Source organism: Podarcis vaucheri, assembly GCF_965113315.1.
Source record: "Podarcis vaucheri genome assembly, chromosome: 18".
NCBI lineage: Eukaryota > Metazoa > Chordata > Lepidosauria > Squamata > Lacertidae > Podarcis > Podarcis vaucheri.
Genome location: NC_138756.1, coordinates 5539786 through 5611079, shown reverse-complemented (window position 1 = coordinate 5611079; position 71294 = coordinate 5539786). Strand labels below are relative to the sequence as shown.

General features: G+C 49.2%; 1 protein-coding gene across 1 annotated transcript; it reads left to right on the top strand.

Annotated features, from left to right (window-relative positions):
- Window positions 1–40161: 40161 nt before the first annotated feature.
- Window positions 40162–64067, top strand: LOC309523133 (uncharacterized protein). Its single transcript, XM_082206894.1, has 2 exons — window positions 40162–41186; window positions 62984–64067. The coding sequence occupies exons 1-2, from the start codon at window positions 40475–40477 to the stop codon at window positions 63961–63963; spliced, it is 1692 nt and encodes a 563-aa protein (XP_082063020.1). The 5' UTR covers window positions 40162–40474; the 3' UTR covers window positions 63964–64067.
- Window positions 64068–71294: the final 7227 nt, after the last annotated feature.

Below are 71294 nucleotides of genomic sequence, written 5' to 3'. Positions count from 1 at the left end.
GCCTCTGGCAGCCTCTGGTCCGGCACGTTTCCCGTCGTGCGGTTATTTATTTGCCTAATGCGTCTCGAACAGCAGAGCCGAGAAGGCGCCTATCTCAGCGCCAGCTGTTCCTTGTCATCACCTGCCTCAGAGCTCCTTTTAAAGAGCAGCAACTAAATCACAGCTCGGCCGGGCGGTGCTTTCTTATTTAACGGAAACGGTTGCATGCTGTCTCCTTTGCTCGTTCCCAGCAGTGTCCAGGCGATGGCTATAAACTCACCCACGTGGGCAAAGCCAACCAGCCAGGGCCTCTGACGCCCACAGACACCACCAGTGGAGGACTCCGAACGAGGACTCAGCCAAAAACGCACTGCGGCCAGTGGCCGCGAGGCTTTGCGGACCAAGGCTGTGGGTTCGTCATCCAGAGAGAAATACGGTATTTTTTGCTCTGTAAGACTCCCTTTTTCCCTCCTAAAAAGTAAGGGGAAATGTGTGTGCGTCTTATGGAGCGAATGCAGGCTGCGCAGCGATCCCAGAAGCCAGAGCAGCAAGAGGGATTGCTGCTTTCACTGCGCAGCAATCCCTCTTGCTGTTCTGGCTTCTGAGATTCAGAATATTTTTTTTCTTGTTTTCCTCCTCCAAAAACTAGGTGCGTCTTGTGGTCTGGTGCGTCTTATAGAGTGAAAAATACGCTAGCTTCCCCCCCCCCCTGCTGATACAGTCATACCTCATGTTACGTCCGCTTCATGTTATGTTCTTTCAGGTTACGTCCCGCAGCAACCCGGAACTACCGGAAAGGGTTACTTCTGGGTTTCGGTGCTCGCGCATGCGCAAAATGATGTCACACGCATGCGCAGAAGTGGCGAATCGCAACCCACGTGTGCGCAGGCACCGCTGCAGGTTGCGCTCTTTTCATGTTGCGAACAGGCCTCCGGAACGGATCCCGTTCGCAACCAGAGGTACCACTGTACACCCCCACCACTGACCATGCGCCTGTCTCATTACCCTTTGGTGTTCTCAGACGGCTGAGTGGGCATAGGCTACTATCAGGACAGATCAAAGAAGGAGGCAGCACAGAGTTAGACTGTGGAACTCCCTTGCACAGGAAGCAGGGATGGCCAACAGCACAAGCTGGCGTTAGAAGAGGATTTGGAGGAGAGGGCTGCCGACGGCTAGTGGTCTGGATGGCTCTGCTCTGCTTCCACAGTCAGAGGCAGGGAAAGCTATTCCTCCCCCGGTTGCAGCAAGAGCAGAGACAACAAGGTAGAGTCCTTTTAAATGAGTTTTATTCAATCCGAATAGACAAAAGAACGCAACGAGCCTTAACAATGGCCTTGCTCCAAACTGGGTCTCTTCTCCCTCCTTCCTAACAACAGCATCTTCCCGTACAGTGGCCACTCGAGGTTGAATGCCTCTGATTATGTGCTGGTCCTGGGGGGGGGGGGTTACCGTGCGGCGTGGTCTAAGTCCAGTCCTAGGTCAAGGGTATGGAGGCTGTCCGTCAGGGATGAAGCACGGTCCAAAGCGAGGAGTCGGGCGTGGTCAGGAACTCAGCGGAGCAGGTCAGGGTGTCGGCAGGAACAGTGGCGTAGCGTGGGTTGTCAGCACCCGGGGCAAGGCAAGTAATTTGGCCCCCTCTGCCCTAGGGGCAGAGAGCTGAGAGTGCGAGCGAGCGCCCCCAGATGTTGCACCCGGTGCGGCCGGCCCCCCCTGCACCCCCATGCTACGCCACTGGGCAGAACAGGTTTCCATCGATGTTGCTCCCGCAACCTGGGACCGGGCTGGTGGGCTTTTATCTCCTCTGAGGCATAGGGCAGTCCCGGTCCACAGGTGACTTGCCTCTCCTGGCCTTAAGGCGAGCACTCCTCCTGCGGGAACTTAGTTCCCTCCGCCTCTCTGCCCTGAGCCTCTGCAGCTCAGGAGAGGCTGGAGGGTTACTGGACCCAGGGGGAGGCTCACCTTCCCCTGACGGGGCTGGGAGAGGCGCACCTGCAGGCAATGGGTCCTCAATCACCTCCGGAACCAGAGTGGATTCATCTGGTGTCTGCTCCTGAGGATCCGGCACAGGTGAGGGCCCTTAAGGTTCAAGCCCCTGCCCCAGCTCAGCTGGTTCTGGAGGCGGGGAACTCTGTGCAGGCTGGGATTCCTCAGGTTCAGCCTCTGAATCAGATTCCCAAGCCATCACAGATTCTGTTGTTCCTGCACTCTCAACAAACATCGCGTTCTGGGAGAAGGGGGACCTCACCTGGAGTACTGTGTCCAGTTCTGGGCACCACAGTTCAAGGAGGACACTGACAAACTGGAACGTGTCCAGAGGAGGGCAACCAAAATGGTCAAAGGCCTGGAAACGATGCCTTATGAGGAACGGCTAAGGGAGCTGGGCATGTTTAGCCTGGAGAAGAGGAGGTTAAGGGGTGATATGATAGCCATGTTCCAATATATAAAAGGATGTCACATAGAGGAGGGAGAAAGGTTGTTTTCTGCTGCTCCAGAGAAGCGGACACGGAGCAATGGATCCAAACTACAAGAAAGAAGATCCACCTAAACATTAGGAAGAACTTCCTGACAGTAAGAGCTGTTCGACAGTGGAATTTGCTGCCCAGGAGTGTGGTGGAGTCTCCTACTTTGGAGGTCTTTAAGCAGAGGCTTGACAACCAGATGTCAGGAGTGCTCTGACGGTGTTTCCTGCTTGGCAGGGGGTTGGACTCGATGGCCCTTGTGGTCTCTTCCAACTCTAGGATTCTATGATTCTATAAATACTCTCCAGTGATGACGTGTCATTTGGCTGCCCCTCTGCAGTTCCCCCTCCTCCTCCTTCCAACACTGCCCAACTTCTCTGTTTGTCTGTCTCTGAGCTGTGACCTCCCTTCAAACTCCTCGAAGCCCTGCTGTCATCCAGTGCTGCCTCCCCCGTCTCCCGCAGCGTCAGAAAAGGGGGGGGTGATCTCCACCACTCCTCCTCCATCTCGCCCTCTTGAGTCCAATCCCTTGGGGCAGGAGGGACAGGTAAATCAGAGGCAAGTTGGCTTAGGAGGGCAGAGGGACACAGCTGGGGAAGCTTATAAGTGGTGGCTTCGCGGGTGGCGCTAGATCTAAACCACTGAGCCTCTTGGGTTTGCTGATCGGTTGGCGGTTCGAATCCCCACGACGGGGTGAGCTCCCGTTGCTCGGTCCCAGCTCCTGCCAACCTAGCAGTTCGAAAGCACACCGGGGCAAGTAGATAAGTAGATACAGCTGTGGCAGGAAGGTAAACGGTGTTTCCGTGCACTCTGGTTTCTGGCTGTTGACATTGAGGCCATCCCAGGACCTCAATACATGCTGCCCAGGCTTGCGCCCTGGAGAGGTCACTTCGGTGCTGCTGATGCACCCCTGAAAGTGCACTCCATTGTATCTCAAGACAGCCACATCCCAACAGCCCAACTGCTGGCTTCCCTTCAGCCGACTTGCTTGTTGTGGTTCTTGGTGTATGTGGAGGGGAGGGCAGAGCCACCAGCTATAAAGAAAAGGGTAAAGGACCCCTGGATGGTTAAGTCCAGTCCAAGGCGACTATGGGGTTGCGGTGCTCATCTCGCTTTCAGGCTGAGGGAGCTGGCATTTGTCCACAGACAGCTTTCCGGGTCATGTGGCCAGCAGGACTAAACTGCTTCTGGCGCAACAGGACACCGTGACAGAAATGCCGTTTACCTTCCTGCCGCAGCGGTACCTATTTATCTACTTGTGCAGGTGTGCTTTCGAAGTGCTAGGTTGGCAGGAGCTGGGACAGAGCAAGGGGAGCTCACCCTGTTGCGGGGATTCGAACCACCAACCTTCCGATCGGCAAGCCCAAGAGGCTCAGTGGTTTAGACCACAGCGCCACCCGCGAAGCCACCACTTATAAGCTTCCACAGCTGTGTCCTTCTGCCCTCCTAAGCCAACTTGCCTCTGGTTTAGCTGCCCCTCCTGCCCCAAGTCCCTCTCTGCCATATGCATCACCTCCCCTTTTCTAAGCATCCTTGTGCATCTCAGAAATAATTGAATTCCCCCCAACCCCCAGACCCTCTCGGGACGCTGAGATTAAATACCCAATCAGTGCGCTTAACTACTCTTTTTAATCATTTCCTGTGATCACAGAGACCGGGCCTGGAAGGGGGCTCCCCACTTGCATCTACTCCCCCCGCTCATTCCTTCCATCCCCAGACTCTCTACGTCCGTCACCTCTCATGCTCCCTTGATATACGGTTATTGATCGCCTATGATTTAACGCACATCCCTGCCATTCATTTGGAAGCCGTCGCTGAAGGTATTTGTTCAGGCAGGTCCTGGGAGGTCTCCCTTGGCGCCTCCGGGTTGGAGGCCGAAAGCTCTTTCCAAAGGTTAATATCTCTCTTAGAGAGCGTGGCCTGCTGTCGTTTCTCAAAGCGTGAAAGGGAAAGGTGAGCGAGGAGGCTTCACGTTGTCAAACCCCTCCCTGTAGGAAATTCACGGGGGCCAGTAATTCATTTTTAAGCCCCCAGATCTTCCCTCTTTTATATATAAATATTTTTTATTAGATTTTCCATAAAAAATTTTTTTTGCAAAATTATACATCCATTTTTAACTTAAACCCTTTTTTCCAGAACTTCCCTCAGCTTGTCTGATAATTTTCCGTTTGTTTTTTTTATCCTCGTCTCACATTTCCCAATATCATATTGCACTCAAATACTCTTAATCACATCATATTTTTTAAACAATATTTCCAACAGTAATTTCACAGAGCTTCTTGAAAGCCAACGAATGTTATTTGCTCATCACAGAAATTTTGGATATACTCTGTAAATTTCTTCCAGTCCTCGGAGAATCTCTGGTCACGTTGGTTCCTAATTCTCCCCATCAATCTGTCCATTTCTGCGTATTCCATCAGTTTCATCCTCCATTCTTCTTTCGTGGGCATCTCTTCCCGTTTCCATTTTTGTGCCCCCAGATCTTCTTGTAGGGTTTGGTAGGACATTGGACTCAGGCGCCGCCTCTGCCCCCTGAAAAAGGAGGAGGGAGAAGAAATCTGATTCAGGTCACGTTCAAAGGCGGTCCTCCCAAATCCACACTTTCCGGGGCAGTGCGGTGCAACGGTTAGAGTGCCGGGCCTGGAGAGAGACCAAAGGTTCAAATCGCCACTCAGCCATGAAGCTCCCTGGGTGGCCAAGGGTGCCAGTGGGTCAGTCTCAGCCTAACCTACCTCGCAGTGTTATTGTAAGGATAACACGGAGAGGAAAAGAAGTAGGAATGAGCTCCTCAGGGGAAATCAGAACCAGTGAAGGCGGTGAAGGTCCTGTGTGAGTGCCTGGAGGCTGTTGGAGGATGGATGGCGGCTAACAGATTGAGGCTGAATCCTGACAAGACAGAAGTACTGTTTTGGGGGGACAGGGGGCGGGCGGGTGTGGGGGGTTCCCTGGTCCTGAATGGGGTAACTGTGCCCCTGAAGGACCAGGTGTGCAGCCTGGGAGTCATTTTGGACTCACAGCTGTCCATGGAGGCACAGGTTAATTCTGTGTCCAGGGCAGCTGTCTACCAGCTCCACCTGGTACACAGGATGAGACCCTACCTGCCCACGAACTGTCTCGCCAGAGTGGTGCATGCTCTAGTTATCTCCCGCTTGGACTGCTGCAACGCACTCTACGTGGGGCTACCTTTGAAGGTGACCCGGAAACTGCAATTAATCCAGAATGCGGCAGCTAGACTGGGGACTGGGAGTGGCCGCCGAGACCACAGAACACCGGTTCTGAGAGATCTGCATTGTCTCCCAGTACGTTTCCGAGCACGATTCAAAGTGTTGGTGCTGACCTTTAAAGCCCTAAATGGCCTCGGTCCTGTATACCTGAAGGAGCGTCTCCACCCCCATCGTTCTGCCTGGACACTGAGGTCCAGCTCCGAGGGCCTTCTGGCGGTTCCCTCATTGCGAGAAGTGAGGTTACAGGGAACCAGGCAGAGGGCCTTCTCGGTGGTGGCGCCTGCCCTGTGGAACACCCTCCCACCAGATGTCAAAGCAATAAACAACTATTTTACTTTTAAAAGTCATCTGAAGGCAGCCCTCTTTAGGGAAGTTTTTAATGTTTGAAGCTGTACTGTTTTTAATATTCAGTTGGAAGCCGCCCAGAGTAGCTGGGGAAGCCCAGCCAGATGGGCGGGGTATAAATAATAAATTATTATTATTATAAAGAGGGGGTGCAAACGTAATAAACAAACAATGCACAGGCATCCTTAGAAGTCTGTATTTCTCTCCATTCCACAGTGCATAGCTGTCAACCGTCCCTTACTCGGCTCAGAAGTTGAACATACCTGTGCTGGGAAAATCCCTTATTTTGGCTGCTGATCCCTTATTTTCAAATCTGTAAGCTGACAGCTATGGTAGTCCATCCACTCAAATGTCTCTGGTTTCTACGCACATCCGGACAAACCAGAGGCACCGTTGCCCTCGGACACCATGGATGGCGGCCAACAGATTGAGGTTGAATCCTGACAAGACAGAAGTACTGTTTTGGGGGGACACGGGACGGGCAGGTGTGGAGGACTCCCTGGTCCTGAATGGGGCAACTGTGCCCCTGAAGGACCAGGTGCGCAGCCTGGGAGTCATTCTGGACTCACAGCTGTCCACAGAGGCACAGGTCAGTTCTGTGTCCAGGGCATCTGTCTACCAGCTCCAAGCAGGCTGAGACCCTTCCTGACAGATCCCTGTCTTGCCAGAGTGGGACATGATCTGGTTATCTCCCGCTTGGACTACTGCAATGCGCTCTACGTGGGGCTACCTTTGAGGTGACCCGGAAACTACAACTAATCCAGAATGCAGCAGCTAGACTGGTGACTGGGAGCGGCTGCTGAGACCATATAACACCAGTCCTGAAAGACCTACATTGGCTCCCAATACATTTCCAAGCACAATTCAAAGTGTTGGTGCTGACCTTTAAAGCCCTAAATGGCCTCGGTCCTGTATACCTGAAGGCGCGTCTCCACCCCCATCATTCAGCCCGGACACTGAGGTCAAGCTCCAAGGGCCTTCTGGCAGTTCCTTCACTGCAAAAAGTGAGGTTACTGGGAACCAGGCAGAGGGCCTTTTCGGTAGTGGCACCTGCCCTGTGGAATGCCCTCCCCTCAGATGCCAAGGAAATAAACAACTATCTGACTTTTAGAAGACATCTGAAGGCATCCCTGTTTAGGGAAGGTTTTTAAAATGTATTATCGTGTTTTTAATATTCTGTTGGGAGCTGCCCAGAGCATCTGGGGAAACTCAGCCAGATGGGTGGGGTATAAATTATTATTATTATTATTACTACTACTACTACTACTACTACTACTACTACTACTACTACACTCCAGCATTACTCTGGTGAAAACCAGGACATGCATCTTTTTGCTCAACCCTGGGACCTTCCAGGATCATATCTGAAGCCAGGATGGCTTCTGTAATTCCGGGAATGTCCCAGGCAAAAAGGGATAGTTGCACCCGAGCAGGCTATATGGAGGAGAACTGTTGAGGTGATGCTCCTCCAAGGCCCTGAGCGAGAGAGGCCTGGGGGGATGCTGAAATAAAGGCTGGACATTTTGCTGCATGTACATGTTTATGCAAAGCAACCGCCCCCACCGCTCAAAAACAAGATACATTTTTGTGTATATTGTCACCATTATACACATTTATATGCACACTTTATCCTGGCATATGCAGTTTCGTACACATTGCTCAGCTAGAGAACTGCACTGTGGCATAGCTGTCAACTTACAGATTTGAAAATAAGGGACCAGCAGCCTCGGAAATAAGGGATCAGCAGCCAAAATAAGGGATTTTCCAGGCACAGGTATGTTCGACTTCTGAGCCCCTCCGAGCCAAAGGCAGAAAGCCCAGCCAGCAGCCAAACAAAGCCTCAAGCGGTGGTTCCCACAGCGCAGCAACCCAGCAAAGGGGATGCAGCAAGGAAAACCACCATCACCTCTCCGCTGGGAAGCACTGAGCAAAGGCGAGTCCCCAGGCAACGGGGCCGATTTCATCAGCACAAGGCATGCAAGCTCCACCCCCCCAGTCGTTCTTAGACTCCTTATTGGGTGAGCAACGCAGCCAAGCAACACAGTTGGAGCCTCCCTCCTCCCTGGCTGGCAGGGAGGGAGGGAGAAGAGCTGCTTCCTTTGAAACCCGGGAAATTTAAGGGACATCATCAATAAGGGACAGCAGTGGGACACGGCGCTGGGATAAGGGACTTTCCCGCCAAATAAGGGACGGTTGACTGCTATGTGGACTACAGCCTATGTGGACTACAAAGGCAAGTCCACCTATTTTGGCCCAAATGCCTGGTGGGAGAGAGCAATGCCCGTTCTGGTGGAGCGTTGATAGCGAGCCCCTCATCCCCTGGGCGTCAGTGGACTACAAATCCCCTCATCCCTAACTTTTTGGGCATTCCAGCTGAGGCTCATGGGAGTTGGAGTTCACCGATGTTTGGAGGGCTACAGGCTCCCCAATCCACCTTGGAGGACGAAACATTCAGAAATACAGAATGGATGTTTTTCTTTCGTCGCGCCATATCTCTCCGAAGTGAATTGTCTGTGCAGGGAGGGGAAGGAGATAATAGGATGGGATTTTATTTTATTTTTTAAAAAACTGCTCTCCGTTTTGCTCAGAACGCTGCCTCCACTTGACTGGCTCCTATCAGACCGGAGATCTGGAGAGGTGAATAGCTGAGACTTTAGCACAGAAGAGGCTGGAGATTGCAGGGTTATTATCTCCATTAGATTAGGGAAGGGACCAGGAAAAAGGGGGTGGGGAGTAAAGTCAAGAGGATAGCTTTCAAAAAAATGGGGAAAGACATGCAGGCTTCCAAGCACAGTGTAAGAAGTCTGTGTAAGAGGCAGAATAAGGTGTAAGAAGTCTGTGAAGAGGCAGAATAAGGAAGCACCTCTCTGTTATGAACTCACAAGCTTAGGTTTTGGGGTGGGGTGCGGAATACCCCAGACCCCCATTCCTGGCCCTCAGAACGCTCTCAGCTGGAATCCTGTGTCCTGTTCTGGGCAGCACAGTTTAAGAAGGGTGTTGACAACAGCCCAACTTGAAAAATTTACCGATACAGTGGTACCTCGGGTTAAGTACTTAATTCGTTCCGGAGATCCGTACTTAACCTGAAACTGTTCTTAACCTGAAGCACCACTTTAGCTAATGGGGCCTCCTGCTGCTGCCGCGCCGCCGGAGCCCGATTTCTGTTCTCATCCTGAAGCAAAGTTCTGAACCTGAAGCACTATTTCTGGCTTAGTGGAGTGTGTAACCTGAAGTGTATGTAACCTGAAGCGTATGTAACCAGAGGTACCACTGTAAACTGAAACTGACACAGGGACTGGAATATACTCAGAGTCGCAAAGTGATTTCATGCTCTTTATTCAGCTCATAGTGGTGCGGAGGAATGAATGAAAGTCCCCTCACAGTATCTGCTTTATATACATTATTTACACAATGGGCTGCACATGATTGGCTAATTCCGGAATTCTACTGTAAGCCAATCAGGTTGTGGATTCACTTCTATCTGGAGCAGGATTGGGTGGTTCCTGCCAACCAATCATACTGCTGCATTGTTCTAGGACCAATCAGACTGCTGCATTCTGAATCCTATTGTTCTAGGACTAATCAGACTGCTGCAATTTGGATCCTATTGTTCTAGGACCAATCAGACTGCTTCAGTTTGGATCCTATTCAACTCAGTACATAACAGGGACAAACAGAAGACGATACCTTCACCCCAGTATGGCTCCCCTTCATCACGTACACAGCCCAAGAAGACAACGACAAGAATCCACCAACAGCATATGAATCAATATGGCTAACCTGATTCAAAAACACCCACCCACCCCACTCACATACGATAACAAAGACCACCACAGCCAACCACAAACGAACAACCGCACCCTAGGCCAACCCAAATTTCTCTCACCACCAAAGGAACACAAGCGAATAGCAAAGAGAACCTGCACAAACGACGCGGACACAAAAACCCACACAAACAATTAAGCAAAATAGAAATACCGCCTCCCATCTCGCTTTACTGGCCGAGGGAGCCGGCGTACAGCTTCCGGGTCATGTGGCCAGCATGACTAAGCTGCTTCTGGCGAACCAGAGCAGTGCACGGAAACGCCGTTTACTTTCCCGCTGGAGCGGTACCTATTTATCTACTCGCACTTGACGTGCTTTCAAACTGCTAGGTTGGCAGGAGCAGGGACCGAGCAACGGGAGCTCACCCCGTCGCGGGGATTCGAACCGCCAACCTTCCAATTGGCAAGTCCTAGGTTCTGTGGTTTAACCAAAAGGCTTCGGGGTTCTTTTTTTTTTTTTTTGCAAAAGAGATTTTAAACATCTTTTTGAGCTCACTATATATTATGTCCCAATATCCCCTTATTTTCCTACAATTCCGTCACATGTGAATCATTGTAGCCTCCGCCTCTCTACATCTCCAACGAATGCTTGACCTGGTTCTATACATTTCTTTGCCAATTTTGATGGTGTTAGATACCAATGGTAAAGCATTTTGATGAAGTCCTCTTTCAGGGTATAACATGCGGTAAACATCAAAGCCTTCCCTCCATCATCTTTCCCAGGATTCCATTGAAATATTATATTCCTTGCTAGCATTTGATTTCCGCTGGAGTGAGACGTGAGTTGAGAAATAAGACTAAGAGCACATATTGATACAGAAATGTATTAGATAATATGTAAAGAAATATACAATAATAAGAGTACATTCATTTGTAAAAAAAGGAATATACAACGGGAAAGAAAGGAAGTCTAGTGTGTTAGTATGCATATGATTTTGGGGAGGGGATTTTTTTTTGTTTTCTCTCTTTGTTCTTTTTTTTGTTTCATTTTCTTTCTAGGTCTATAAAATTTGCATATTATTTTTGTATACATGTCAGAAATTATATTATAGTAAGTCCTGTAAATAGGGACATGGGTGGCGCTGTGGTTTAAACCACAGAGCCTAGGACTTGCTGATCAGAAGGTCGGCGGTTAGAATCCCGCGACGGGGTGAGCTCCCATTGCTCAGTCCCTGCTCCTGCCAACCTAGCAGTTCGAAAGCACCTCAAAGTGCAAGTAGATAAATAGGTACTGCTCTGGCGGGAAGGGAAACGGCGTTTCTGTGCACTGCTCTGGTTCGCCAGAAGCGGCTTAGTCCTGCTGGCCACATGACCCGGAAGCTGTACGCCGGCTCCCTCGGCCAATAAAGCGAGATGAGCGCCGCAACCCCAGAGTCGGCAACGACTGGACCCCATGGTCTGGGGTCCCTTTACCTTTACCTTAAGTCCTGTAATGTAATATGACAACGTTTACCGATGCAATATAAGAACGTTAACAAATAAATAAAATGCAGATTCAAAAAAAGAAAAGAAAAGAAGAAATATTATATTCCTTCCTTGGAGGTTTTTAAGCAGAGGCAGGATGGCAATCTGTCTTGTATACTTTAGTTGAGAGGGGGGTTGGACTAGATGGGGGGTTGGACTAGATGATCACTGGGGGCCCTTCCAACTATGATTCCATGAAATACTGACAGCTGCAGTGTCTGCCTGGTAAACTGCATTTCCCTTACTTCCACTTTTCCCCGAGTATCAGAATTGTGTGTGTTTTTAAGAAGGCGGGGGAATTAAACCTCTTCCTCTTTGCTTACAATTCCAGTTCTTGATGGGGTGTAATTAATCCTCAGCTTTGGTTTAAGTGATTTTTATTTGTGGCAGGAATAAGGCTTTTCTTCTTCTTCTGTGTGTACGTTCCTCTTATCCACATTAAACAAATATACATCCGCCCGACGGCCCCCCCTTGCCTCCGCGCACCACATTACATCTCAGTACAATGTATTCTGCCAAGGGGGAAACGTCATTGTGAATTTGTTATCACCAAAAAGGCAGCTTTCCTTCCGTTTTCCCCCTCCCTTCCCCCTTCCTTTCTTCCTAGGGAAGGAAAGTCTTAAAAGACCCTGGCTGGAGTTGAGAATCAGAGTTACGAGAGAGAGCGAGAGCGTGAAGCTGGACTGCATAGGGAAATTTCAATGCAGAGCTGCGTAATAAATGGAAATCTGCCCTTATTCCCTTATGGGGGACACAAGAGCCCTTCTAGTGTCCTTTGCAGGTTCTCCATCGGTCGGAGAAAAGAACAGAGGCCAACCAGAGAATATTGAGAAGCAAAGCAGCTCGTAAGCCTGATTTTTATTGAACTGTTGCAACAGGGTGCTCCCCTCACACGCAGGAGAGGAGGAACCCAGAACAATGGCGTGCAAGGCCTTATATAGACATTTAAAATTTTCCGCCTTGGAGTCCAAGACCACCCCCAGAAACATCACACATACATCACAGAAAGGGCAGTCTACAACAGAAATCTGAGTGTGTTGTTTACCTCCTGTCTGGCAGGTTACCTGTTAATGCTCACTTGATTGGATACCCTGGCGAGCCTGGCCAGTCTTTTGTAATGATAAATACTTAGTTCCTGAGCCACGTCACAGGCTCACCCTATTCATAAAACCGAGTCAGCTGCAGCAAGGGAAAGAGCCTTGGCTGCGGCAGATCTAAATAGCTGAGGCCACGCCCCCAGAGCCAGCCGATTGGCTGGCCCGGGGTATGATGCAGCCGAGGATTCCCTTTGCTATCGCAGGGGCTGCAGCCAGCCCCCACGAGTGTGGGGAAGGGGCGTGAAGCCCGCAACCCCACCTCCTCCTTATCGCGCAAGTGGCTTTCATGGCTGTTTTCCTGTGCTGCTTCAGACATGTGGTTTATATATTTATGTACGTGTTTGCTTGGTACATTTATAAACATTTATTATATACAGTGGTGCCTCGCAAGACGAAAAGCTTGCTAGACGAAAGAGTTTTCCGTTTTTTGAGTCGTTCCGCAAGACGAATTTCCCTATGGGCTTGCTTCGCAAGATGAAACGTCTTGCGAGTTCTTGCGAGTTTGTTTCCTTTTTCTTAAAGCCGCTAAGCCATTAATAGCCGCTAAGCCGTTAATAGCCGCTAAGCCACTAAGCCGTTAATAGCTGCTAAGCCGCTAAGCTGTTAATAGCCGCTAAGCCGCTAAGCCGTTAATAGCCGCTAAGCCATTAATAGCCGCTAAGCCGTTAATAGCCGCTAAGCCGCTAAGCCGCTAAGCCACTAATAGCCGTGCTTTGCAAGACGAAAAAACCGCAAGACGAAGAGACTCGCGGAGCAGATTAATTTCGTCTTGCGAGGCACCACTGTATATAAGACCTTATTTTTTTTATTTCAGTAGGGATGGATCGGTCTGTCCATTTCATGTGGGGGTTCAAATCCCCACTTGGACACAAAGCTCATTGACTGACCGTTGGGGGCCAGTCCCTGTTACGTAGAATTGTCTAATCGCTGAAATGGAGAGTGCCTGTATGTATATTCCTGAAGGGTTTTACATTGGAAAATTCCATTGAGGAATACAAAAGTCACAACAACCACCACGATACCCTGTCCATCTGTCTCTCTAAGCTTCTAGCTGGGTTCATAATTAACTGTTGATGTTCTCTGCTCTTTCATGTGAGTGTTTAACCTTAAAGATCACATGATGAAGGTATTCAACTACAAATTGCCATTTTGAAGGGAGTTGTCATTTGCCTTTTGTGGGAGGAAGATGTGCAAATGATTCTTTCCAGGAGGAACGGATGTAGGCTTGTTGAGGCTGAAAGGAGAAATAGTCCTTTGAATCTAGGTCTAATTCGAATAACCTAATATTTCTAATAGCCTTTTAGTTATGGAACTATTTGGATGTATCATTAATTTGTTTTTGTACCTGTTTGGAAGAAGTTGTGGTTAGTAAAGGTTTGAACCATATTTATGGGCCTGGACAATTTTTATTTCAAAAGGAGTTAGTTTTTTATGCATCCAATTGCTTCAAGCTGCTCAATATTTATATCTGCCTCTCGGTCTATCCCGCTTGCAGGGTCGTTGCGGCGATAAAATGGGGAAAAATAAGCACACCACTGTGAGATTATTGGAAAAGAAGATGGGAAATGGATGCAGGAAATTAACAACGAGCTACAGTGGCAAGACTCTTATTAGCCAAAAATTGGAAATTGCAAGAAATACCGACAATAGAAGAATGGCAGGTGAAGATGGTGGACTTTTCGGAGCTGGCTGACCTGACTGGAAGAATCCGTGATCAGAAAGAAGTGGAAACATAAGAAGACTGGAAGAAATTTAAAGACTATCTCGCCAGATATTGCAATATAAGTGTCAGGGGATGATTAGCTGCTTGTGCTTAAAATAGTGCCCCTTCAGAGTTTGTGCGACCCCACAAACCTCTGTGTGTGACAGAGCTCCTCAGACATGTCTGCTCTAGTCACTTGTAGAGTCCGACAGTGGCTGTCTGCGGAAGCGCTTCCAGCAAAGAAGTTCCTTAACGGAAACGCGTCTCCTGGACTCACGACGTGACAGCTTCCGGCGAAGCATAGGTCTCCCTGCAGTTGCTTCTGACACCTCCCCGCTATTTTCGCTCGAAGTGTCTCTCACCCCTTTCTCTCCCCTTCTGCTTCCTGCCTGGGCTGCTGCGTCTCTCTCAGCATTACTGAGATCCTCCTCCAGAGACCCCGCGCTCCCCCTGCTGGTCCCTGCTTTGGCTGTTGACTCTCTCCCAGTCTCTGGGAGCCCTACCACTTCCCTTTCCTCCGATGTCAGTTCCCTGACATCCACCTCCCCTCCAGGGCCCCCCTCTCCCCCGCCCCTACTCTCTCCTCTGGGCGGTGAGGAGCTGAAACCCCTAAAAGAATCCTCTTCATCTTCCGACGTCTCGAACATTTCCCTCCATCGGTCTTCGTTCCGACTCGCTGAATCCTCCTCCACCTCGGAATCAGCGAACCCCTCCAACTCTTCTTCTTCGTCGGTGGTGGCGAAGTATTCCCTCCGGAACCTCGCCACTGGCTGGGGTTTCCGAGGGAATCTCTGATGAAACGTTTCAATCAAAACCTCGTCATCTACATCCTCGGCCCTGACCCAGGTGTTTTCCGACTCCGGCTCCCCTTCCCACATTACCAAATACTCTACTTGCTCTCCCCTCCACCTGGAATCGAGAATCTCCGCTACATGGTAGCTGTGTTCTTTTTCCTCCATAGCTGGTCCCCTATTGACCCTCCCCTCTCTGTCCCCTATATACGGTGACAGCAATGATCTGTGGAACACTGGGTGCAACTTCATGTGGTTAGGTAACCGGAGTCTGAAAGCCACTGGGTTGACCTGTTGCGTGACTTCAAATGGGCCCAGCCTTTTGGGTCTTAACTTCTTACAACCTCCTTTAAATGGTAACCCTTGGGTGGACAACCACACCTGGTCCCCCACCCTAATGCTTTCTCCTTCCCTTCTGGTTTTGTCTGCCTGCCTCTTATATTCCTCCTTCGCCCTGTTTAAATTAAGTTGGAGCTGGCGATGGATCGCTTCCATTTCTTCAACGAACTGTTCTGCGGCTGGAACGCTCCAGTTCTCCCCCTCCCCCCCTGGGAAGGCTCGGGGATGACACCCGTGATTGGCCAAAAAAGGGCTCATTCCCGTGGACACGTTCTCCGCATTGTTATAGGCAAATTCTGCCAACGCCAGCTTCTCCACCCAATCATTCTCTCTGTCATTCACATAACACCTCAAATATTGCTGGAGGACACCATTAGCTCTTTCCGCCTGCCCGTTGGTTTCTGGATGGCGGGCAGTGGAAAAATTCACCTCTACATGCAATAAGCTCATGAGCTTCCTCCAGAACCTGGAAGTAAATTGTTTCCCTCGGTCCGAAACCACCCTCAAGGGGGCACCATGCAATCTAAACACATTTTCCACAAACAATTTAGCGGTTTCTTCTGCTGTGACCGCATGTGAGCAGGCTATAAAGTGGGCCATCTTGGTTAACAGGTCTACCACAACCATAATGGCTGTCTTCCCTTTGGACCTGGGCAGATCAGTCATAAAATCTATTGCCACTGCCTCCCATGGTCTTTCCGGCGTGGGTAGTGGTTCTAATAAACCTGCCGGTGCCCGCCTCTCCCCCTTGGCTCGTTGACATCGGTCACACCCTCTCACATACTCCCGCACATCTTCCCTGACCTTGGGCCACCAGAATTCCCTGGTAACCAGCCACATGGTTTTGTGTTGCCCAAAATGCCCTGCTGTGGGGCTATCGTGCAGTTGCTTGAGTACCTTTTCCCTCAATTCTCCTTCAGGTACGTATAACGCTCCCTTGTAGTACAACGCCCCGTTTCTCTCCTCAAAACCCCCGGGTTTGTCTCCCTCCCTCCTGAGACCCCTGAGTTTGTCCTGGGCATATTCATCCTGCACCGTTCCCTCTATCAGTTCCCTTAGCCCCACCAATGCCGCCCCACACACCCAGCGATCCTCGGGAATGACATGGGTCTCTTCGGGTGCACCCTCTCCCTCCAAATATTCAGGTTTGCGTGAGAGAGCGTCCGCCCTAACGTTCTCCTGGCCTGGTACGTAACAAATCTCAAAGTTAAATTTGGAGAACTCCTGGGCCCATCTCAACTGCCGTTGGTTGAGCACTCGCGCAGTTCTCCAATACTCTAGATTCTTATGGTCCGTGCGTACTTGCACCTTCTGTTGTGCACCAATTAGTAGGTGCCTCCATCTCCGGAAGGCCTCATAAATCGCAAGAAGTTCCCGGTCGTACACCGTGTAGTTTCTCTCAGATTTGTTCAGCTTTCGCGAAAAGAAGGCACACGGTCGCCACTCGGACCCCTCCTTCCCCGGCTGCAGAAGAAGCACCGCCCCTATGGCTCTGTCAGAAGCGTCTGTTTCGACCCTCAGCTTTTTTTGTAAATCCACATGTAGAAGTTGTTCGTCAGAGGCGAAGGCCTTTTTCAGTTCCTCAAACGCTCGCTCCGCCTCCCCCGTCCAAACAAACTTCTTTTTGCTGCTGAGACAGTCCGTGATGGGCGCCGTCAGGTGAGCGAAGTTTCGGATGAACTTACGATAAAAGTTTCCAAACCCTAGGAACCTCTGCACATCCTTCTTAGTCTTGGGGGTTTTCCATTCCAGCACCGCTTGAACCTTGCCGGGGTCCATGGCCAACCCCTTGTCTGACAAGCGGTACCCCAGGAATTCCACCTCCTTGGTATGAAACTGACACTTCTCCAGTTTCACCCACAGTCTGTTGGCTTGCAGCCTGCTCAACACTTCTCTGACGTCTCTCACATGTTGCTCCTCATTCTCCGAATACACCAACACGTCATCTAAGAAGGCCACGCAATTCTTGTAGAGCAAAGGCCCCAGTACATGGTTCATAAAGGCTTGAAAACACGCGGAGCCTGCTTGTAATCCAAAAGGCATAACGAGATATTCAAATGCCCCCAAAAGGGGTGAACATGGTGGTCTTCCATCCATCCCCTTTCCTTATACGTATCAGGTTGTACGCCCCCCTTAGGTCCAGCTTTGTAAAAATCTTTCCTTTTCGCACCCTGGTCAAAATATCATCAATCCTGGGCATAGGAAAAGCCACCGGCTCTGTCACTGCATTTAGGGCCCGAAAGTCACATACCAGTCTCGGCTTGTCCGTGTTCTTTTTATCCACAAAAAACACTGGGCTACCCCCCGCTGCCTTGGACTCTCTGATGAAGCCTCTCTTCAGGTTCTTGTCAATGAACGCTCGCAACTCCTGCATCTCCCTGTCTGACATGGCATACAACCTGCCTACAGGAAGCTGTGCTCCAGGGAGTAAATTGATCTGGCAATCAAAGGGCCTATGCGGGGGTAGTTGGTCAGCTTCCTTCTCGCTGAACACGTCGCTGAGATCAGCATACTGTGATGGCACCTTCCCCTTCTCCATCACTTCCGTCCCTGCTAGGGTGGCTTGGGCCCCTGCTGACCCCTTTTCCCCCCTGCAGTGTTCTAAGCAATGTGCGGAACCGAAGGAAACCACTCTTTGATGCCAGCCCACCAGCGGATCATGTAGGGCTAGCCAGCTCATTCCCAAAATAATGGGAGCGCCTCCCAAGGTGGCCACATTAAACGCTATCAGTTCTGTGTGCCTTGCCACCCTCATTATCATTGGGATGGTCTGCAAGCTGACGCCTCCTCCCAACAGTTCTCTGCCATCGATCGTGGTCACCTGCAGGGGGTTGCTTAAGGGGATAGTCTGTATCTGGTGTTCAGCCGCAAACTCCTTGCTCATGAAATTGCAGGAGCTGCCTGAGTCCAACAGCGCCTTTATTTTTAGGGGGTGTCCATTTTGCAACTCTAGCGACACTTCAATCACTAGAGCAGGTCGAGGAGCTTCTGGCACTGGCACTTGGGAAAGGGGCACTTTCACTGCTCTTTGGCCTGGCTGCAGTGCCCTGCTGGCAACCAGGCGTTGGCTTTTACCTGCTCCGTTTCTCCCTGCTCTTCCCCCTCAACAGTTCCCACCATCCCTTGCCATTCCTTCCTCTGGGGGCAGACTCTGGCAAAGTGGCCTGGCTGTTGGCAGAGATAGCATTTCCGGGGTCCCTTTCCCTCCTTCTTCGCCCCCTCACTGGGCTTTGAAACTGCGCGCGCGCGGGCTGTTCCGATTTCCATCGGCTCTGCCGGCGGGAAAGCTGGCTCAGGAATGTCTGGAATGCGTAACTCCTTCCAACGTTCCCCTCTCCCTTCCCGCCTCTCCAAGGCTCTTGCCTCCTGGCGCGCTCCAATGGTCAGCGCAGATTTGGTCAGCTGATCCATAGACACCGCCCTGGGGCTCCTGGCCAGCTCGTCTTTCACAGCTGAAGAAAGACCTTCTTCAAATAGCATCTGAATGGGTGCTGCCGATAAATCCCACCCCAATCTGTGAATCAGCATGGTAAATTCAGTCCAGTACTCACGGACAGATCTGCTTCCCTGCTTGCAAGCCATTAGCTGTCTGCGCACTACCCCCTCCTCAATATCGCTGGAGAACATGATATCCATTGCACGAAAGAATTTCATAGTGTCCTTCAGGATATCGTTGTGCGTTGCCATCAGGGGTCGAACCCAATCTCGCGCCCCCTTCTCAAGATGCCCAATTACGAAAGCAACTCGGGATTCCTCATCAGGGAACTCATCAAACTGCACATTCAGGGCATATTGCATTTCAGTCCTAAAGGCATGGTAATCCTTGGGGTCCCCCCCAAACTTCTGCACTAATCCTGGTACCTTTCTGGGGAACTGAGTGGTTCTCCCCTTCTTGTCTGCATCTTGAGCCCTCCTCTCCTCGAGCCTCGCCGTCTGCAGCGCAAGTTGGACCTCCAATGCTCGGTATCTGTCTTCCAAGCTTGGACCAGCTCCACCCCCTGCGGCTCCGGCTCCTGCTGGGTCGCTCATGATGCCTTCTCCTGCACAGGCAGCGTACAGAGACTGTCGGACTGCTGTCAGGGGATGATTAGCTGCTTGTGCTTAAAATAGTGCCCCTTCAGAGTTTGTGCGACCCCACAAACCTCTGTGTGTGACAGAGCTCCTCAGACATGTCTGCTCTAGTCACTTGTAGAGTCCGACAGTGGCTGTCTGCGGAAGCGCTTCCAGCAAAGAAGTTCCTTAACGGAAACGCGTCTCCTGGACTCACGACGTGACAGCTTCCGGCGAAGCATAGGTCTCCCTGCAGTTGCTTCTGACACCTCCCCGCTATTTTCGCTCGAAGTGTCTCTCACCCCTTTCTCTCCCCTTCTGCTTCCTGCCTGGGCTGCTGCGTCTCTCTCAGCATTACTGAGATCCTCCTCCAGAGACCCCGCGCTCCCCCTGCTGGTCCCTGCTTTGGCTGTTGACTCTCTCCCAGTCTCTGGGAGCCCTACCACTTCCCTTTCCTCCGATGTCAGTTCCCTGACAATAAGATAATCAGGAAATTCTTGGAAGTAATAAACTAGGCCTAGGGATAGAAAAAGATTTGTAATAATGAACATTACGGATTGGAATATAAAGTAAAGATAAGAAGTTTGTAATTGAAAGTAGATATTTGTGTTATAAATACAAAGTTGGAAACTGTTAAATACGTGATACACTGAAATTCAGATTGGAGGGTGTTGGGGAAGTCATTTAGCAATGGAATATATAATATATAATATGTAATATAACCAGGAAACAAGAAGAAACAATTCTTTTTTTATATATTTTTATTTTTATTTTTTGTTGTTGTTATGTTTTTATGTTGTGTTAAGGGTAATGTTTTTCTTTGTTCTATGTTCTATAAGAGAAAATTAATAATTTTTTTTTTGGGGGGGGGAGAAATTAACAACGAACAGTAGTGCTTTCTTTTCCCCTCTGCCCTCTTAATCTCAGGGTCATGGGTTTGAACCTCACATTGGGCAAAAGATTCTTGCATTCCAGGGGCTTGGACTAGATGCCCCTGGGGGAGAATGAGAAAACGGGAAAACTGAAACTGGCCAATTTGCCTGTCCCCAACTTCGCAGGCAGAGGGATGCGGGTGGTGCTGTGGGTTAAAGCACAGAGCCTAGGACTTGCCGATCAGAAGGTCGGTGGTTCGAATCCCCGCAACGGGATGAGCTCCCATTGCTCGGTCCCTGCTCCTGCCAACCTAGCAGTTCGAAAGCATGCCAGTGCAAGTAGATAAATAGGTACCGCTCCTGGGGGAAGGTAAACGGTGTTTCCGTGCGCTGCTCTGGTTCGCCAGAAGCGGCTTAGTCCTGCTGGCCACATGACAAAGAAACTGAACGCTGGCTTCCTCGGCCAATAAAGCGAGATGAGCGCCGCAACCCCAGAGTCGGCCACGACTGGAGCTAATGGTCAGGGGCCCCTTTACCTTTAAGGAGTCTCTATGGGAGTATATTGTATTTAATTATGGGGTATCAGAGTTTTTAGGGGGCTAACCAGGTTGGGATAGCAGGGATAGCAGTCTTGTTGGTTTTTGAATGTCTTATGTAGATTTTTCAATTTCATTGTCCTGTATGGGACAATGACAATAAAGATTCTCGTTCTCATTGACCGTGAAAACCAGGTATGGAAGACATAGCTCAGTGGTGGACCTTCTGCTTTGCTTGCGAAAGAAGACCCAGGTGCAATCCCTGGCTGTACGCCGGCTCCCTTGCCCAATAAAGCGAGATGAGCGCCGCAACCCCAGAGTCGTCCGTGACTGGACCTAATGGTCAGGGGTCCCTTTACCTTTAATTTCACAGGCTAGACCTAGACAGCATCTTAAAAAGCAGAGACATCACCTTGCCAACAAAGGTCCGTATAGTTAAAGCCATGGTTTTCCCAGTAGTGATGTATGGAAGTGAGAGCTGGACCATAAAGAAGGCTGATCGCCGGAGAATGGATGCTTTTGAATTCTGGTGCTGGAGGAGACACTTGAGAGTCCCATGGACTGCAAGAAGATCAAACCTCTCCATTCTTAAGGAAATCAGCCCTGAGTGCTCACTGGAAGGACAGATCCTGAAGCTGAGGCTCCAAGACTTTGGCCACTTCATGAGAAGGGAAGACTCTCTGGAAAAGACCCTGATGCTGGGAAAGATGGAGGGCACAAGGAGAAGGGGATGACAGAGGACAAGATGGTTGGATAGTGTTGTTGAAGCTACCAGTATGAGTTTGACCAAACTGCGGGAGGCAGTGGAAGACAGGAGTGCCTGGCGTGCTCTGGTCCAGGGGGTCACAAAGAGTTGGACACGACTAAACGACTCAACAACAACAACAAACTTCGCAGGTTGCAGCCCATCCGCTTGGACAGTTCTTCTTTGCAACAATGATGAATTATTACCCATTTCGAAATGGGATGTGATGGCGCGATCCCGCTCTCAGAATGCCAGCTGCCCTGCCCACTGAGTGGCTTTGAAACTGGAAGCCTCCCATTCCAACAGCTGATCTCCAAGACAGGATCAGCTGCCGAGGTCTGCTGAGGCCATGCTGACAGCTTGTCGGGATGCCCTGGGGGAGAGGGGGCTGTTCGGAGGCCAAATAGCAAGGGAAAAGTCACCCCCCCATCTGCTCCCTGGTGCATCACGTCCCCTAGTTTCCTTCCAGGCCAAGACAGGACTTGGCTTGGACATACAAAATTGCTTTATCGAACCGCTGCCTCCATGCAGCCCCTTCCAAGAGACTTTACAAAGCTTGGTGTCCTGATCATGACCTTTTTCGGCTCCCTATGCCAGGATGGAACAAGGGACTTTCTATTCCCTGCAGTGCCTTGCTGAGGGTTAATTTTAAAAGCACCTGGAATTGTAGAGGGGCACCCAAAGTCATCTAGTCCAACCCGCTGCAACACCGGTTTCACAGCTAAAGAATCCCTGGCAGGGATTCAACCTCTGTTCAAAACCCCGCAATGAAGTCCACCTCCTTCCAAGGGAGTCCGTTCCACTGCCAAACTTTCTTACCGTTAGAAAGTTCTTCCTGATAAACATACCTCTCTCGCCCTGACCTAGCCACTGTGATCCACGCGACGGTCACCTCCAGACTGGATTATTGTAACTCGCTCTACATGGGGCTGCCCTTGAGACTGACCCAGAAACTCCAGCGGGTACAGAATGCCACGGCGAGACTCCTTACGGGGTCTTCGCTGCGAGATCACATTCACCCGGTGCTGTACCAGCTGCACTGGCTCCCGGTGGAGTACAGGATCAGGATTAAGGTGCTGGTTTTAACCTTTAAAGCCCTATAGGACCCTCGTACCTATGGGACCGCCTCTCCTGGTATGCCCCACAGAGGAAATTACGGTCTTCAAACAAAAACATCTTGAAGGTCCCAGGCCACAGAGAAGTTAGGCTGGCCTCAACCAGAGCCAGGGCTTTTTCGGATGTGGCTCTGATCTGGTGGAACGCTCTGTCACAAGAGACCAGGGCCCTGCAGGAGTTGACATCTTTCCGCAGGGCCTGCAAGACGGAGCTGTTCCACCAGGCCTTTGGCCAAAGCACAGCCTGACCCCCTCCTTTGGCAATCTTCACAGAACTCTACCCAATGGTTGCCATCAATTTGATTTGAAGTAATTTTTTAATGAAATGATTTTAAAATGTTGTCTTATTTTATTGTTGTTAGCTGCCCTGAGCCCGGCTTCGGCTGGGGAGGGAGGGATATATATATTATATAAATATATAAATTATATTTATTTATATTGAAGAATACAGAGAAAATAAAGATTTGATTGATTATGAAAGAATCTAAGGAAGGGAAATGTTTGAAGAACAGGTGTAAAGGCGAGTAAGACAACTAAGAGACGTGTGGTGCATGCGGTGGAGGTCTTTTATACTATTTTAACTAAGATTTATATATTGCGGTATTTGAAGCAAGAATTTGGTAATATTCCAGGTTATGGAAAATATTTTTTGTTTGGTCTTTTTTCCTTATATCTGTTTATTTTTCCATTTCTTTCTTTTTAATTTTATTAGTTTTCATTTTGGAAAATATGTATATAAGTGTGTTTGCAGTGCTATGCATTGTTCTTTGTTAAATTTCTTTTTTTAAAATTTTAATAAAAAAATTAGAAAAACAAAACATATGTTTACCGGTTATTGTGTAGGTTCTTTTTGGTTTGTTTGTATTTTCTTTTTGGCTTGCTTGCATTTGTAGTGTGTTTTTCAAAGAGTGTTTATGTATTGTAGTAATAATCCTATAAAAAGCATGGTTAAAAAAAGAAAAGAAAGTTTTTCCTATTACCATATTGGCTTGAATATAAGCCGCACCCGAATATAAGCCGCACATTTAAAATTGGAGGGGAGGGAGGGAGAGAAAAAATACCTGAATATAAGTTGCCCCGTGCTCCTGGCTGCATACCGTAAGGTTGTGAATATAAGCCACACCTGAACTTTTCACAGTCGGAATTTGGGGGGGGAAGTGAGGCTTATATTCAGGCCAATACGGTATTTAGCCGGAATATCTTGCCTTGCTTTTCTCTTTTCTTCATCTTCTCTCTTTTAGTTTGTTGTTGACAAATAAATACACCTCACATGTTCTGTAAATATCATCTGGTTGCAAAAGCTGGTGAATCAGGCGCATCTGGCAGTAAGTGGAAGCAGAATTTGGCACCAGGAGAAGACTGTTAGAGCTTCACTGGGCCATTTCACGTTCCAGCTGCTTCTCATTTGCTAGAGGTGAAAATCATTTCCTGAAAAATGCATGCCTGCGTGTGCTTAAACCTGCATCTAAAATTCTAAGGGAGGAGTAGCTTTCATTTGTGTGTGCACGTTCTTCCCTCTTCCCTTGAAAACGGACCTCTGAGAGGGGGAGCTAAACTTACGTTTCAACTTTAAGCAGAGAATGGTGACTTGAATATGACGCGCAGCGTAAATTAATGACGCAGTCTTCTTCAGTAGAAGAATAAAAGCTTTACTGAGTTAAAGTAAGCTTGTTTGCAAATATGGTGGATGCTCAGGTTGCGAACGTGATCCGTGCGGGAAGCATGTTCGCAACCCGCAGCAGCGCATCGGCACATGTGCGGGTTGTGATTCGGTGCTTCTGCACATGTGCAAAGCGTGATTTAGCACTTCTGCACATGCGCAAGCGGCGAAACCCAGAAGTAACCCGTTCCGGTACTTCCTGGTTCGGCGTGGTGCGCAACCTGAAATCGCACAACCTGAAGCGCCTGTAACCCGAGGTATGACTGTAACAGCATAGTGAACAGATAAGCGATTTTCAGACTAGTGAACAAAATAAGGGATTTTCAGAGCACAGCTGTGTTCAACTTCTGAGCCCCTCCGAGCCAAAGGCAGAAAGCCCAGCCAGCAGCCAAACGAAGCCTCAAGCGGTGGTTCCCACAGCGCAGCAACCCGGCAAAGGGGATGCAGCAAGGAAAACCACCCTCACCTCTCTGCTGGGAAGCACTGAGCAAAGGCGAGTCCCCAGGCAACGCGGCCGATTTGATTGGCACAAGGCATGCAAGCTCCACCCCCAGTTGTTCTTAGACTCCTTATTGGGTGAGCAACGCAGCCAAGCAACACAGTTGGAGCCTCCCTCCTCCCTGGCCGGCATCCTCATCATCCTCAAGATAAGTCACATTGACTCAGCAAGCTAAATGATTTTGCAGCTTTTCAGCACTTCACAACATTTCTAGACTCCTTTACGGCTTCCTTTTACTGCTTCTGCTCTCCCTGGTCCTGAATGGGGTAACTGTGCCCCTGAAGGACCAGGTGCGCAGCCTGGGAGTCATTTTGGACTCACAGCTGTCCATGGAGGCACAGGTCCATTCTGTATCCAGGGCAGCTCCACCTGGTACGCAGGATGAGACCCTACCTGCCCGCAGACTGTCTCGCCAGAGTGGTGCATGCTCTGGTTATCTCCTGCTTGGACTACTGCAATGCGCTCTATGTGGGGCTACCTTTGAAGGTGACCCGGAAACCACAACTAATCCAGAATGCGGCAGCTAGACTGGTGACTGGGAGCGGCCGCCGAGACCACATAACCCCATTCCTGAAAGACCTACATTGGCTCCCAGTACGTTTCTGAGCACAATTCAAAGTGTTGGTGTTGACCTTTAAAGCCCTAAACGGCCTCGGACCAGTATATCTGAAGGAGCGTCTCCACCCCCATCGTTCTGCCCGGACGCTGAGGTCCAGCGCCGAGGGCCTTCTGGCAGTTCCCTCATTGCAAGAAGCAAAGCTACAGGGAACCGGGCAGAGGGCCTTCTCGGTGGTGGCACCCGCCCAGTGGAACACCCTCCCATCAAAAGTGATAAACAACTACCTGACATTCAGAAGACATCTTAAGGCAGTCCTGTTCAGGGAAGTTTTTAATCTGTGACATTTTAGTGTATTTTTGGTCTCTGTAGAAGCTGCCCAGAGTGGCTGGGGAGGCCCAGCCAGATGGGCGGGGTATAAATAATAAATTATTATTATTATTATTATTATTATTATAAATACTTTTGTCACATGACAGAACTTGCACACCACCTTTCATTTCAGTACCTCCAGGCTGAAGCAGACTCGATATTAATTGCAGAAGTCAAATTTACAAGCATCTTGTTTTTTGTTACGCAAGTGGAAGCCTCAGGTCTGGGGGGTTGGGTGGAAATGTGGGTCAGGGAAATTAAACTGTTTCTCTCCCTGTCCCCGTAAAAGCTGCCTCTTTGAAGCTGGCCTTCGCGTGGCATAAAACCAAAAAGTACAGTTTGATGTGGGTCTATCCAAACATGAATGCACATGAAATATCACTTCCAGTGGTGCATCCCTCATTAATCCATGAGCAAAGTTCACCGCTCATGAAATGAAATGCTTATTAAATTTCATACACAAGCACTTGGTCTTAGCTGTTTCAGAACCTTGAAAAAGATCAGCTGTTTTCAGAAATGAAATAAGCAGACGCAGTTACCCAGTGGCGTAGCGTGGGTTGTCAGCACCCGGGGCAAGGCAAGCAATTTGCACCCCCTAACCGGTGGATTTGCGCCCCCTAACCCGTGGATTTGCGCAGTGGCGTAGCGTGGGTTGTCAGCACCCGGGGCAAGGCAAGCAATTTGCGCCCCCTAACCGGTGGATTTGCGCCCCCTAACCCGTGGATTTGCGCAGTGGCGTAGCGTGGGTTGTCAGCACCCGGGGCAAGGCAAGCAATTTGCGCCCCCTAACCAGTGGATTTGCGCCCCCTAACCCGTGGATTTGCGCAGTGGCGTAGCGTGGGTTGTCAGCACCCGGGGCAAGGCAAGCAATTTGCGCCCCCTAACCAGTGGATTTGCGCCCCCTAACCCGTGGATTTGCGCAGTGGCGTAGCGTGGGTTGTCAGCACCCGGGGCAAGGCAAGCAATTTGCGCCCCCTAACCGGTGGATTTGCGCCCCCTAACCCGTGGATTTGCGCAGTGGCGTAGCGTGGGTTGTCAGCACCCGGGGCAAGGCAAGCAATTTGCGCCCCCTAACCGGTGGATTTGCGCCCCCTAACCCGTGGATTTGCGCAGTGGCATAGCGTGGGTTGTCAGCACCCGGGGCAAGGCAAGCAATTTGCGCCCCCTAACCAGTGGATTTGCGCCCCCTAACCCGTGGATTTGCGCAGTGGCGTAGCGTGGGTTGTCAGCACCCGGGGCAAGGCAAGCAATTTGCGCCCCCTAACCAGTGGATTTGCGCCCCCTAACCCGTGGATTTGCGCCCCCTAACCCTACCCCCCAGATGTTGCGCCCGGTGCGGCCGGCCCCCCTACCCCCCACGCTACGCCACTGCAGTTACCGTAGTTTGTTCGTTTGTTCGTTCGTTAAGGTTGCACTCCTCTTTGGAGGACTGGGAGAGCATTATAACCCAGGTCTTCCGGTGGAGTATAGGATCAGGTTTAAGGTGCTGGTTTTAACCTTTAAAGCCCTATACGGCCTAGGACCCCTCGTACCTACAGGACCACCTCTCCTGGTATGTCCCATGGAGGACCTTACGGTCTTCAAACAAAAACATCTTGGAGATCCCAGGCCACAGGGAGGTTAGGCTGGCCTCAACCAGAGTCAGGGCCTTTTCGGCCGTGGCCCCAGTCTGGTGGAACGCTCTGTCCCAAGAGACTAGGGCCCTGCGGGACTTGACATCTTTCCGCAGGGCCTGCAAGACGGAGCTGTTCTACCAGGCCTTTGGCCAAGGCACAGTCTGACCCCCTCCTTCTGTAATCCTCTAGCCCAATGGTTGCCATTAATTTGATTCTGAACTGATTTTAGAATGAATTGATTTTAGAAAGTATTTCAATTACGGTAATTGATTGTGATTTTATGTAAACAGTGTTATTTTTACTGTTGTTAGCCGCTCTGAGCCCGGCTTCGGCTGGGGAGGGCGGGATATAAATAAATTATGATGATGATGATGATGATGATGATGATGATGATGATCCTCTTGCCCAGGATCTCAGAGAGAGCTCTGATCTTGGGAAAGAGAAAAAAGATGAGCCTTGCTGGATCAAGCCATTGCCCCATCTAGTCCAGAATCTTGTTCTCACAGGACCAACCAGATACCCCATAAGCAGACCCACACACAACAGCCCACTCCCCCTTCTTTGTCTCCCAGCAACTGAAATTCAAATGCTGGTACCCACTGCTTTCTCCTCTGTGAACTTGTCCAGTCTTCTTTTAAAGGAAGATGGCAAACCGGTCAAGAAACGGTTTTCGGATAGCTGCAAAGACACTTGCAAACAGCCACCTTCAAATATCTTGTCCCATGGAAGATGGAACAAGCTTGTTTTCTCCTGCTCTTGAACCAAGGGCTTCAAGTGACAAGAAAGGAGTTTCTAACTAAATATCAGGAAGAACTTTCTGACTGTAAGAGTCGTTCAACCACAGAACGGACAACCTGGGGAGGGGGTTATGGTATGGACTCTCCTTCCTTTGAGGTTTTAAAGCAGAGATTGGATGGCCATCTGCCATGCATGCTTGAGCTGAGATTCCTACAATTCTATGATTTGATTAAAGGTAAAGGTACCCCTGCCCGAACGGGCCAGTCTTGACAGACTCTGGGGTTTGTGCGCCCATCTCACATCTATTGGCCGGGGGCCAGCGCTGTCCGAAGACACTTCCGGGTCACGTGGCCAGCGTGACAACGCTGCTCTGGCGAGCCAGAGCCGCACACGGAACGCCGTTTACCTTCCCGCTGGTAAGCGGTACCTATTTATCTACTTGCCCCCGGGGGTGCTTTCGAACTGCTAGGTTGGCAGGCGCTGGGACCGAGCAGCGGGAGCGCACCCCGCCGCGGGGATTCGAACCGCCGACCTTTCGATCGGCAAGCCCTAGGCGCTGAGGCTTTAACCCACAGCGCCACCCGCGTCCCGTGATTTGATTACTCTACCTTGAAAGTAAGGATATGTGGGTGGCGCTGTGGTCTAAACCACTGAGCCTCTTGGGCTTGCCGATCAGAAGGTCGGCGGTTCGAATCCCTGCGACGGGGTGAGCTCCGTTGCTCGGTCCCTGCTCCTGCCAACCTAGCAGTTTGAAAGCACACCAGGGCAAATAGATAAACAGGTAGCGCTGCAGAGGGAAGGTAAAACTATGTTTCCATGCGCTCTGATTTCTGTCATGGTGTTCTGCTGCACCAGAAGCGGTTTAGTTCTGCTGGGCCACATGACCCAGAAAGCTGTCTGTGGGTTCTGTGCAATAAATTCACGAAGAAGAAGAAGAAGACGACGAAGAAGAAGAAGAAGACGACGAAGAAGAAGAAGACGATGCCTTATGAGGAACAGCTAAGGGAGCTGGGCATGTTTAGCCTGGAGAAGAGGAGGTTAAGGGGTGATATGATAGCCATGTTCAAATATATAAAAGGATGTCACATAGAGGAGGGAGAAAGGTTGTTTTCTGCTGCTCCAGGGAAGCGGACACGGAGCAATGGATCCCAACTACAAGAAAGAAGATTCCACCTAAACATTAGGAAGAACTTCCTGACAGTAAGAGCTGTTCGACAGTGGAATTTGCTGCCAAGGAGTGTGTTGGAGTCTCCTCCTTTGGAGGTCTTTAAGCAGAGGCTTGACAACCATATGTCAGGAGTGCTCTGATGGTGTTTCCTGCTTGGCAGGGGGTTGGACTCGATGGCCGTTGTGGTCTCTTCCAACTCTATGATTCTATGATTCTAAGAAGAAGTGGAGGAGTTTGGATTTGATATTCTGCTTTATCACTACTCTAAGGAGTTTCAAAGGGATGTGGGCTTGCTGATCAAAGTGAGCTCCCGTTTCTCGATCCCTGCTCCTGCCAACCTAGCAGTTCGAAAGCACACCAAAAAGTGCAAGTAGATGAATAGGTACCTCTCCAGCGGGAATGTAAATGGTGTTTCCATGCGCTGCTCTGGTTCGCCAGAAGCGACTTAGTCATGCTGGCCACATGACCTGGGAAAACTGTCTGCGGACAAACGCCGGCTCCCTCGGCCTGAAAGCAAGATGAGTACCGCAACCCCAGAGTCGTCTGCGACTGGACTTAACTGTCAGGGGTCCTTTACCTTTACCTTTTTCACCTTGAAAGCAAATACCCACCTGCCCAGACCCGAGAGTTTCACCAGGGACAACAATGTGCTCTCCTCATCAGAGTTCTGAGCACTTATTAGCTCTGAAGACTCAAAACGCATGCTCCACGTCAGGCGTTATTATCATGCCCATCTCCTGAGCAGCCCAACTGTGGCATCTATTCCCTCAAAGCTGGCATCGCTTTGGCGTCTTGGATGCCACAGCCTGTTCTCCGCCCTCCCTGTTCTGTTGTTACAAGGAAAGGGGGTGTATGTGAGCTGCTGGGAAGTGATAGCGCTCTCTCGCTGGGGGGTGTTGCAAGATCTAATTAATCTCTAATTAGCATCTGCAAACAACGGCTTGCGGTCTTGAGGCAGAAGGGGTGCAAATTGCAAGCCTCCTCTCAGGGTCCGGAGCCAGGAGCAGCTGGCCTCGCAGCGGTGCTCAGAAGCTGGAGATCACATTCCCATGCAGGAGGAAGATTTCGTTTCCAGGAGAGAAAAAAGAGGGAGAAGCATGTTGTCTTTCCCACCCACCGCAGCTGGCAGAAACCCAGCACGTCTTAATTGTCAAACTTCAGCTTTGTTTGCCTTCTCTTCTCCCCGCACCCCTCCGCCCTCCTTTCCCAGCCTCCTGAAGGACTGGGCTCCACTGTCAAACACCTCTTGCCACCAGAAAGCCCCTCCTGACCTTCGGCCAGACTCTCCTTTCATTGCTTTGGGGTCCTGCCCTCTGGAGCAGGAGAAAACATGCTTGCTCCATCTTCCATGTGATGTATGGAAGCGAGAGCTGGACCATAAAGAAGGCTGAGCCAAAGAATGGATGCTTTTGAATTCTGGTGCTGGAGGAGACTCTTGAGAGTCCCATGGACTGCAAGAAGATCAAACCTCCCCAATCTGAAGGAAATCAGCCCTGAGTGCTCACTGGAAGGACAGATCCTGAAGCTGAGGCTCCAATACTTTGGCCACCTCATGAGAAGAGAGGACTCCCTGGAAAAGACCCTGATGTTGGGAAAGATGGAGGGCACAAGGAGAAGGGGGAGACAGAGGGTGAGATGGTTGGACAGTGTTCTTGAAGCTACGAACATGAGTTTGAACAAACTGCAGGAGGCAGTGGAAGACAGAAGTGCCTGGCGTGCTCTGGTCCAGGGGGTCACAAAGAGGCGGACATGACTGAACGACTAAACAACAACAATCTTCTCTTTGGGACGTGGGTGGTGCTGTGGGTTAAACCACAGAGCCTAGGACTAGCCGATAAGAAGGTCGGCGGTTCAAATCCCCGCAACCAGGTGAGCTCCCTTCGCTCGGTCCCTGCTCCTGCCAACCTAGCAGTTCGAAAGCACACCAAACGTGCAAGTAGATATACAGATACCACTTCAGCGGGAAGGTAAACGGTGTTTCCATGCACTGCTCTGGTTTTGCCAGAACGAATTAAGTTCTTAACCCAAGGTACCACTGTACTGTGTTCCATGCTCCAGTAACCTCTAGGTTAGATTACTGCAACGCATTATGCATAGGGCTGCCTCTGAAGATGGTTTGGAAACTTCCATTGGGTGTAGAATTCAGTGGCCAGATTGCTCATCGGGGTTTGAGCATAATACATGGATCCTGGACCGACTGCACTGGCTGCCCATGAGTTTCTGGGTCCAATTCAAAGTGCAGGTTCGGAAATAATAATAATAATAATAATAATAATAATAATAATAATAATAATAATAATAATTATACCCCACCCTGCCCAGCCAAGACCGGGCTCAGGGCAGCTAACAACCAATAATAAAAACAAGTTGATTAAAATACAATTTTAAAAAGATTAAAATACAACATTAAAACATGCAGCCTCTTCACAGGAGGAGAAATGAAAAAGAAAGAGGGGGAGGGAATCAAACTCATTCTGAGCCAAAGGCCAGATGGAACAACTCTGTCTTACAGGCCCTGCGGAAAGAAATCAGATCCTGCAGGGCCCTGGTCTCATGAGGCAGAGCGTTCCACCCGGCCGGAGCCAGTGTTGAAAAGGCCCTGGCTCTGGTTGAGGCTAATCTAACTTCCTTAGGACCCGGGACCACTAGGGTGTTGCTATTTATGGACCTTAAGGTCCTCCGTGGGGCAGACCAGGAGAGGCAGTCCCGTAGGTACGAGGGTCCTAGGCCGGCTCAGGAATGCAATAAGCAGTGGTTCCTCAGTTTAAGAACAGCCCTGTTTACGAACTATTTGGTTTACGAACTCCGCAAAACCGGAAGTAGTTTCCTGGTTTGCAAACTTTACCTCGGTCTAAGAACGGAATCCGAATGGCGGAAGGGCACCGGCAGCGGAAGGCCTCATTAGAGAAAGCGCGCCTTGGTTTAAGAATGGTTTTGGTTTAAGAATGGACTTCTGGAACGGATTAAGTTTGTAAACTGAGGTACCACAGTACGTGTAATGGGTTTGAGTTACTCGTGCGTAAACTGTCCCCGTTAGGGAGCTTAATTGCCTGGGTTAAACCGTCCTGACTGCTCAGCCCATCTCAGCTTTGCTGCCTCAGTCGCTAGCAGAATCTGTCTGTGGGCATTTCTTAAACCTTTTCCAGCATAAAAGCTGTTTGACTCCCAGTCGTCTCCGCCTCTCACTGCGCGGGAGTCTTCTGCGCAGGGAGGGCGTGAGCAGTGGAGGACCAGTGCTCTCCTCACTGACGTCCAGGGAAGAATCCCGGAGCTCTGCCTCCGCTTCCCCCATCTGCCCTCCTGGATCCCTGGTGTTACGCCGATTTCCTTCCCCCTCTACCAAGCTGCGTCTCCCCCTGGTGCTGGTACCTTCTCCTGCAGAATCGGGGAGCCTCTCCTTCTCCTTTCGCTCTGATGTCAGTTCCCTGACAGTACGTCAAGGACCGTCTCTTTCCATATGAACCTACCCGGACCCTGAGATCATCCTCTGAAGCCCTCCTTCATGTGCCTCCTCCACGAGAGGTCTGGATAGCTGCAACACGAGAACAGGGCCTTTTCTGCAGTGGCTCCACCATCTGTGGAATGCTCTCCCCAGGGAGGCTCACCTAGCAGCTTCATTACATATCTTGTAGGCGCCAGGAAAAGCATTTCTCTTCAACCAGGTCTTTGACTGATTAACATCCAATAGGCTCTCAAATGAATTTGTGGGAGAGGAGTTACTGGTTGGTTTTGGTTTTATTGTGTATTTTGTGTTCTTGTTTTGTCTTTTTATGTTGTGATCTGCGAATGAAGGGTGGTATAAAACTTAATAAATAAAAATAATAATGCTACTAATTCAGTGTACATCCGAACTTTCCACCCAAAGGGGTCCTGGGCAACAAACACATCTGCTATATATTTCAGAAAATGGTTTGTCTGTCGGTTTTTCCATTGGCTTTCTATACATTTTCCACCTTTCTATCTCTTGAGATTTGCCGCCAAAGGTCTGGGAAGTGAACAGTGTTTTGTTTCAAGATGCCATGACTGTGGCAAGACTTCAGCTGATTTTGGGCGTGACAGGTCCGAACTCACAAACGACGCTCTCCGTTTAAAAGTCACGACGTTATTTGGTTTCTACAAATTCCCAGGCGGAGCTGGGCACTCCGTGCTAGTGCATAATAAAACAATTTCTAAAAGCATTCCAAAGGAGCATAGTTTCTCAGGGTGGCCAGGAGCGCTGTCTTTCAGCTGTCAAATGCCTGGGTAAGCAGGAATGTTTATAAATGGCTTCCGGAAGCCAGCAAACGTAGTTCCATTAATTCTGCTGTTCTGCCTTGGTCAGAGCCCATCTGGAGTCCTGTGCCCAGTTCTGAGCACGGTTCGGTTCAAAAGGGCTACTGACCAGCTGGAATGTGCGCAGAAGAGGGAGACTAAGATGATCAAAGGCTTCCAATCCTGATGAGGAATGGTTGAAGGTGTCAAGTACCGTATTTTTCGCTCTATAATACGCACCAGACCACCAGACGCACCTAGTTTTTGGAGGAGGAAAACAAGAAAAAAAATATTCTGAATCTCAGAAGCCAGAACAGCAAGAGGGATCGCTGCGCAGCGAAAGCTTCTGGCTTCTGGGATAGCTGCGCAGCCTGCATTCGCTCCATAAGACGCACACACATTTCCCCTTACTTTTTAGGAGGGAAAAAGTGAGTCTTATAGAGCAAAAAGTACGGTAGTTTAGTCTGGAGAAGCAAAGACTTTTGAATGATTTTCAATTCTATACATTTCAATCATTTTATAATCATTTTAACATTTCAAAACTTGACTCTTCCTTCCCCCTCTTTCTGCAGTTCCTTAAATTTATTTTTAATATTTTCTGCATATCCAAATTTACTCACATATTCATCTACTTTAAATATATACTCTTATAAAACTGAGGGTTATTCCCATAAGCCTGCCGATGTTCTTATCTGTCTGCAATTTATTTGTAAATATTCAATAAACCGTTTTCATTCTTTTATATAAAAAAGTTTGTTATCTTGATTTCTTATTCTTCTGGTAGGTTTCACTATTTCTGCATAAGTTTTTGTATCAATGCTTTCTTTGCTGGGACTTCTTCCCATTTTGGGGCAAGTACGTGGTTGCATACGTGAAAAAAAATTCTATACAGTTTGGGTAGCTCTGTCCCTATAAATCCCAAAAGGAAAGCTTCTGGGGTTGTTGTTGTTGTTGTTGTTGTTGTTGTTGTTGTTATTTTACAAATGTTATTTTAAACATCATTTTCAATTCATTATATATCGTTTCCCAATATGCTTTAACCTTACAACACATATGAGAAAAGGAACCTTCTGTCATTGTCTTTTCCACACAGTTTTATATTTTTTTAATATTGTACACTATAAACAGTACAATGGGAATGATTGGAAGACTCGTTTTGTCAGAAGTCTTTTTTATTTAAGTGTTTATTTAAGTATTAATTAGGAAGATTAAGGGTTTTTTATGCACGTAAATCTGATTTTTCTTCTTTCTTTCTCTGTATTTTCTTCTTTTCTTAATTTTTTTTCTTTAATTTTATTTTTGTAGTATGAGATTGTAAATTCTTTGTAGTATGAGATTGTAAATTAATAAAGATTATTATTATTTATTTATTTATTTTAAAAAGGAACCTTCTTTCTCTTTACATTTCCAACACTTATTTGATTTGGATTTATGCGTTTTTGCCAATTTAAGGTAAAGGGTAAAGGGACCCCTGACCATTAGGTCCAGTCGTGGCCGACTCTGGGGTTGCGGCGCTCATCTTGCTTTACTGGCCGAGGGAGCCGGCGTACAGCTTCCGGGTCATGACTAAGCCGCTTCTGGCGAACCAGAGCAGCGCACGGAAAAGCCGTTTACCTTCCCGCCAGAGTTGTACCTATTTATCTACTTGAACTTTGACGTGCTTTCGAACTGCTAGGTGGGCAGGAGCAGGGACCGAGCAATGGGAGCTCACCCCGTCGTGGGGATTCGAACCGCCGACCTTCTGATCGGCAAGTCCTAGGCTCTGTGGTTTAACCCACAGCGCCATCCATGTCCCCAATTTACTCGGTGTTCATTACCATCGATATATCATTTCCATATAATTTTCTCTTAGACCATAGCATGCTATGTTATGGAGAAGTGAAGACTGAGAGGTGAAATGAGAGCTATCTTCCAAGAAAGAGTAAGAGCTGTTCCACAGCGGAAGGGACTCCCTCAGAAGAAAGTTTGTGCCTCTCCTTCCTTAGAGGGTTCTAAGCAGAGGTTGGATGGACATCTGTCATGGATGCTTTCGCTGACATTCTTGCGTTGCAGGGGGTTTGGACTAGATGACCCTCAGGTCCCTTTCAGCTCAACAATCCCATGATTCTATGATTCTAATTTCAACGGACCTATTCTGAGTAGAATTTAGATACATCCCATCGGCATATTTTTATTTTATTTTCAAAAAAGGATGAGCCCCGAAGCTGAGCTGATACAAAGGAAGTTGGGAAAAATATATATTAAGAAAGGAGGATGGAAGTATATAGTGTTTGACATGAATGAGAATCCCGGACCCAGGGACGAAAAAATTACCAAGCGTTAATATCGAGATGTGGAAAATATGGAAACAACAACAGGACTAAGATGTGGAGATATGTTCCAGAGATCCAGACCGTGGGGAACCCCAAGAGATTAATAAATACAATTTGGACTATAATTTGATCTTTTTTATTTTAGTTTTTTATTTTTCTATTATGATTGGGTATTTAATTGGGTGTTTTTTATTGGAAAATCAATAAAAATGATTCATTTATTTTTTAAAAAAAGGATGAGTCCAAGGTCCCAAATGCAGCAGCCTCCCTTATTGTCTTCCCAAGACGACCACGTCTTCTGCACATATGCAAAACTTGCCGTTTGATACAGGACAGGCCTGGCAGAAGCCTCAGCCAAGTTTCTCCTCACAGGCCACTGGCTCCGGCTCCTTATCCCATCCTTGCACATTGAAGAGTTGGATTAGTCTCAGCTCAATCCCTCGCCTCGTAATCCCCCGGAGGGTTGGCAAAGCAAGAGAGGTGGGAGGCAAATAACGGGGAGAGGGATGTGGGCAGCGTGGGCCAGAAACTACGTCTGCAGCAAATCCTGAGAGTTGGGGAAGCGTCCTCACTGTGCGAGGAAACCTGGCAATGGGTCTGGCGCAGTGCTGGGAAGCGGCAGGAGTTGGAGGAGCTTCGAGAATTGTATTTATTCCCGAATAACAGAACAGCAACTCAGCAGAGTGCATCTTGCTACAAAAGGCAAGACTAGAATCCTAGGCTTAATAATAATAATAAATTATTTATATCCCGCCCTCCCCAGCCGGAGCCGGGCTCAGAGCAGCTAACAGCAATAAGAGTAACAAAGCATTCTAAAATCAATTCATTCTAAAATCAATGCAAAATCAAATGTCAACCACTGGGCCAGAGTTCTAAGAGGATCAAGAAAGGAGGGGGTCAGACTGTGCCTTGGCCAAAGGCCTGGTGGAACAGCTCCGTCTTGCAGGCCCTGCGGAAAGATGTCAAGTCCCGCAGGGCCCTAGTCTCTTGTGACAGAGCATTCCACCAGATCGGAGCTACAACCGAAAAAGCCCTGGCTCTGGTTGAGGCCAGCCTAACCTCCCTGTGGCCCGGGACCTCCAAGATGTTTTTGTTTGAAGACCGTAAGGTCCTCCCTGGGACATACCAGGAGAGGCGGTCCTGTAGGTACCAGGGTCCTAGGCCGTATAGGGCTTGTAGAGTTGGATCATCTAGTGCAGGCTTCCTCAACCTCGGCCCTCCAGATGTTTTTGAACTACAACTCCCATGATCCATAGCTAGCAGGACCAGTGGTCAGGGATGATGGGAATTGTAGTCTCAAAACATCTGGAGGGCTGAGGCTCAGGAAGCCAACCCCTTTGCAATGCCGGAATCTCAACTAAAGCATGAAGGACAGGTGACCATCTCACTTCTCCTTAAAGACCTCCAAGGAAGGAGAGTCCACCACCTTCTGAGGGAGTCCGTTCCACTGACAAAGAGCTCTTGCCATCAGAAAGGTCTTCCTAAATTTAGTCGGACTCTCCTTTCCCGTCATAGGAATCCACTGGTTTGGGCCTGGCCTCTGGAGCAAGCGGAAAACGACTAGTTCCCACTCAGCTACGGAAGGAGCCACACCCAGAAAGGTGGAAGGAGTTTCTGCTACAGGCCAGGCATGTCTCCGGATAAGCCACACACAGTAAATCTACTTGGAGGGAGCCTTGTATGTTTAGCCTGGGAAAAAGGAGACAGAAAGGAGATATGAGAGCCATCTTCAAATATCTGAAGGGTTGCCACATGGAAGATGGAGAAAGCTTGTTTTCTCCTGCTCTGGAAGGTGGAACCTGAACAAATGGTTTCAAGTGTGATGGCCTGGGACTCGGGCTTGGACTCGGAACCATAGGAGACTCAGTCTGCACTGGATCCTTTGCCTCAGGCATCACCTGAACCATTTTCAATGGGTCTTCTTTCTGAGAAGAGCTGCTTTTGGGTCTGCAATCACAAGGACTAGAAACCTGATGCGTGCGGTTTTATTTTTATAAAATGAAAGCTGCTGAATACCGCGGCCACTTCCGCATCCCGTAACTTTTCCGCGCTCCCCAAAGAATAGCTGTGTACAAATAAACATCCCTGCTGACAGATCTGTAGGGAAACTTGAGAGATTATAATGATATCCTTCTGCTTCCTGTCCTCCCACGTTGATAGGCACATTGACAGACACATCAGCACGGAAGAGGCTTTAAATGTGCTTTTAGGATTACGTGCAAAGATTCTCTCCAGTGTATTGGAATGGGGGGGGGGGTCTGAACAAATCCAAAAGCTCGTACCTCCAAATGCATTTCTCCTTGGTTGCGCTCAGTGGGGAGCGGGGAGGGGGGTGTCGGTCCGTGGATCAGGTCTGTGACAGAAGCGCCTTTCACTCTCCCAAAAATGCGCTCCCATGACATCACGATTTGTGAAGGGGCCTGCCAGGAAGTGGTTGCGTAAAAGGCATGGAGGAAAGAGACAACTTTGCCAAGCATGGAGAATGGAAATGATCCCCTCAGTTGGACGTAATGTCAGCAGCTGCTGGAGATATGTTTTCTGGGAATCAACGAGTAAGGACCACTTGGGCCAGGGCAATCCTAGGATTGGAAAAGGTTGAAACCCTCTGCTTTATGCAATTCTCCGGGTGTATAATGGATTGTTTTGTACTTGCTCTGAAGAATTTCTGATTAGCAAAGCTGATGGGTTTCCTTTTATTGTAGCTTTTGTGCACCCAATTGCTTCAAGCTGTGCAACATTAATATCTGCCACAAGGGAAGGTAAAGGTAAAGGGACCCCTGACCGTTAGGTCCAGTCGTGGCCGACTCTGGGGTTGTGACGCTCATCTGTCTTTACTGGCCGAGGGAGCCGGCGTACAGCTTCTGGGTCATGTGGCCAGCATGACTGAGCCGCTTCTGGCAAACCAGAACAGCGCACGGAAATGCCGTTTACCTTCCCACCGGAGCGGTACCTATTTATCTAATTGCATTTTGACGTGCTTTTGAACTGCTAGGTTGGCAGGAGCAGGGACTGAGCAATGTGAGCTCACCCCGTCGCAGGGATTCGAACCGCCAACCTTCTGATCAGCAAGTCCTAGGCTCTGTGGTTTAGACCACAGCACCACCTGCGTCCCCGTAAAGTCACATAACATTATATATAATAAAACTGTAATCGTCATATCAAAAAATTGCAAAGCACAGTTCCTGGTGGCAATAACATATCCTATTACTATTAACCTTCTATATGTTTTTATTGTTGTAAAGTCCAAAGATTGTCAAGTCCAACAATTACAATGTACAGTTCCTGTTGGCAATGCCACTTCAGTGCCAGTTCCTGTTGGCAAAGCCATCTTCCTTCTGCATCGCCCTATGTCTTAAAAGTGTAACAAACAAACTTGCCTTCTGCATAGTCCTATGTCTTGAGAGTGTCACAAACAGAACTTCTTAGTAACAACACGGCAGCTAATGATACACCCTTGTCTCGCCCATTGGGCTTCCATTCCCAACAGCAAGGGCTTGTAGACAGGCTGGCTGGACTCTCTCGCCCGCTTGCTTGCCTCAGCCCCTGGCACCCAGCACCCCCTGGCCAGCCCCAGAGGCACCATTCGCCTGCGGGGCTTGTAGCCAGGGCTGCTGCAACAAGCACTCACGCAAGCCCTTGGGAGTCAGAGATGCAAGAGGGCATCACGGGACAGAGGGAAGGGAAGAGGGCCAGAGTCCAGTGTTGCCCGCGACACTCCTGACCACCATTCAAGGCACCCCAGGGTGCCACGGCACAGTGGTTGAAAACCACTGGCATAAAAGCATATGCATATTCAAGCATAGGTCCATCTTCTTAAATGGGCAGGGTAATAATAATAATAATAATAATAATAATAATAATAATAATAAATTTTATTTATACCCCGCCCTCCCCAGCCAAGACTGGGCTCAGGGCGGCTAACAACCAATAATAAAAACAAGTTGATTAAAATACAACATTAAAACATTACAATAAGCCTATTATTATTATTATTATTACAGTCAGAGCTGAAATCAGTGCTTGCTCTCTCTCTCTCTCTCTCTCTCTCTCTCTCTCTCTCTCCCTCTCTCTCTCCCCCATAGCCTGCAATCGCCTGCATCCAACCTAAGACTATGGATCCTTATCACATTCTTTGTTCTCTGCCGCTTCCAGAGAAAAACTAACAGGCAACTCCCTTCGAGATGGAGATTTGCTACTGAATACCTGAATCACATGATCTAAAGCAAAACACCACGGGAGAGCTAGCTGAGAACATCAACTGTTAATCATCAACCTGTTAGAGCTTCAGTGGAATTTTCCAGTTTCCCTTTAGCAATACACATACAGGCATTCAGTTCGCAATGAAACAATTAACACTCCCTCTTAACACCACAGGAAGAGTGGGGCCGCCCTTGCCAGAAGTCTGAACTGACCATGTGCAGAACGGCTTTTGAAATCGGGCTGAAGGCCATGTGCGCTTGTGGGGCCCCTGGATTGCGCAGATCCCTGGCTGCCTTAGAGGACATATCTAATACATTTCCTAGGTGGATTGAGGTAGGTGGCTGAGGTCATGAGGTCACAAAGACCTCTGGGCAAATGTCCTGGGAAGGCTTTACTCATCAGGCAGCCCTGGTGCTCTGGGGGAAGACCAGCCATCTGTGCTTCAACACCAAGAGCTTGGCCTGTTCCACTTGCCTGGCCGCGGTTTCATGGATGATCCAGTAGGAACTACCACATTGATGCTCCCACTGCCCAGAAAAGACCTTTAGACAGACCCACCTATGATCTATGCAAGAATGCACCTAATATCTCTTTCGCCTCCTGTTCATCTGGTCGCAGGGATCTCTGTCCTGCTCCTCTGCATCCCTTCCAGTGATGCCTTAATCCGCGCAGTGTACAACCACAATGGCATCAGCCAAGATTTTGATGCCCTGCCTTCCCATTTTGGACCTTCTCTCCACCGCGAAGGTCTTCTGGGTCACCTTGTGGAAGCCAAGCCAGCCAACGCCTGCCAACCCATCGACACCCCGCCGCCGGCCAACAGCTCCTCCACTGCCTTCATCGCCCTCATCCAGAGGTACGACTGCCCCTTCACCACTAAGGTCCTTCACGCCCAGCAAGCTGGGTACCATGCCGCCATCGTGCACAACGTTGACTCGCAGGCTCTGGTGACCATGTTGGGTGAGAACGAGGCCGTGAAGGAGTCGGTCAGCATCCCTTCCTTGTTCATCAGCGAGTCGGCTTCCACCCAGCTCAGAAGGATCTTCCATTATGACCAAACCGCTTACATCATCCTCGTCCCTGAATGCCATTGGCTGTCCTGCTGGGATGCTGAGCCCAACTGCCAATCACATCCTCAAAGGTTTAGGCAAGGCCTCCTGAAGCAGACATTCCCTTGCCTGCCGACGCGCTGCCACTTGTTCAACGGCATCCATTACCTCCTGTTTGGCCTCACCCTGGTCATCTGGGTGGTGGCCTTGTATGTCCTCTGCTGCTTTTAATGACTTTGGGGTTCGGAAGCCAGTATGCAGCTAGACAGATGTTCCTCAAGGCACTTTATTCGGCGAACTTGCAAAATTAATACATTGTCCACAAATGAGATCTTCTGAGGCTTCTTCTCCCTCACTTCTCCCCATTCTCTGAATGGCTCTTTGTCAACCTGGTGCCGTCCAGATCACCTCCCACTAGCCTCACAAAACATAGTCATTTTGGACCACATCTCTCATCAGTCCCACAAAACATAGTCATTTTGGAAATCTCTCATCAGCCTCCCCTCAAACTGTTCCATCATCCTACAATCTTCCCATTCTTATACTTTGAGGCATCTCTCTCTCTCTCTCTCTCTCTCTCTCTCTCTCTCTCTCTCTCTCTGTGTGTGTGTGTGTGTGTTGATCACAGAGAATTCTAAGAATTAACTTATGTTCTTCTGTCATTCTAGTTGCCTTGCCTCAAAAAGGATATGGTAGAGTTGGGAAAAGGGTAGCCAAAATGATCCATGAGTTGGAGTAACCACTGATAGAGAGGTTTGGAAGAGAGATTCCCACTCTCCAGTTACAGAGTTAAGCACATTGGCAATTGCTCCCAGCACATTTAAACCTGGATAGACTTACATCAGTCCTCACCCACCTTTAAACAAATGCTCCCCATGAAAATACCTATGCTAGATTAAATCACAGACACTTCACTTTGCAAATAAGTGAACGCTTTACTCACAGAGTTTCAGAAATAACAGCGAACAAGTCTCTGTTGGTTGGCCTTAAAAAAAAGAAAAGAAAAAGAAAGGTTCCAAACAACTTACAAAGAAAAGTAATTTGTTTCCTTACGAAAAGGATCAGGCAATCTTTGGGTTGGCAAAGATGCAGGCTGCAAAAACTCCCTTTGGGAGAGTACCAGTTCACTTGGTTTTTCTTGAAGCTGGGAGCCATTGCCTCATGGCTCCTTGCTTGTTCCAGGAAGCACAAAAAGAGAAGGGGGGAGAGAGAGAGGTGGGGCAGAGCCTGCTGAGAGCCTGCTAAGCCATACCTACCATGGCAACTTGGGCTTACGGCTCAGGTTAACCCTTTCATGCATGCACACGTGAGTCAATAACTGTGCATTACAACAATAACCCTACAGGGAAAGGTAAGGGATAACTCTGTTGGTAGAGTATGAGACTCTTAATCTCAGGGCCTTGGGGGTTCGAACCCCATGTTGGGCAAAATATTCCTGCAATGCAGGGGGTAGGAATAGATCTTGGGTCTCCAGCTGTTTTTGGACTACAAATCCCATCATCCCTGACCTAGGGATGATGGGAGTTGTGGTCCAAAAAAGAGATGGGAGACCCAAGTCTGTGGTCCCATGATATGATCATTGGGGGCTTTTTAGCTTTAGATTTTATTTTTTCTAAGTGAGTAAGTGGTGGTTGGAGAAATTGAATAGGAAGAAGTTTTCCTCCCTCTTAACGTCAGGAGCCCTTAACACCCAATGCAGCTGAATGCTGAAAGGTTTCGGGACAGATAAAATACAATTCTTCTTCACCCAGCACATACAGAATTAGGAGAGCCCACTTGGATGGCTTCAAAGCAGGATTAGATAAATTCACGGAGGACGATAAGGCTATCGGTGGATGCTAGTTGTGACAGCTATTGGCTGCCTCCAGGATCAGAGGCAACCTTTCTCTGAACACACATCATTGAATACCAGATGGCAGCAGCAGAATGCTGCTGTACTCATGTCCTGTTTGTGGGCATCGTGGGGGGGGCGGGCGGGGGAGGAATGCACCAATGAAGTAGAATGACAGATACAGTGGTACCTCGGGTTACATACGCTTCAGATTACAGACTCCGCTAACCGAGAAATAGTGCTTCAGGTTAAGAACTTTGCTTCAGGATGAGAACAGAAATTGTGCTCCGGCGGCGCGGCAGCAGCAGGAGGCCCCATAGGCATAGCTGTCAACCGTCCCTTATTTGGTGGGAAACTCCCTTATCCCAGTGCCATGTCCCGCTGCTGTCCCTTATTGATGATGTCCCTTAAATTTCCCGGGTTTCAAAGGAAGCAGCTCCTCTCCCTCCCTCCCTCCCTGCCGGCCAGGGAGGAGGGAGGCTCCAACTGTGTTGCTTGGCTGCGTTGCTCACCCAATAAGGAGTCTAAGAATGACTGGGGGTGGAGCTTGCATGCCTTGTGCCGATCAAATCGGCCGCGTTGCCTGGGGACTCGCCTTTGCTCAGCGCTTCCCAGCGGAGAGGTGACGGTGGTTTTCCTTGCTGCATCCCCTTTGCCGGGTTGCTGCGCTGTGGGAACCACCGCTTGAGGCTTCGTTTGGCCGCTGGCTGGGCTTTCTGCCTTTGGCTCGGAGGGGCTCAGAAGTTGAACATACCTGTGCCCAGAAAACCCCTTATTTTGGCTGCTGATCCCTTATTTTCAAGGCTGCTGGTCCCTTATTTTCAAATCTGTAAATTGACAGCTATGCCCATAGGCTAAAGTGGTGCTTCAGGTTAAGAACAGTTTCAGGTTAAGAACGGACCTCCGGAACGAATTAAGTACTTAACCCGAGGTACCACTGTATTTTTTAGAGTTGGAAGGGAGTCAGAGGCTCATCTAGTCCAACCCCCTGCCATCTTTATCTTTTCACAGGACGGGCTTTAGCAGCCAGGTTTCCACAACACACAATGTGTGCTGGTCCCATGGGTTACCCGAGAGGCAAGGTCCAAGTCCTGTCTGTAGTTGAAGGTGCAACGTGGAGGCAGTCCATAGTAGCTGAAGCTGGGTGCAGGGCTTGGAGTCGGGTGAAGTCAGGAACAGGCTTGCAAGCAGGGAGCCAGGGCAGGTCAGGAGCTCAGGCAGGAGAGCAGGACATGGTTCAGGCAGGAACTAGCAACCAACAATGTTGCTCTTGCAACTTGGGACTGGGCTGGTCGGCTTTTATCTGCCCCGAGGCATAGGGCGGCCCTGATCCTCTGGTGACTTGCCTCTCCTGGCCTGGAGGCGAGCCCTCCTCCTGCGGGAACTTAGTTCCCTCCGCCTCTCTGCCCTGAGCCTCTGCAGCTCAGGAGAGGCTGGAGGGTTACCGGACCCAGAGGCCACCTCAGCTTCCCCTGATGGGGCTGAGAGTGGAGCACCTGCAGGCAATGGGTCCTCCATCACCTCCGAAGCCAGAGTAGACTCACCTGATGCCTGCACCTGAGGATCCAGCACAGGTGAGGACCCTTCAGGCTCAAGCCCCAGCCCCGGCTCAGCTGGTTCTGGAGGCGGGGAATCCTGTGCAGGCTGGAATCCCTCGGGTTTAGCATCCGAGTCCGAATCCCAGGCCATCACAGAATGAGGAATTGTGAATGCTACGCAATATTAACTTAACTGTCAGGTGCAGAGTTTTCCCTGAGAGCCAGCGTGGTGCGGTGGTTAAGAGCGATGGACTCGTAATCTGGTGAACCAGGTTCGCTTCCCCGCTCCTCCACCTGCAGCTGCTGGGTGACCTTGGGCCAGTCACACTTCTCTGAAGTCTCTCAGCCTCACTCATCTCACAGAGTGTTTGTTGTGGGAGAGGAAGGGAAAGGAGATTGTTAGCTGCTTTGTGACTCCTTAAAGGTAAAGGGACCCCTGACCATTAGGTCCAGTCGTGGCCGACTCTGGGGTTGCGGCGCTCATCTCGCTTTATTAGCCGAGGGAGCCGGTGTACAGCGTCTGGGTCATGTGGCCAGCAGGACTAAGCCTCTTCTGGCGAACCAGAGCAGCACACGTAAACGCCATTTACCTTCCCGCCGGAGCGGTACCTATTTATCTACTTGCACTTTGACATGCTTTCGAACTGCTAGGTTGGCAGGAGCTGGGACCAAACAATGGGAGCTCACCCCGTCGCGGGGATTTGACCCACCAACCTTAGACCACAGTGCCTTCCACATCCCTTTGTGACTCCTTAGGGTAGTGATAAAGCAGGATATCAAATCCAAATTCTTCTTCTTCTTCTGAGTGAATTTATTGCACAGAACCCTACTGGAATTTTGTATATAGGCCAATAAAGGTTTGAGAATGAGTGGGATTTTGGAGGGACCCCACGGGTCATCTAGTCCAACCCCCTGCAATACAGGAATCCCTGCGAAAGCAGCCCTGACAGGTGGCCGCCCAACCTCTGCTTACAAGCCTCCAAGGAAGGCAGCGTCCACCACCTCCGGAGGAAATACTTTATTTTTCACAAATTAAGATAGGAGTCAAGGGGACCTACAACATAAGATTATGCTACAGAGATGCAGGAAAAAAATTATGTCAAAAGCATAAAAGGAGCATGAGGATATGGAAATTTCGTTCTAAACAGCTGCCTTGTTGGGTTGCATGGCCCTTTTCACCTCTGGAGGGAGTTGGTTCCACCACAAAATAGCTCTTACTGTTTGAAGCCATGGATTCAAAGGCAAAGGAAAGAGTTTCCAACAGAACACCAGGAAGGACTTTCTGATAGTAAGCCGAAGAATCACTGTTCGCCTGAAAAGTGAGCAGGATACTCACCCCCCTCTGCCAAGAGACCAATCAACCTATTTTCGAAGACCCCTGCCCCTAACCGCACCCACGCAGCGCTGCAGTGTGGGAATAGATGAGGGGAAAAATCCCAGCCAGCCAATCACAAGAGATGACAAAAACATATAAATCCCTACTCGCCTATGGCGACCAGCTAATCTCACCCTGGAGACCAGCTCATCTCACACTGAATGCTGGGAGAGAGAGGGCAATTGTGCTGGGTTGGGGGGGGTGTCTTAATCTAGAAGTGGTTTCACCCCCCCCCCACTTCCTATTGATCCCACAAATGAACAAGAGATGGCGGGGGGGGGCAGGATTCTCAATGCACAGTCTGTACCACCCCCCCATCGCACTGGCTCCAAAGCCTCATCTGTTTGTTGTCTCTTGCTTTCTAACGTCTCTTCTTCCTCCTTGCCCTCCCACCCCCACCCCCAAAATATCCATCTTTTGGCCCATTGATCCAAGATAGTTTCCTGTGCATTCAAATAAGGTCCTTTATATTCCCCTTCTGTTGCTTCCCTACAGAATCACTTTCTCTCCCCCCCTCCCCACCCCCCACCTCCGCGTTTAAATGATTTTGTTTTTAACCTATGCTTGCGCCCGAGCCTGATAACTTCTATGGACAGGATCGATAGTCCTCAGAACTGATAGAAAATTAGGCAGGTTTAATAAACTTCATCCATGGCTTCCTCTCGCCGCCGTATATCAAACAAGAAAACAAATATATCGACTCGCCATCCCTTAGAATAGCACTTATAAGTCACGCCGGTGCAATATTCCTATCATTAAAAATGGTGATGAGAAGCCGAGTTTAAAAGATGGGGAGGCAAAGGAACCTGAGACGTGACCTTGAAGGAGAAAATTCAAAGGCAGGTTGCAAAAGGAGCCAGCTAGCCCCTTCCGTGGTAGTCCTGTAGGTTCCCCAGACAAGGAGGTTTCAGCCTACAAACTTTTGGGGGGCACTAGCTCCCTTGGTTCCATAGTTCCCCCTACCCCATAAAAAAAATTATTCAGAGTAAGGGTTTTGCATGGCCCACTAGGGAAGATAACGACACAATGGAATTCCAAAAGAGTAACTATTAATTGCACATTTGCTCCTCGTCCAATTAAAACAATTTAGTTTAATTAATTCAACGGAATCAATGAACTTGGTCCAGCGATACCAGCTTCTCGGAGCCTGAAAGACATTTACACCTTCAGCGTCGCCTGCTGCCCCCTTGGGCTCTTGTCACCCAAACCTGGTAACCCCACCACCCACTTTGAGAACCACTTGGCATCCTGACCATTCTCTCTCACCCTTCGAGAGCCAGTGTGGTGTAGTGGTTAAGAGCGGTAGACTCGTAATCTGGTGAACCGGGTTCGCTTCCCCGCTCATCCACATGCAGCTGCTGGGTGACCTTGGGCCAGTCACACTTCTCTGAAGTCTCTCAGCCTCACTCACCTCACAGAGTGTTTGTTGTGGGGAAGGAAGGGAAAGGAGAATGTTAGCTGCTTTGAGACTCCTTAGGGTAAGGTTACCAGATTTATTTCAATGAATCCGGGGACACATCAATCAATCAATACTACATGTTCGGGACGTTGATGCAGCAGCGATGGTGGTGGCAGAGGGGCGGCCACCGCCTTGACCTCAACCGCCATGTTTCCCCTTCCTCCGAGGCTTCTATGTCCTTTCTCCATAAGTCTGGGCAGCCCCTGAGTTGTTGGTTCTTCGGTGGTGGTGGGTCAGTGGTGCGCGCTGGGTCAGGCATGGAAGGTGGAGAATAATAATAATAATAATAATAATAATAATAATAATAATTTATTATTTATACCCCGCCCATCTGGCTGGGTTTCCCCAGCCACTCTGGGCGGCTTCCAAAAGAATATTAAAATACTGTGATACATCAAACATTAAAAGCTTCCCTAAACAGAGGTGCCTTCAGATGTCTTCTAAAAGTCTGGTGGTTGTCGTTCTCTTTGACATCTGGTGGGAGGGCGTTCCACAGGGCGGGCGCCACCACTGAGAAGGCCCTCTGCCTGGTTCCCTGTAACCTCACTTCTCGCAGTGAGGGAACCGCCAGAAGGCCCTCGGCGCTGGACCTCAGTGTGCAGGCAGAACGATGGAGGTGGAGACGCTCCTTCAGGTATACTGGACCGAGGCCGTTTAGGGCTTTAAAGGTCAGCACCAACACTTTGAATTGTGCTCGGAAACGTACTGGGAGCCAATGCAGGTCTTTCAAGACCGGCGTTATGTGGTCTCGGCGGCCGCTCCCAGTCACCAGTCTGGCTGCTGCATTCTGGATTAGTTGTAGTTTCCGGGTCACCTTCAAAGGTAGCCCCACATAGAGCGCATTGCAGTAGTCCAAGTGGGAGATAACTAGAGCATGCACCACTCTGGCGAAACAGTCCACGGGTAGATAGGGTCTCAGCCTACGTACCAGATGGAGCTGGTAAACAGCTGCCCTGGACATGGATTTAACCTGTGCCTCCATGGACAGCTGTGAGTCCAAAATGACTCCCAGGCTGCGCACCTGGTCCTTCAGGGGCCCAGTTACCCCATTCAGGACCAGGGAATCCTCCACACCCGCCCGCCTCCTGTCCCCCAGAAACAGTACTTCTGTCTTGTCAGGATTCAATCTCAATCTGTTTGCCACCATCCATCCTCCAACCGCCTCCAGACACTCTGGAGAAGGAGGGCTGAGAGCGGAGGTGGTGGCGAGGCTTGGGCAGCGCAATGCCTCCCTTCCCATTGGAGCAGCCCCAATCCCATTCCTACTTGCGTGCAAGCAGGAGGGGGTCGGGATCCCTCAGCTGGGAAGGAAGGCCTAACTGACTGAGAGATCCCTGCTCCCTCCTGCTTGCATGCAAGCTCTGATAGGCAGCGTGAAGCCTCCCTTCACAGCTTAGTTTCTGGGGTCAGGGAAGGTGGAGGCAACCATAGAATCCTAGAATTATAGAGTTGGAAGAGACCACAAGGGCCATCGAGTCCAACCCCCTGCCAAGCAGGAAACACCAACAGAGCACTCCTGACATATGGTTGTCAAGCCTCTGCTTAAAGACCTCCAAAGGAGGAGACTCCACCACACTCCTGGGCAGCAAATTCCACTGTCAAACAGCTCTTACTGTCAGGAAGTTCTTCCTAATGTTTAGGTGGAATCTTCTTTCTTGTAGTTTGGAGCCATTGCTCCGTGTCCGCTTCTCTGGAGCAGCAGAAAACAACCTTTCTCCCTCCTCTATGTGACATCCTTTTATATATTTGAACATGGCTATCATATCACCCCTTAACCTCCTCTTCTTCAGGCTAAACATGCCCAGCTCCCTTATAAGGCATAAGGCATCGTTTCCAGGCCTTTGACCATTTTGGTTGCCCTCCCTGGAAGCTGCATCTTCGAGCCCCTGCACCACCGTCATATGGGGGCTTTGGAGCAGCTCCTGAAGCCAGCCAGAGCCAACTGCTCCGGGCTGCTGTGTTTCCTGGGGACATTAGATGAAATCCGGGGACATTCCGAGGATGGAATTTGTCCGGGGACTTATTCGCAAATCCGGGGACTGTCCCTGGGAAACGGGGACGACGGGTAGCCCTACCTTAGAGTAGTGATAAAGTGGGATATCAATTTCAAACTCTTCTTATTCTTTCTCCAGACCTCTCAGGGCCTCCGTGAGAATGGTGGTGCTTTGAGGAGCTGGAATGGCTTTGCTGGGTGGAGGAGATAACCACCTCCTGGACATGTCTCAGTCTGTCTTTACAGTGGTACCTCGGGTTAAGTACTTAATTCTTCTGGAGGTCCGTTCTTAACCTGAAACTGTTCTTAACCTGAAGCACCACTTTAGCTAATGGGGCCTCCTGCTGCTGCCGCGCCGCCGGAGCCTGATTTATTATGAAGAGTCGGACACGACTAAACAACAATTGCCCATTCTTGATTTTTGGAGTTGAGTTTTCTAGTGTGGCTTCAGCAGACAGCTAAGACCTATGACCCTCTTCTGGCACAGCGATGTTCCAGCCATGCTTTCATTTCACTTCCCTGTGCAGGCAAATGCTGCAGTATAACCACCATCCCAGGCATCCCGTGTTGTTTTCTTTGGCTTGTTGGAACCCAGCAAGCAAAAAATCCACAAGCGGCAGCGGAAAGGCAGCCGACAGCTCGTCAAGTTGTTGAAATAATTAACTGACCTTCTCTCTCTCTCTCTCTCTCTCTCTCTCTCTCTTTCTTCTTCCTTCCCTCTGCTCCGCACTTCATACGGCTGCAGCGCTGCGGACAGCTGCCGCCAAATGGACCTCTGCCATCATGGCCAGCAAACCTTTGCTGGGTCTTTAAATGGGAGCAAGAGAGAGAGAATGTGTGTACCATGGAAAAGCAGAAAACAGCAGCTGCAGGGAGCAGGCAGATGGGCCCAGCCTTGTTGCAAAGGAGAGCCAAAAACCTGATCAGGAGTATCCCACGAACAGGGTCATTTGGAGCCAGAATCCAAGCTTGTGTTATTCCATGCACCACCTCTCCCTGTGTTTGTAGCAGGAGCGAGAAAAAATATTGGTAGTCACTGTTGCAATGGGCAGAACGAGCTCCTTCCCAAAGACCGCAGCTGTCATGGTGCCTCTAGCTTAGTTATTTTCATTTATTTTTTTAGCTGTTCATTTGGACGTGGATGCTGAGCTTTCTAAAGCAGCAGAGAGACGCTCGGTTGAGCCTGGACATCTACTCAGTTGCCTGGGGAGCCATTTGTGCAGAAACGCCTCTGCGCGGCGTTCCTTGTGCCTTGATCAACTCGGGTCCCATCTGTGCTGTACATTTAAAACTGGCGCCCTGCCATTTTCAGCAAGGTTCCTGGGACATGGCAGTTCATTAAGGATGCTGAGACGGTGTTGGGAGACACCCTGAACCACATTTTGTTGTTGTTGTTGTTTAGTCGTTTAGTCATGTCCACCTCTTCGTGACCCCATTGACCAGAGGACGCCAGCCACTCCTGTCTTCCACTGTCTCCTGCAGTTTGGTCAAACTCATGCTGGTAGCTTCGAGAACACTATCCAACCATCTCGTCCTCTGTCGTCCCCTTCTCCTTGTGCCCTCCATCTTTCCCAACATCAGGGTCTTTTCCAGGGAGTCTTCTCTTCTCATGAGGTGGCCAAAGTCTTGGAGCCTCAGCTTCAGGATCTGTTCTTCCAGTGAGCACTCAGGGCTGATTTCCTTCAGAATGGAGAGGTTTGATCTTCTTGCAGTCCATGGGACTCTCAAGAGTCTCCTCCAGCACCATAATTCAAAAGCATCCATTCTTTGGCGATCAGCCTTCTTGATGGTCCAGCTCTCACTTCCATACATCACTACTGGGAAAACCATAGCTTTTACTATACAGACCGTTGTTGGCAAGGTGATGTCTCTACTTTTTAAGATGCTGTCTAGGTTTGTCATCACTTTTCTCCAAAGAAGCAGGCGTCGTTTAATTTTGTGGCTGCTGTCACCATCTGCAGTGATCATGGAGCCCAAGAAAGTAAAATCTATCACTGCCTCCATTTCTTCCCCTTCTATTTGCCAGGAGGTGATGGGACCAGTGGCCATGATCTTCGTTTTTTTGATGTTGAGCTTCAGACCATATTTTGCGCTCTCCTCTTTCACCCTCATTAAAAGCTTCTTTAATTCCTCCTCACTTTCTGCCATCAAGGTTGTGTCATCTGCATATCTGAGGTTGTTGATATTTCTTCTGGCAGTCTTAAGTCCAGCTAGGGATTCATCCAGCCCAGCCTTTCACATGATGAATTCTGCATAGAAGTTAAATAAGCTGGGAGACAATATACATGTCGTATATTGCACAATATATATGTCGTACTCCTTTCCCTGAACCACACGCAGAGCTATAATTCCCTGGGAAGAGGGATTGATTGTTAAACCGCACTCTGGGAGTTGTAGCTCGGCCAGAGAGCGAGGGCTCTCCTAACATCTCTCTGCACCCTTAGCAAACTAGAGTTTCCAGGATCCAGGGTGTGTGTGTGTGTGTTGTGGCTGTTTAAAGTGGTATTGTGATAGGAATTTTATGGTCTTAGATATATGGTAATGTTCATAAGTGTACCAACCAAGCACATACATAGATCAGCACAGGAAGACCAAACTGGAACCATTTTGATTCCTAATCTGGCCAAATGTTTTCTCTGCAAGGTCAAAGTGGGAAACCTCCCCATTGTGTCTTTCCTCACAAATCCTCACACATTTAAAATATGAATAGGGTGTGAGCCTGTGACCTGGCCCAGGAACTAAGTATTTATCATTACAAAATACTGGCCAGGCTACACAGGCAATCCAATCAAGTAACCTACCAGACAGGAGATAAACAACAACAGGAGAAAAACAATATTCAAATTTCTGTTTTAGACCGCCTTTTCTGTGATGTAGGTGTGATGTATCTGAGGGGTGGTCTTAGGTTACACCCCTTCTGTGATGTATGTATGATGTTTCTGGGAGATGGTCTTGATCTACAGGGTGGCAAATTCAAAAATTCAAAATTCAATAAGGCCTTGCACACCATTTTTCTGGGTCCCTCCTCTCTCCTGCGGGTGAGGGGAGCACCCTGTTGCAACAGATCAATAAAGATCAAGCTTACTAGCTGCTTTGCTTCTCAATATTCTCTGCTTGGCCTCTGTTATTCTCTCCTACCAATAGGGAACCTATGTAAGGACTCTATATGGGCTCTTGGATACCCCGTAAGGGAAAAGGTGAATTTTTTGTTTACAACAGTATGATACTGCTTTAAATTCATTTTGCAGACGGGGCCTAATTTAGGTCCACCGATTTCTGCTGAAACAAAAAGGGACGTAAAGCAGGATCGTGTCCATTTAAACAGCCGTGGCTTGCCCCAAAGGATCCTGAGCTTGCTTCCCTTTGTCTCTGAAGGTCTCCAGCTCGCGTCTCTAAACCCCCCCCCTAATCCAAAGCCACCTGCCCCCACCCTCCCACCCTGAGATTGCTCTGGCAAATCCCCTCCCCAGCCAATTACATATCTGGTCTCTCAAAATGTGCAGCGCCACGAGTGCCGATTCCCTGGGGTAATCTGCAAAAGTGCAGGCTCTTATTTCCCGGGACCGTAGAACAATCAGCACTGGTTTCGGTAATGCAGCAAGATAAATTGAAGAAGCTTCTTGGAAAGCAGAGGCAAAAGAAACGGCTGTTTTGCACTCGCTGAATCCAGTTTGGAAATGGGAAAGGCGGGGGTGGGAGGAGCTGACCTGGTTAGGAAAGTCATCCTGTAAGTGATTGGGGCGGGAGAATGGCAGGCACCAGAGCAGAACACTCCCCTCCAGGCCTCTGAACTTGCCCGAGGCCAGTGATGGCCAAACTTGGCCCTCCAGCTGTTTTGGGACTACAACTCCCATCATCCCTAGCTAACAGGACAAGTGGTCAGGGATGATGGGAATTGTAGTCCCAAAGCAGCTAGAGGGCCGAGTTTGGCCATCACTGCTGTAGGCCATGCCCCCTCTCTGTAGACCAAGCTTCCTCAAACTCAGCCCTCCAGGTGTTTTGAGACTACAGTTCCCATCATCCCTGACCACTGGTCCTGCTAGCTAGGGAGCATGGGAGTTGTAGGCCAAAAACATCTGGAGGGCCAAGTTTGAGGAAGCCTGCCATAGGCCTTGCCCCCATTCACAAGCAATTCCACCTCTCCCAGGCCACACCCCCTCTCCCTAGGCAATACAGTGGTACCTCTGGTTGCGAACGGGATCCATTCTGGAGGCCCGTTCACAACATGAAAAGCCTGCAACCTGAAGCTCCATATCTGCGCAGGTGCGCGGTGTGATTTGGCGCTTGTGCGCATGCGCGAAGCTTGATTTAGCGCTGCTGCGCATGCACGAGCAGCGAAACCCAGAAGTAGCCCTTTTCGGTACTTCTGGGTCACCGCAGGACACAAGCTGAGAAAACGTAACATGAAGCAAACGTAACATGAGGTATGACTGTACCCCCATCTGTGTAGGCAACACTCATCTTCCTAGGCGATGCCCCCTCTAAGCCACACCCTCTCCTCTCTAGGCCACACCCCTTCTCCTAAACCACGCCCCTCTCACAAACAGTTCCACCTGTCCCAGGCCACACCCTCTCTCCAAGCCACTGCCCCTCTCAGAATCATAGAATCATAGAATCATAGAGTTGGAAGAGACCACGAGGGCCATCGAGTCCAACCCCCTGCCAAGCAGGAAACACCATCAGAGCACTCCTGACATATGGTTGTCAAGCCTCTGCTTAAAGACCTCCAAAGGAGGAGACTCCACCACACTCCTTGGCAGCAAATTCCACTGTCAAACAGCTCTTACTGTCAGGAAGTTCTTCCTAATGTTTAGGTGGAATCTTCTTTCTTGTAGTTTGGATCCATTGCTCCGCGTCCGCTTCTCTGGAGCAGCAGAAAACAACCTTTCTCCCTCTGCTATGTGACATCCTTTTATAGATTTGAACATGGCTATCATATCACCCCTTAACCTCCTCTTCTCCAGGCTAAACATGCCCAGCTCCCTTAGCCGTTCCTCATAAAGGCATCGTTTCCAGGCCTTTGACCATTTTGGTTGCCCTCCTCTGGACACGTTCCAGTTTGTCAGTGTCCTTCTTGAATTGTGGTGCCCAGAACTGGACACAGTACTCTAGGTGAGGTCTGACCAGAGCAGAATACAGTGGCACCATGACTTCTCTCCTTTGACCACGCTGAGTGTGAGGCTGGCATTTGTGTCTGCTACCAGTGCTGACTGGTAGTTTATCCAGAGCCAATGTTGGGCTGTACAGTGCATGTTACAACCATGTACCGTAGTTGGGAAAGATCAGAGGGGTGTGGTTCTACTATCTCGCAGGTACAGAACTGGGTCCCTCTCGGGTGAGAGATGGAGACAGCAGAGTTGGACCGTTCAGCGGCTGTGGGGCACGAGCCCATCGCAGCTTCAGAGGTCAGGAGAGTGCCTAATAATAATAATAATAATTTATTATTTATACCCCACCCATCTGGTTGGGTTTCCCCAGCCACTCTGGGCGGCTTCCAACAAAGTATTAAAATTAAAAGTCTGTTAAACATTAAAAGCTTCCCTAAACAGGGCTGCCTTCAGATGTCTTCTTAAAGTCTGGTAGTTCTTCTTCTCTTTGACATCTGGTGGGAGGGCGTTCCACAGGGCGGGTGCTACCACCGAGAAGGCCCTCTGCCTGGTTCCCTGTAACTTGCCTTCAGGTGTCTTCCAAAGGTTGTATAGTTCTTTACCTCCTTGACATTTTACGGGAGGGCATTCCACAGGGAGAGCGCCACGACTGAGAAGGCTGGTTCCCTGTAACCTCACTTTTCGCAGGGAGGGAACCACCAGAAGGCTCTCAGAGGTGGACCTCAGTATCTGGGCTGGATGATGGGGGTGGAGACACTCCTTCAGATACCGTATTTTTCGCTCCATAAGACACACTTTTTCCCTCCTAAAAAGTAAGGGGACATGTCTGTGCGTCTTATGGAGAGAATGTGTGGCCGCTCGCTGGCTCCCTTTCCGGTCCTTTGCCCAGGCCTCCATTGTTGAATGTTCTGCAGATGGAGGCTGTTTGTTTCCCCAGTGACATGTGACTGGCTGATTAAATTATCTGGCTGGACACTGTAGAAAGGGCTCCCTTTCCTTTCCTAAAGAAGCTGCAGAACTGTGAATTGAACTCCATAAAAACAGGATTTTTCCCCCGTTGCAAAGTAAGCTCAACAAACTTTGAGCTGATCCTCAAAAAGCGGGGCTTTTCCCCTTTGCAAAAGAAGCTGCACAACTGTGGGCTGATTCCCCCCAAAATAATAATAATAATAATAATAATTTATTATTTATACCCCGCCCATCTGGCTGAGTTTCCCCAGCCACTCTGGGCGGCTCCCAATCAGTGTTAAAAACAGTACAGCATTACATATTAAAAACTTCCCTGAACAGGGCTGCCTTAAGATGTCTTCTGAATGTCAGGTAATTATTTATCTCTTTGACATCTGATGGGAGGGCGTTCCACAGGACGGGTGCCACTACCGAGAAGGCCCTCTGCCTGGTTCCCTGTAGCCTCACTTCTCGCAATGAGGGAACCGCCAGAAGGCCCTCGGCGCTGGATCTTAGTGTCCGGGCTGAACGATGGGGGTGGAGACGCTCCTTCAGGTATACTGGACCGAGGCCGTTTAGGGCTTTAAAGGTCAGCACCAACACTTTGAATCGTGCTCGGAAACGTACTGGGAGTCAATGCAGATCTCTCAGAACCGGTGTTATGTGGTCCCGGCGGCCACTCCCAGTCACCAGTCTAGCTGCCGCATTCTGGATTAATTGCAGTTTCTGGGTCACCTTCAAAGGTAGCCCCACGTAGAGCGCGTTGCAGTAGTCCAAGCGGGAGATAACTAGAGCATGCACCACTCTGGCGAGACAGTTCGCGGGCAGGTAGGGTCTCAGCCTGTGTACCAGGTGGAGCTGGTAGACAGCTGCCCCGGACACAGAGTTAACCTGCGCCTCCATGGACAGCTGTGAGTCCAAAATGACTCCCAGGCTACGCACCTGGTCCTTCAGGGGCACAGTTACCCCATTCAGGACCAGGGAATCCCCCACACCAACCCGCTTCCTGTCCCCCCAAAACAGGGCTTTCCCCCTTTCCTCCTCTAAAAACCAGGTGTGTCTTGTGGTCAGGTGCGTCTTATGGTATACAGGGCCAAGGCCTTTTAGGGCTCTGAAGGTCAGCACCTCTAAGAGTCTCACACTCTACCAACTGAGCTCCTGTTCTCACAGTGGCCAACCAGATGCCCCAATGGGAACATAAGCACTTGAGAAAAGCCTTCTGGGTCAGGCCAGTGGTCAATCCAGTCCATCAACCTGTTCTTACCATAGCTACCAACCCAACAGCAACTTTCCCCAACTGCCAAGATCGCATATAAGACCAATTCTTTCGAAATGATATAAATAGAAAGGAAGGTAAGCTTTTTTTATATGCAGTAACAGCAGCAAGAATACTATTGGCCCAAAAATGGAAACAAGAAGAATTACCAACAATGGAAGAATGGAGGATGAAATTAATGGACTATGCAGAACTCGACAAACTAACAGGAAGGATCCGAAACCGGCGGGACCAGAGGTTCACCGAAGACTGGAGTAAATTTACGGATTATTTGAAAAGTATTTGTGAAGATCAGACGACGCGTTTGTAGGTTTGCAAGAAGTTCTGTGAGGAGTATTATTGGAAATATTGTAAAAATGGAGAAGGAGAGAAGATAGGTTAAGAGATATAAAGGCAATATTAAGTTAGGAAATGCATAAGAAGTGATTTAAGACAGAGGATTATCAGAGGTGCTGAGGGAAGTCTAATAAGATTGTATTTGTGACAAATTGTGTGGTGCGTTTTATAATTTTGTGTGTCAAAAATTAATAAAAATATTTATTTTTTAAAAAGACCAATTATTTCGACCATATATCTGCATTGACATCATAAAAAATATTCAGTAACATTAACACACACATTTCTTTTGAGCCGAGAACTTTGTTGCAAAATCTAGAGATGAGTGAAGTCCGAGGGACAATAGCGTGCTGATCTGTGTCCTAATATCAGGGAGCGAAGTGAATTGGGTCAGTCCTCTTTGAAATGCTGGCGGAACAAAATTTCCCACCCACCCTCCCATCCTCAGGGAGTTTGTCAGAACATCAGAGGGTCTGATCGAATGGGGAAATAGGGTGAAGTTGCGTCGCGAGGACGTACCTGCCTCTTAAGCCCGTGTAATCACGGAAAGAGATTAAGGTACAGAAGAAAGAGACAAATTAAAGAGGCGGGGATAATAGAGGTCTTACGGTTTCTCCGGTCGGAGGTGATTCGGTATGTTTAGAAGCTATTATCAAATCATGTAAGCTGCTGTGTGCTTTAGGAGAAACAAGATTATCTTGCGTGTACTTTTTAATGACATGGCAGGGGAGGGCTGTGGGGAGCGGGGGGTGAAGAATGACTGGATCCCAAGGGGTAAAATGTGCCAGCCGTAGCAGAGCAAGAGCAGAATTTGAGGTCGCCTCTCCTGCCAGGGGGTGAGGTTGGTTCTAGGGGTGAGGAGGGGAGTGGCAGGCAGTTCCCAGGACGTTTCCGGGCACAATACAAAGTGTTGGTGCTGACCTTTAAAGCCCTAAATGGCCTCGGCCCAGTATACCTGAAGGAGCGTCTCCACCTCCATCATTCAGCCCGGACACTGAGATCCAGCGCCAAGGGCCTTCTGGCGGTTCCCTCATTGCGAGAAGTGAGGCTACAGGGAACCAGAAAGAGGGCCTTCTCGGTGGTGGCGCCCGCCCTGTGGAACGCCCTCCCTTCAGATGTGAAGGAAATAAGCAGCTATCCTATCTTTAAAAGACATCTGAAGGCAGCCCTGTTCAGGGAAGTTTTTAATATTTAACGCTGTCCTGTTTTTAACACTTGATTGGGAGCCGCCCAGAGTGGCTGGGGAAACTCAGCCAGATGGGCAGGGTATAAATAATAAATTATTATTATTATTATTATCATTCTACCATCGGGCGTTGCCCTCCTTCTAAAGATGCAAGCTGGTAGCTTTTGGGTGCACCTAGCTCACTCCAAGTAGAGCCATAGAATAGTAGGATTGGAAAAGGACCATCTGCTCCAAATCCCTTGCAGAGTAGGAATCACAGCAAAGAGTCCCTGGCAGGTGGCCCCCTACCCTTGTTGAGAAACTTCCAACGAAGGAGAGTTCACCACCTTCCAAGGGAGACTGTTCCACTGTCGAACTGCTCTGACTGCCGGAACGTCCTTGCTAACATTGAGTTGGAATCTCCTGTCTTGGAGTTTGAATCCGGAGCAGCAGAAAACAAGCTTGCTCCATCACTGATGGTGGCCATCTTGTAACTTTCCAGTCTTCTTCTTCTTGTTGTTCAGTCGTCCAGTCGTGTCCGACTCTTCGTGACCCCCTGGACCAGAGCACGCCAGTCACTCCTGTCTTCCACTGCCTCCCGCAGTTTGGTCAAACTCATGCTGGTAGCTTCGAGAACACTGTCCCACCATCTCGTCCTCTGTCATCCCCTTCTCCTTGTGCCCTCCATCTTTCCCAACATCAGGGTCTTTTCCAGGGAGTCTTCTCTTCTCATGAGGTGGCCAAAGTCTTGGAGCCTCAGCTTCAGGATCTGTCCTTCCAGTGAGCACTCAGGGCTGATTTCCTTCAGAATGGTTAGGTCTGATCTTCTTGCAGTCGATGGGACTCTCGAGAGTCTCCTCCAGCACCATAATTCAAAAGCATCAATTCTTCAGCGATCAGTCTTCTTTATGGTCCAGGCTTAACCATACCCAACTCAACCATTCTTCATCTGGACATGCTTTCCAGGTCTTTGATCATCTGCATACGTCGCCCTCCTCTGCATACGTTCTGGGTTTGACCCAGGTTTGTGTTTCGAGGCTGATCTATCATATTTGCACTTTCCAAGGTGATGTGAGAACTGAAACACAGCCATGCTTCGAAATTTGCACTTCTCTGAATGGTGCAATGCAGTTCTCTAACCCAGTCATGTGAGCAAAATACAGTAGCACCTTGGCTTACGTAACCTGCTGGTTATGTAAACTTCACGCTATGAAAGTGGCAAACCCGGAAGTATCAGACTGAGTTTTGCCATGCATGCATGCATGCATGTGCAGAAGTGGTCTACCGCCCCGTGCACATGCGCAGAAGCAGTCTACTGCCCCGCGCATGCGCAGAACAGCGATCCTCAGGTTGCCGAAACCTCGGGATCCGGCCGGACCTCTGGAATGGATCCCATTTGCAACCGGAGTTACCACTGAACAACAACAACAACAACAACAACAACAACAACAACAAATGCATTAGTGAAAAATTACAGAAATGCATTATTTTAGGGGAATTGCTTTGCAAAATAAATGCATACATTAGTCAAAGCTGCATGCAAAAATATGTTGGTTAGGAGAATAATACGCACTAAGATGCTGGTGAATTTTATTGAAGAATCAATATCAATAGCGCCCCCCCCCCAAATCCTGACTTGTCTCATAGTCCCTGGCTCTCAGCTTCTGGTCCACCTTGTGTGGTTTCCCATGTGTCAGACCAGGCAAGTCGCCTCTAAAGGCTCAAAACTCCTGGCATTTCTGACTGCTGCTGCTTCTAACCTTGCTTCTTAGGATAGATCCACATCGCACATTTAAAGCACATGCGACGTGCATTTAAGGCACATGGCCCATAGGATCCTGGGAACTATAGTTTGTCATGGTTGTGGGAAACAGTAGCTTTGTGAAAACTACAGTGCCAGGGATTCTTTGGGGGCAAGTCAAGTGCTTTGAATGTGTGTCAAATGTGTGGTGCAAGTCTGCCCTTGCTCCCCAGAAGAGGAAGGGACGAGAGAGAGAGAACAGCAAAACAACTTGGGCAGACAATGGGTTAAAAATTCATGGAGGGCCGATTCCTCCCTCCTTCTAACTTTGGTTCTTCCTTGGAGTGGCAAAGCGGGACCCTTTTCCTCCATAATTGCTCCCCTCTTACGCAGGCATGACAGCATCTCCTCTGCGGCTTGTTGACATTTAAATAAATCAGAATCCGAAGGAGCGAGGAGATTGCCTGGGCAGGGAGGGGAGGCTGGAGGGGCCTGGGGAAGAGAGGAGAGAACCTCAAGCAGCCAGAGCAGCAGTCACAGGCAAAGAAATGGCACTTCCAATTCCTTGACAGGCGGGCACGAAACTGAGGCGGTGGCTGGAGCGCAGAAGACATGGTGTCATCGCCCTTGGGAGCACCCTAGCGATTACCCTGTTAGCTGGGGTGGTGTCATGGATTGGCTGGATGCCGAGAACTGGGGAGGGGGAACACCAGCTGGGGAGGCCCCAAGGGATGAAGTCTCAGAGTCCTGGTCAGATGTTGGAAGATTGGGAAAGGCTGTGGAAGAAAGGGGTTAAGTTTACTGCATGTTGTTTAGTCGTTTAGTCATGTCCGTCTCTTCGTGACCCCCTGGACCAGAGCACGCCAGGCACTCCTGTCTTCCACTGCCTCCTGCAGTTTGGTCAAACTCATGCTGGTAGCTTCAAGAACACTGTCCCACCATCTTGTCCTCTGTCGTCCCCTTCTTCTTGTGCCCTCCATCTTTCCCAGCATCAGGGTCTTTTCCAGGGGGTCTTCTCTTCTCATGATGCGGCCAAAGTATTGGAGCCTCGGCTTCAGGATCTGTCCTTCCAGTGAGCACTCAGGGCTGATTTCCTTCAGAATGGAGAGGTTTGATCTTCTTGCAGTCCATGGCATTCTCAAGAGTCTCCTCCAGCACCAGAATTCAAAAGCATCGATTCTTTGGCGATCAGCCTTCTTTATGGTCCAGCTTTCACTTCCATACATCACTACTGGTAAAACCATGGCTTTAACTATACGGACCTTTGTTGGCAAGGTGATGTCTCTGCTTTTGAAGATGCTGTCTAGGTTTGTCACTGCTTTTCTCCCAAGAAGCAGGCGTCTTTTAATTTCATGACTGCTGCCACCATCTGCAGTGATCATGGAGCCCAAGAAAGTAAAATGTCTCACTGCCTCCATTTCTTCCCTTTCTATTTGCCAGGAGGTGATGGGCCCAGCGGCCATGACCTTCGTTTAGTTCACTGCATGTACACTATTAAAATAAAATATTATGAAAATAATGTATAGATGGTACTTAAACCCGGTCAAATTAGCAAAGATTTATCATACAAATGATAATCTATGTTGGAAATGTGAAGAAAAAGAAGGTACCTTTTATCATATGTGGTGGACGTGTCCCAAGTTGAAAGACTTCTGGGAAAAGATTTATAATGAGTTGAAAAAAATGTTGAAAAATACATTTATTAAGGAACCAGAAGCCTTTCTACTTGGAATATTAGGACTGGAATTGCCCAAAAAAGATGTCAGCTTGTTTTTGTATGCCACTACAGCGGCAAGACTTTTATTAGCCAAAAATTGGAAATCTCAAGAAATACCAAGAATAGAAGAATGGCAGACGAAGATGTTGGACTTTTTGGAGCTGGCCGACTTGACTGGAAGAATCCGCAACCAGAAAGAAGAGTAGATACAAGAGGATTGGAAGAAATTTTAAAAAATATTTAGCTAAATATTGTGACATAAGATAAATAGAAAATTCTTGGAAATAATAAATGGGCTTAGGGGTAGAATAAGAATGTGTGTAGTAAATATTAAGGATTAGAATATTAATAAAGGAGAAGAGGTTAGTTAATGAAAGGATTTAAAATTATTAGAAATATGAAGATGGAGAACTGTTATATAGGTGATATAATGAAATTCAGATAGATGGGGTTTGAGGAAGTCAGTTATCAATGTAATGAGAATTAGATATTTAAAGATACAAATTTCCTCTGTGTTGTTTATTGTGGTGTAATGTGTTTTTCTTTGTGATGTGGTTTGTTATGTCTTTTTTGTGATAAATGTGGAAAATAGATTTTTTTTTGGAAAACAACAACAGAGTCCTGGTCAGAGGGAGAAGAGGGAGAAGACTGGGAGGAAGAGGTGTTGGCAGCTGAAGAGGCAACAGGGTTTAGTGAGCAGGAAGAGGCTGAGACAGAGAGAAGTCCAGGCTCAGGGGCGGAAGATGGGGATGGAAAGGAAGGGGGCCAAGAGGCAGAGATGAGACAGGTGGCTGACGAATCCAGGGCTTCTCCCCCTCCTGCTGTGACCAGTCCCACCAGCACCAGGAGAGGCATGAAGAGAGTGGAGCAGAGATGAACAAGATGAAGAAGTATCAGATTGTTTGGGAAGGACCCAGAAGAAGAGGAGACTTAAGGAACTGTGGAAAGGAGGAGACCTACAGTAATCACAACTGCCTTATTGAGGCAAGATCTACCGGGGAAAGTTGCTGAGATAAATTCATGACTATCTAAAGGCTGCTAGCCACAAGGGCTATGCTCTGCCTCCATCCGGAGGCAGTTCTGAAAACCAGTTGGTGGAGACCACAGGAGCCGAGGGGGCTCTTGGGTCTTGCTTGCAGGCTTCCCCATTGGGATATCTGGTTGGTCGCTGTGAAAACAGGGTGCTGAGCAGGATGCTACCATTGGCCTGACCCAGCCAGGCTCTCCTTACGTTTGTGTGAGAGTCCCATGACATTGTTTGCTCTCACTCCATCTTTCCTCTGCTCACCAGCCAGGGATGTAGTCAGTGAGTGATGTCATAAGGGGCCAGGCAGTTTCCAAACAACTATTGCTGAGAAGGTCGGAGGTGCAAGTGGTGGGAAGTGTGTGGATGGGAGGTGACCAACATCTATGATTGAAAAGCTCTTTTGGAAGCTGGTCCTGGAGAAGGAACCGTCCCTGTGAGAAGCGTGCGCCTTGCTGTTGGCCTTGCCTCCGTGGTCCCAACCCAGCTCTCCAAGATGTGCAGGTGAGACCTGGATTTCCCACCAAGCTCTCCACCCCACCATCCTTGTCCACGGAAGGTGACCTCCAAGATGCAGCTCTCGCTTCTCTCTCCTCCTTCGCTGGTGGCCTTTTCCCTGGTTCTAGAGGTCACCTTGGCCAAGCCGTTCGTCTACCTGGTCTACACCCAGAACTCCACCTGCCTCGATTTCAAAGCTGTCCCCGCTTGCTTCGGCCCTCCACTCCCCCAACTGGGGCTCACGGGCTACCTTGTCGAGGTGGTACCCCCAAATGCCTGCCAACCCCTAGTAGCCCCTCTGGTTCCTAAGACTTCTCCGCTGGGCTACATTGCCCTCATCCGTCGGTATGGATGTCCCTTTGGCCTCAAGGTCTTCCATGCCCAGCAAGCTGGCTACCGGGCGGCCGTCATCTACAACTTCTACTCTGATTTGCTTGTGAGCATGGCTGTTGAGGTAGAAGGCCCAAAGGAGAAGAAGATCTTGATTCCATCCCTCTTCATTGGTGGGTCAGCCTCCAAGGTGCTGAGGGGGCTGGTGCGTTCTGGGAACAGCACCAAGGTCACGACAGTGGTGCCTCAGGGCTATTACAATCCCTGCTGGGATGATGACATGGACATCTCTGTTTGGGACCCAGCTCACCACTACCTGCAGTTCTGGCCGGGCTACTGCACCCAACAACTGATTGTGGAATTCCTCCGAGAGTTTGGGTTCGTGATCCTTCTGAGCTTGGCAGTCAGCGGCCTGGTCTTCGCTGGATGCTTGAAGTGGTACCGGCGGAGACAAGGCATCAGGGTGAAGACTTTCAGGAGAGGCGACAGCTACGACCTCTGTGTGATCTGCATGGCAGATTACGAGGTGGGAGAGAAGTTGAAGATCTTGCCATGCTCCCATGCCTATCACAGCACCTGTATCAACACCTGGCTCCTCATCCAGCCCAGGAGTGGGAAGACCTGCCCCATTTGCAAGCAGAAGGTTGGCGTTGTGATCTAGGCCCGCCACGCGGGATACCGCTGGATGAAGGAAGAGGAGGAGGAGACGGAAGGAGGGAGGCCCAACACGAAATATCAGAAACAACAAAATTCTCCCAAACGTCAGCCGTTGTCCCCTTCCTTTTGTTGAGATTCTGTGTTTACATTTCAGAATTAGGTACAGATGTGTGCCCAGGGTTTGGGTGGGTTTTTTCCCCTTCTTCTTTTCCAAAAAAATAATAAATAAAAGCGCATGTCTCTTGGAAGCTCTGGCGGTCTGGAGGAGGTGAACCCAGGTGGATGGGTGACACCTTGGCAAACAGGTGAGATGTCAAATAGTTCAATGAGGTAAGGGCAGTCTGAAAGCACCTGGCTGTTTATATTCCAAGTTGGGGGGCAGGAAATCCTCCTGCAGTGTGGTGGAAGTGAGGAAGAGTTTGGATTTGATATCCTGCTTTATCACTACCCAAAGGAGTCTCAAAGCAGCTAACATTCTTCTTTCCCTTCCTCCCCCATAACAAACACTCTGTGAGGTGAGTGGGGCTGAGAGACTTCAGAGAAGTGTGACTGGCCGAAGTTCACCCAGCAGCTGCATGTGGAGGAGCAGGGAAGCGAACCCGGTTCACCAGATTACGAGTCCACTGCTCTTAACCACTACACCACACTGGCAGACACTGGCAAATTCCAAATCAAGCCGTGGTTGGCTAATCCCACACGGCTGGCTTGTTGGTGACCACCAGGGAAGAATTCTGCCGGCCTGCTGCAGCCTCCCTCCTCGCTGGCCAATAGCGCACCTGAGAGGCACCGACTCATCCTTCCCTGTGCTCTGTCTGGGGGTGGAGCAAAGCAAATCCAGCATCCCCTGCAAATTGTGGGTATAGAAGCAATGTTACTATTGTTGACAACTCAAGACAGGTTGAAGCTGTGTCTAAGTCAGAGACAAAGACACAACAGAGAGTTACTAAGCGTAACACTACATTCCCTAGCCAAGGTAATGCAGATGCACTCATTCCTTGGAAGTCAGACAACCAGAGAGGTACACTGGGGGAACCAGTGGCGGGTAGTTCCAAGGGTGGAACTGAAACAACAGGGGAGTGTTATATGTATAACAACTGTTTGTTTTCTTCTCTGGATCACGCTTTGCTCGCAGCGCACATTGATTCATATGGGGGAGTATGTTACGATATAGAAGCAATGCGGCCGCGAGCTACTGCTAGCTTGGAAGCAAAACATAATGGGAGTTTTTGACATAATGGGAATGTTGAGACTGTTCCGTGGGAAACAGAGGGGTGGTCTTTTCACAGTGCGAAGCACCGGAATTAGCTCAGAGTGTAATATGAGCTGTACAGGAAGTACGGGAGGAGTTTGTCTCTCTGCTGTTGGAGTTTGAAGAGAGCAGACGTGTTTTCTGTAACGCTGCAAAGACAGAAATAAAGGCATGTAAATACGTTTCTGTCTAACTCTTTCCCCTCCCTGGGGGAAGCAGGAAAGAGGGAAGAGTGGTGTGTTCTTCTCACGCTGAGAAGGATCGCCGATCGCGACCTTGCCTGTATCCTGCCGGGAAATGCAGACAGGGAGGTCTGCATCAAGCCGGATGCCTGGAGAGTGGCCAGTTTCTCCTGAGGGCAGGCTTGAATCCCAACAGGTGGTTCACGCAGACCTGGAAGAGGTTCAGAAAAGGGCAACTGAAATGATCAAGGGGCTGGAGCAAGTCTCCTATGAGGAAGGGTGGTGCTGTGGTCTAAACCCCTGAGCCTCTTGGGTTTGCCGATTGGAAGGTCGGTGGTTCGAATCCCCACGACGGGGTGAGCTCCCGTTGCTCTGTCGCAGCTCCTGCCAACCTAGCAGTTCGAAAGCACACCAGCACAAGTAGATAAATAGGTACGGCTGTGGCAGGAAGGTAAACGGCATTTCCATGCGCTCTGGTTTCCGTCACAGTGTCCCGTTGCACTAGAAGCGGTTTAGTCCTGCTGGCCACATGACTCAGAAAGCTGTATGTGGACAAACACTGGCTCCCTTGGCCTGAAAGCGAGATGAGCGCCGCAACCCCAGAGTTGCTTTTATGAAAGTGAGTGCTGGAGAGATGGTGGGACAGTGTTCTCGAAGCTACCAGCATGAGTTTGACCAAACTGCGGGAGGCAGTGGAAGACAGGAGTGCCTGGCGTGCTCTGGTCCAGGGGGTCACGAAGAGTTGGACACGACTAAACAACAACCGCCCAGGGGTCCTTTAGCTTTTCTGTCTTCTTTTTAGGGTTTTCTTGTTTGGGTTTTTTTTTTAGCTTAGCGGGGGGGGGGGTCCATTAAGAGGGGGCATGGTGAGTGTGTGCACAGAGGAAGTGGATAGAGCAACGTTTTCCTCCCTCTCTCCCAACTCTAGAACTGGTGGACATTGAGTGAATATGATAGCCATGTTCAAATATATAAAAGGATGTCACATAGAGGAGGGAGAAAGGTTGTTTTCTGCTGCTCCAGAGAAGCGGACACGGAGCAATGGATCCAAACTACAAGAAAGAAGATTCCACCTAAACATTAGGAAGAACTTCCTGACAGTAAGAGCTGTTTGACAGTGGAATTTGCTGCCAAGGAGTGTGGTGGAGTCTCCTCCTTTGGAGGTCTTTAAGCAGAGGCTTGACAACCATATGTCAGGAGTGCTCTGATGGTGTTTCCTGCTTGGCAACGGGTTGGGCTCGATGCCCCTTGTGGTCTCTTCCAACTCTATGATTCTATGATTCTATGATTCTATGATTCTATGATTCTATGAGTGAAGCTGATTCAGGACAGATAAGAGAAAGCGTTTCTTCATGCAGTGCAGAGTCAAACTCATTCCTGCATGAGGAAATGACAATGGCTTTAAAAGAGGATTAGGGAAACTCAAGGAGGATGATAAACGTATCTGTGATTCCTGAGCAGAGTGGCAACCTCCTCCTTCCACTGCCAAAGGCAGGAAACATTTGAATGTCCTCTGCTAGGAAGTGTGGCGTCATGGTCAGGTCCTGCTTTGGGGCTCCTCAAATCACAGAATCACACAATTGTAGAGTTGTCTGGAGGCGGTTGGAGGATGGATGGCGGCTAACAGATTGAGGCTGAATCCTGACAAGACAGAAGTACTGTTTTGGGGGGACAGGTGGTGGGCAGGTGTGGAGGAACTCCCTGGTCCTGAATGGGGTCACTGTGCCCCTGAAGGACCAGGTGTGCAGCCTGGGAGTCATTCTGGACTCACAGCTGTCCATGGAGGCGCAGGTCATTTCTGTGTACAGGGCAGCTGTTTATCAGCTCTATCTGGTACACAGGCTGAGACCCTTCCTGCCCATGAACTGTCTCGCCAGAGTGGTGCATGCTCTGGTTATCTCTTGCTTGGACTACTGCAATGCACTCTATGTGGGGCTACCTTAGAAGGTGACCCGGAAACTACAACTAATCCAGAATGCGGCAGCTAGAATGGTGACTGGGAGTGGCCGCTGAGACCATATAACACCAGTCTTGAAAGACCTACACTGGCTCCCAGTACATTTCCGAGCACAATTCAAAGTGTTGGTGCTGACCTTTAAAGCCTTGGTCCAGTATACCTGAAGGAGCTTCTCCACCTCCATCGTTCTCCCCGGACACTGAGGTCCAGCGTCAAGGGCCTTCTGGCGGTTCCCTCACTGCGAGAAGCCAAGTTACAGGGAACCAGGCAGAGGGCCTTCTCGGTGGTGTCACCCTCCCTGTGGAACGCCCTCCCACCAGATGTCAAAGAGAAAAATAACTACCAAACTTTTAGAAGACATCTGAAGGCAGCCCTGTTTAGGGAAGCTTTTAATGTTTAATAGGTTATTGTATTTTAGTTTTTTGTTGGAAGCCCAGCCAGATGGGCAGGGTATAAATAATAATATATTATTATTATTATTATTATTATTATTATTATTATTATTATTATTATTATTATTATGGACCTTGAGGGTCATGTAGTCCAACCCCCTCCAAGATCCTTTGGGTCATCTGGTTGGCCACTTTGAGGAAAGGATGTGGGTCTAGATGTGGGTCCAGCAGGCAGGCCCTTCTTATTTCCTGGAGGACCTCTTCTTTCGAGCAAATCATTTTCTGCATCCTTCCTGTCAGGGAACTGACATCGGAGCTAGAGGCGGAGGGAAGGCTCTCAAATGATGCTGGAAAAGGGCCCAGCAGGGAGAGAGGCAGCTCCGCAGATGGGGGAGCAAATCAGCGCAACACCAGGGATATAGAGGGGCTGATGGGGGAATCGGTGAGAGGGCTCCAGGACTCTTCACCGGACACCAGCGGGGAGAGCACGGGTCCTCCGCTACCCACGCCCACCCTGTGCAGAAGACTTCCGCGCAGAGAGAGTAGGAGGAGACTGGGTGTCAAACAACTTTTATGTTGGAAAAGATTTAAGAAACGCCCACTGATGGATTCTGCTAGCGACCGAGGCAGCCACGAAGTGAAGGGCTGCCCAGACTGAAAGGTTTAGCAAGGCAACAAAGCCTGGAGAGGCGGCAACTTACGCACGAGCAACCCATACACATTACACTTCCATTGTCCTATTTTGCTTCCAGCCTTTTGTTCCTTCCCTGCAGTCCTGGCCTAGACTGTTCCCTCCCTTGCCTTCCCTCCGCATAAACATCTTTTGTTTCGGCACAGTGTGTGTTTCTCCATCGCGTTATATCTCCTCTCCTCCACCCTTGTAAAGAAAAACCAAACAGCTAAGCTGCAAACAGGGCTCTCTGGGGTAATCGGACAAAAGTTCAGAGTTTTGCTCCTGACAGCTGAAGAAACCAAACACCCTCTCCGTAATGCGAGGAGATGGATGGGAACGGATTGGGGTCGTGGTGGAGCACCTTTAGGAAGAAGCTTTAAAAGCAAACCACCTCTGCCTCGCAAACTCCTGCTTTCACCCCATAGAACATCTCCATAGGGGACAGAAATTCACATTTAAACTGGATTCCATCCAACCTGAACTTTCTTGAAACTATGAGAACCGAAACACGCCACTTCTCTGAATTTTGTGATGCAGTCATGCAACCGACCAGTGTGAAATATACGCGGAGCCCTGTAGTGATTTCATGCTCTTTATTGCAGCTTGTAAAACAGGGATTGAGTTGCCCCCCCAAACCTCAGGCTTTTATATACATTATTTACAGAATGAGTCCCATCTGATTGGCTGATTCTGCTTCCCTCCTGGAGCCTGATTGGTCTTTTCCTGCAGGCCAATCAGTTGTGGCATTCTAGGATTGTTGTAAATAAAAATATGCCCTTTTCCCTTATGGGGTATCCAAGAGCCCATATAGAGTCCTTACATAGGTTCCCTGTTGGTAGGAGAAAATAACAGAGGCCAACCAGAGAATATTGAGAAGCAAAGCAGCTAGTAAGCTTGATCTTTATCGATCTGTTGCAACAGGGTACTCCCCTCACACGCAGGAGAGAGGAGGAACCCAGAAAAATGGCGTGCAAAGCCTTATAAAGACTTTTGAAATTGCCACCCTGTAGATCAAGACCACCCCCAGAAACATTATGCATACATCACAGAAGGGGTGTAACCTAAGACCACCCCTCAGATACATCCCACCTACATCACAGAAATTTAAATGTTGTTTTTCTCTTGTCCTTGTTTATCTCCTGTCTGGCAGGTTGCTTTATTGGATTTCCTGGGGAGCCTGGCCATTCTTTTGTAGTGGTAAAATACTTATTTCCTGGGCCAGGTCACAGGCTCACACCTTATTCAAACAGACATATCCTTGAGACAATGGGGAGGCTTTTCCAGGTTAACCTTGCAGAGAAAGGATTTGGTCAGTTTAGGAATCAAAATGGTTCCAGGATGGTCTTCCTGTGTTGATCTATGTATGTGCAGTTATGAACATTACCATATATCTAGGACCAGGGACGCGGACTTATAAAAAATATTGGGGGGGCCCGGGAAAGCTCGTGAAATGTAAATAAGCTCATGAATATGCAAATAAGCTCATGAATATGCAAATAAAGTGGCGCCGCCCCCTCGTGAGCGAATAGGGGAGAGCGTGCTGCTGCCTATTAATCAGCTCCGGAACAGCTGATATGCGGGAAACCTGGGGCTAGAGGCAGAAGCCCCCGCCCCCGGGGATTCCCCTGTTCTCGCGGGGGACGGCCGGGGCTCTCCAGCTAGGGCGCGCGGCTGGCTGGCTGGCTGGGGAGGGAGCAGGTGGGGAGGAGGCGGGGGACGGCGGCAAGGGCGCCCGAGATTATTGGGGGGGCTGAGCCCCCCCAAAAAAATTTTTGAGGGGGCTCAAGCCCCCTCAAGCCCCATGGAGTCGGCGCCTATGTCTAGGACCATAAAATTCCTACCACATTATTCTACTTGTCTATCATTCTAGGATTCAAGCTTAGTGCATAACACAGTGTTTACAAAAATTCTCTCTTTGGCTCCAAAGCAACTTTGGAACTCCTTACCTGGAGAAACTAGACTTTCTCCCTCTTTGTTCTCCTCCTGCCAGCAAGTGAAGACTGCTTTATTCCGACAGGCTTTTGGCGACTGGCTGTTTTTTTAAGGAAAGGGCTTTCAAATAGTATTGAGCTGTCTTTGCTATCTGCGTTCTAACAGATTTGCTTTTGTATTGCTTTGTTTCCACTACATTGATATTTAGCTATTATCTTTTGTATGTTTTTTAGCTTTCTGGATTTTAACCATGTTTTAATTTTTAAAGGCTTCCTTGGGTTCCTTGAGTCTGGGGAAGAGCTGGGATAGTAGCTAAACGTAGCGACAGCAACAGGGAAAAGCATGCATAAAAATACATATTCTGGTGAAGATAACATACAAAAATGCATTAGCAGACATTTCTTGCAAGAATTGTCTGTGTTAGTCAAAACTACATATGGAAATGTGCTTATTTGGAGAGGGTTTTTAAATGGATAAATAATTTTTAAAGCCAAGAAAATCACCAGATGTGCCAAGCTGATGGCTACAGTGATCTGGGAAAAATAACATTCACTGTATATGAAATTAAACAATGCCAAGCCACATGAAAAGAGTCTGGAGGTCCTAGCACTTGTCTAAATTTCAAACCACGTGCGATTTTCTCCATAGTTGCTATATTCTGACACAGAGATTTTTAAAAAGGCAAATCTGCAGATTGCTGCAGAAATTGCTGGAGAACTGGTTATAAGACTGGAAAAACGAGAAATGGAGAGGGACTGAAATGGATAGTTTGTTCCTCTCCGAGAGGCGTTAAAATTCCTTGAGAGACCCTCCCCATTAACCCCTCATGGTGGGGCTGGGTGCTGATAAAGCCCCACCTTGTTTCTGTGATTCTAAGATGTTTATCCCGCGGAATTTCTGACTTTTCCAGAAGAGTTAGCAAACCCTCCTCGTGTCCCAATTTCCCTGGG

Excerpts from the sequence above, each read along its gene's own strand:
- LOC309523133 (XM_082206894.1), top strand. The coding sequence starts at position 40,475 with ATGATCTATGCAAGAATGCACCTAATATCTCTTTCGCCTCCTGTTCAT. Across the intron at positions 41,187-62,983 it reads GGCCTTGTATGTCCTCTGCT|ACCTGGATTTCCCACCAAGC; the intron begins GCTTTTAATGAC and ends TGTGCAGGTGAG.